This window comes from Oncorhynchus mykiss, chromosome 15, assembly GCF_013265735.2.
Source record: "Oncorhynchus mykiss isolate Arlee chromosome 15, USDA_OmykA_1.1, whole genome shotgun sequence".
NCBI classification, from domain to species: Eukaryota; Metazoa; Chordata; class Actinopteri; order Salmoniformes; family Salmonidae; genus Oncorhynchus; species Oncorhynchus mykiss.
Genome location: NC_048579.1, coordinates 80,566,370 through 80,638,458, shown reverse-complemented (window position 1 = coordinate 80,638,458; position 72,089 = coordinate 80,566,370).

Below are 72,089 nucleotides of genomic sequence, written 5' to 3'. Positions count from 1 at the left end.
ATCTATAGTAGAGTAGAGGGGGTCTGGAGGAGAGCTGTTATCTATTGTAGAGTAGAGGGGGTCTGAAGGAGAGCTGTTATCTATTGTAGAGTAGAGGGGGTCTGGAGGAGAGCTGTTATCTATAGTAGAGTAGAGGGGGTCTGGAGGAGAGCTGTTATCTATTGTAGAGTAGAGGGGGTCTGGAGGAGAGCTGTTATCTATAGTAGAGTAGAGGGGGTCTGGAGGAGAGCTGTTATCTATTGTAGAGTAGAGGGGGTCTGGAGGAGAGCTGTTATCTATAGTAGAGTAGAGGGGGTCTGGAGGAGAGCTGTTATCTATAGTAGAGTAGAGGGGGTCTGGAGGAGAGCTGTTATCTATAGTAGAGTAGAGGGGGTCTGGAGGAGAGCTGTTATCTATTGTAGAGTAGAGGGGGTCTGGAGGAGAGCTGTTATCTATAGTAGAGTAGAGGGGGTCTGGTGGTTGAAGGACTCCCTGGGCCAGGAATAGACCTTCCATTCAGTACAGAAATAGCCAGCTATCTAGACATCAGTGGTGGGGTCTAGGACCTGGCTGAGTGGTGGGGTCTAGGAACTGGCTGAGTGGTGGGGTCTAGGACCTGGCTGAGTGGTGGGGTCTAGGACCTGGCTGAGTGGTGGGGTCTAGGAACTGGCTGAGTGGTGGGGTCTAGGACCTGGCTGAGTGGTGGGGTCTAGGACCTGGCTGAGTGGTGGGGTCTAGGACCTGGCTGAGTGGTAGGGTCTAGGACCTGGCTGAGTGGTGGGGTCTAGGACCTGGCTGAGTGGTGGGGTCTAGGACCTGGCTGAGTGGTGGGGTCTAGGACCTGGCTGAGTGGTAGGGTCTAGGACCTGGCTGAGTGGTGGGGTCTAGGACCTGGCTGAGTGGTGGGGTCTAGGACCTGGCTGAGTGGTGGGGTCTAGGACCTGGCTGAGTGGTGTGTGAATCGTTTACATCTTCAGGTACAGGAGGTTGCTCCCTGGCTGAAGGTCTGCACAGAGAACAGCAGAGTACCGCAGGGTCTTGAGGAAAGTGTTGAGGACTGGGTTGGGGAGGCAAAACTTTCCTGTCTAATTCAGAGACCTACAGAAGATATCCAGAGACCTACAACAGATATCCAAAGACCTACAGAAGATATCCAGAGACCTACAGAAGATATCCAGAGACCTACAACAGATATCCAGAGACCTACAACAGATATCCAGAGACCTACAACAGATATCCAGAGACCTACAATAGATATCCAGAGACCTACAAAAGATATCCAGAGACCTACAGAAGATATCCAGAGACCTACAGAAGATATCCAGAGACCTACAGAAGATATCCAAAGAACTACAGAAGATCTCCAGAGACTTACAGAAGATATCCAGAGACCTACAACAGATATCCAAAGACCTACAGAAGATATCCAGAGACCTGCAGAAGATATCCAGAGACCTACAGAAGATATCCAGAGACCTACATAAGATACCCAGAGACCTACAACAGATATCCAGAGACCTACAGAAGATATCCAGAGACCTACAGAAGATATCCAGAGACCTACAGAAGATATCCAGAGACCTACAACAGATATCCAGAGACCTACAACAGATATCCAGAGACCTACAGAAGATATCCAGAGACCTACAGAAGATATCCAGAGACCTACAGAAGATATCCAGAGACATACAGAAGATATCCAGAGACCTACAACAGATATCCAGAGACCTACAGAAGATATCCAGAGACCTACAGAAGATATCCAGAGACCTACAACAGATATCCAGAGACCTACAACAGATATCCAGAGACCTACAGAAGATATCCAGAGACCTACAGAAGATATCCAGAGACCTACAGAAGATATCCAGAGACCTACAGAAGATATCCAGAGACCTACAACAGATATCCAGAGACCTACATAAGATATCCAGAGACCTACAGAAGATATCCAGAGACCTACAGAAGATATCCAGAGACCTACAACAGATATCCAGAGACCTACAACAGATATCCAGAGACCTACAGAAGATATCCAGAGACCTACAGAAGATATCCAGAGACCTACAGAAGATATCCAGAGACATACAGAAGATATCCAGAGACCTACAACAGATATCCAGAGACCTACATAAGATACCCAGAGACCTACAACAGATATCCAGAGACATACAGAAGATATCCAGAGACCTACAACAGATATCCAGAGACCTACAGAAGATATCCAGAGACATACAGAAGATATCCAGAGACCTACAACAGATATCCAGAGACCTACAGAAGATATCCAGAGACCTACAACAGATATCCAGAGACCTCAGTACCGTTTCTTGCTCATAATTCACTGTGCACTCGGAGCTCAAAACAACGTGCTTAAACTGCCTCTCAGATTTCATCTCTCCAGCATCACAGCTGGATCTGGTAGTGGTTCAGTCAGGCATGTAAACCCACCATGACCTCATCATGACCCCACCATGACCTCATCTTGACACCACCATGAACCCACCGTGACCTCATCATGACCCTACCATGACCTCATCATGACCCTACCATGACCTCATCATGACCCCACCATGACCCCACCATGAACTCAACGTGACCCCATCATGACCACATCATGACTACACCATGACCACACCATGACCTCATCATGACCCCACCATGACCTCATCTTGACACCACCATGAACCCACCGTGACCTCATCATGACCCCACCATGAACCCACCCTGACCTCATCATGACCCCACCATGAACCCACCATTAACCCACCATGATCCCAATGTGACCCCACCATGACCACATCATGACCACACCATGATCTCATCATGACCCCACCATGAAACCACCGTGACCTCACCATGACCCCACCATGAACCCACCATGACCTCATCATGACCCCACCATGATCTCATCATGACCACATCATGTTCTCTGGGTGGATATGTGTGCCATAGAACCCACTGCTCTGTGGGTGGCTGAGAGCACTCTGGGAGTTTACTGTCTGTGATAATCCTAGCTGTGAATTATCGTCATCGTCCCCAGTCCCTCGATGCACGTTGCTCTGTTATATTCTACCACAGGGTTTGTGATCGATGTCTGTTCAGACTAACTGACTGCTTCCTGCTCTTCTCTCAGAACAACACATTAGCATCAATGCCTAGTCACGAAGAACCTTCAGAGAGGCCTAATCATGGAGAACCTTCAGAGAGGCCTAGTCAAGGAGAACCTTCAGAGAGGCCTAGTCATGGAGAACCTTCAGAGAGACCTAGTCACGGAGAACCTTCAGAGAGGCCTAGTCAAGGAGAACCTTCAGAGAGGACTAGTCATGGAGAACCTACAGAGAGGCCTAGTCATGGAGAACCTTCAGAGAGAGATCAGTGATCCAGGACCTTCAGAGAGAGATCAGTGATAGAGGACCTTCAGAGAGAGATCAGTGATAGAGGACCTTCAGAGAGAGATCAGTGATCGAGGACCTTCAGAGAGAGATCAGTGATCGGAGACCTTCAGAGAGAGATCAGTGATCGAGGACCTTCAGAGAGAGATCAGTGATAGAGGACCTTCAGAGAGAGATCAGTGATAGAGGACCTTCAGAGAGAGATCAGTGATAGAGGACCTTCAGAGAGAGATCAGTGATAGAGGACCTTCAGAGAGAGATCAATGATCGAGGACCTTCAGAGAGAGATCAGTGATCAAGGACCTTCAGAGAGAGATCAGTGATCGAGGACCTTCAGAGAGAGATCAGTGATAGAGGACCTTCAGAGAGAGATCAGTGATCGAGGACCTTCAGAGAGAGATCAGTGATAGAGGACTGTAAAGTAACAAGTTACTGATCCATGTACTCATAGTATACAGCTCCATCTTATTTATCTGAGCAGACCATCAGACCATCAGACCAGCAGACCATCAGACCGTCAGACCGTCAGACCGTCAGAGCGTTAGAGCGTTAGAGCGTTAGAGCGTTAGACCGTTAGACCGTTAGACCAGCAGAGCAGAAGACTGTCAGTCCATCAGACGAGCAGACGAGCAGACGAGCAGACGAGCAGACGAGCAGACGAGCAGACGAGCAGACGAGCAGACGAGCAGACCGTCAGACCAGCAGACCGTCAGACCATCAGACCAGCAGACCCAGTCCCTACAAAATAATGGCTTAAAAACTGGAAATCAAATCCATCGTTGAATCAAATTAATTATTCTCTAAATATGGAACTAAATTGGGCTGCAGATAGAGGCAGAACAGTGCAGGTAGAAGTTATACATCATGAACCTGTGGAACCTGTGGGTCTGAGAGGTCATGGGATGGATGAGGTTACCGTGGGAACCTGTGGGTCTGAGAGGTCATGGGATGGCTGAGGTTACTGTGGGAACCTGTGGGTCTGAGAGGTCAGAGGATGGGTGAGGTTACCGTGGGAACCTGTGGGTCTGAGAGGTCATGGGATGGCTGAGGTTACCATGGGAACATGTGGGTCTGAGAGGTCAGAGGATGGATGAGGTTACCATGGGAACGTGGGAAGGGTTCTTCCTGGAACCCAAAAGGGTTGTTCAAAGGGTTATCCTATGGGAACAGCCGAAATAACCCTTTTCGGATCTAGATAGCACCTGTTTTCCAAGAGTGTAGACTAAGCCACAAGGCTAAACACACTTTTCCCCGGGCCGAGCCACAAAAGCCTGCTGTTCACCTCTCCCCTGACCAACATGCACCCCCCTCATGTTTGGAAAATACCCCTGTGGTCCAAAACACACAGCCAGCCTCAGTGCTGAAATAAATCTACATTTCCTATAGCCATTTTCTCCATTCAGCCCTGATGGATGAGTCATCAGTCACTATTTCAACAGGCCTTTCAGGACCTGTGGGACACGACACCGGGTCCTGTTCTCTCCTGTTACAGGACACCGGGTCCTGTTCTCTCCTGTTACAGGACACCGGGTCCTGTTCTCTCCTGTTACATGACACCAGGTCCTGTTCTCTCCTGTTACATGACACCGGGTCCTGTTCTCTCCTGTTACAGGACACTGGTGTCCTGTTCTCTCCTGTTACAGGACACCGGGTCCTGTTCTCTCCTGTTACAGGACACCGGGTCCTGTTCTCTCCTGTTACAGGACACCGGGTCCTGTTCTCTCCTGTTACAGGACACCGGGTCCTGTTCTCTCCTGTTACAGGACACCGGGTCCTGTTCTCTCCTGTTACAGGACACCGGGTCCTGTTCTCTCCTGTTACAGGACACCGGGTCCTGTTCTCTCCTGTTACAGGACACCGGGTGGGGTTTTCTCCTGTTACAGGACACCGGGTCCTGTTCTCTCCTGTTACATGACACCGGGTCCTGTTCTCTCCTGTTACAGGACACCGGGTCCTGTTCTCTCCTGTTACAGGACACCGGGTCGTCTTCTCTCCTGTTACAGGACACCGGGTCCTGTTCTCTCCTGTTACAGGACACCGGGTCCTCTTCTCTCCTGTTACAGGACACCGGGTCCTGTTCTCTCCTGTTACAGGACACCGGGTCCTGTTCTCTCCTGTTACAGGACACCGGGTCCTGTTCTCTCCTGTTACAGGACACCGGGTCCTGTTCTCTCCTGTTACAGGACACCGGGTCCTGTTCTCTCCTGTTACAGGACACCGGGTCCTGTTCTCTCCTGTTACAGGACACCGGGTCCTGTTCTCTCCTGTTACAGGACACATGGTCCTGTTCTCTCCTGTTACATGACACCGGGTCCTGTTCTCTCCTGTTATACGACACCGGGTCCTGTTCTCTCCTGTTATACAACACCGGGTCCTGTTCTCTCCTGTTACAGGACACCGGGTCCTGTTCTCTCCTGTTACATGACACCGGGTCCTGTTCTCTCCTGTTATACAACACCGGGTCCTGTTCTCTCCTGTTATACAACACCGGGTCCTGTTCTCTCCTGTTACAGGACACCGGGTCCTGTTCTCTCCTGTTATACAACACCGGGTCCTGTTCTCTCCTGTTACAGGACACCGGGTCCTGTTCTCTCCTGTTACATGACACCGGGTCCTGTTCTCTCCTGTTACAGGACACCGGGTCCTGTTCTCTCCTGTTACATGACACCGGGTCCTGTTCTCTCCTGTTGCAGGACACCGGGTCCTGTTCTCTCCTGTTGCAGGACACCGGGTCCTGTTCTCTCCTGTTACAGGACACCGGGTCCTGTTCTCTCCTGTTACATGACACCGGGTCCTGTTCTCTCCTGTTACAGGACACCGGGTCCTGTTGTCTACTGTTATACGACACCGGGTCCTGTTCTCTCCTGTTATACAACACCGGGTCCTGTTCTCTCCTGTTACAGGACACCGGGTCCTGTTCTCTCCTGTTACAGGACACCGGGTCCTGTTCTCTCCTGTTATACAACACCGGGTCCTGTTCTCTCCTGTTATACAACGCCGGGTCCTGTTCTCTCCTGTTACAGGACACCGGGTCCTGTTCTCTCCTGTTACAGGACACCGGGTCCTGTTCTCTCCTGTTACATGACACCGGGTCCTGTTCTCTCCTGTTACAGGACACCGGGTCCTGTTCTCTCCTGTTATACAACACCGGGTCCTGTTCTCTCTTGTTACACAACACCGGGTCCTGTTCTCTCCTGTTATACGACACCGGGTCCTGTTCTCTCCTGTTATACAACACCGGGTCCTGTTCTCTCCTGTTATACAACACCGGGTCCTGTTCTCTCCTGTTACAGGACACCGGGTCCTGTTCTCTCCTGTTACATGACACCGGGTCCTGTTCTCTCCTGTTATACAACATCGGGTCCTGTTCTCTCCTGTTATACAACACCGGGTCCTGTTCTCTCCTGTTACAGGACACCGGGTCCTGTTCTCTCCTGTTATACGACACCGGGTCCTGTTCTCTCCTGTTACAGGACACCGGGTCCTGTTCTCTCCTGTTACATTACACCGGGTCCTGTTCTCTCCTGTTACATGACACCGGGTCCTGTTCTCTCCTGTTATACAACACCGGGTCCTGTTCTCTCCTGTTACAGGACACCGGGTCCTGTTCTCTCCTGTTACATGACACCGGGTCCTGTTCTCTCCTGTTATACAACACCGGGTCCTGTTCTCTCCTGTTATACAACACCGGGTCCTGTTCTCTCCTGTTACAGGACACCGGGTCCTGTTCTCTCCTGTTGCAGGACACCGGGTCCTGTTCTCTCCTGTTACAGGACACCGGGTCCTGTTCTCTCCTGTTACATGACACCGGGTCCTGTTCTCTCCTGTTATACGACACCGGGTCCTGTTCTCTCCTGTTACAGGACACCGGGTCCTGTTCTCTCCTGTTACATGACACCGGGTCCTGTTCTCTCCTGTTGCAGGACACCGGGTCCTGTTCTCTCCTGTTACAGGACACCGGGTCCTGTTCTCTCCTGTTACATGACACCGGGTCCTGTTCTCTCCTGTTGCAGGACACCGGGTCCTGTTCTCTCCTGTTACAGGACACCGGGTCCTGTTCTCTCCTGTTACAGGACACCGGGTCCTGTTCTCTCCTGTTATACAACACCGGGTCCTGTTCTCTCCTGTTATACAACGCCGGGTCCTGTTCTCTCCTGTTACAGGACACCGGGTCCTGTTCTCTCCTGTTACATGACACCGGGTCCTGTTCTCTCCTGTTACAGGACACCGGGTCCTGTTCTCTCCTGTTATACAACACCGGGTCCTGTTCTCTCTTGTTACACAACACCGGGTCCTGTTCTCTCCTGTTACAGGACACCGGGTCCTGTTCTCTCCTGTTACATGACACCGGGTCCTGTTCTCTCCTGTTATACGACACCGGGTCCTGTTCTCTCCTGTTACAGGACACCGGGTCCTGTTCTCTCCTGTTATACGACACCGGGTCCTGTTCTCTCCTGTTATACAACACCGGGTCCTGTTCTCTCCTCTTACAGGACACCGGGTCCTGTTCTCTCCTGTTACATGACACCGGGTCCTGTTCTCTCCTGTTACAGGACACCGGGTCCTGTTCTCTCCTGTTACAGGACACCGGGTCCTGTTCTCTCCTGTTACATGACACCGGGTCCTGTTCTCTCCTGTTATACAACACCGGGTCCTGTTCTCTCCTGTTATACAACACCGGGTCCTGTTCTCTCCTGTTACAGGACACCGGGTCCTGTTCTCTCCTGTTATACGACACCGGGTCCTGTTCTCTCCTGTTACAGGACACCGGGTCCTGTTCTCTCCTGTTACATGACACCGGGTCCTGTTCTCTCCTGTTACATGACACCGGGTCCTGTTCTCTCCTGTTATACGACACCGGGTCCTGTTCTCTCCTGTTACAGGACACCGGGTCCTGTTCTCTCCTGTTATACGACACCGGGTCCTGTTCTCTCCTGTTATACAACACCGGGTCCTGTTCTCTCCTGTTACAATACACCGGGTCCTGTTCTCTCCTGTTATACGACACCGGGTCCTGTTCTCTCCTGTTACAGGACACCGGGTCCTGTTCTCTCCTGTTACAGGACACCGGGTCCTGTTCTCTCCTGTTACATGACACCGGGTCCTGTTCTCTCCTGTTATACGACACCGGGTCCTGTTCTCTCCTGTTACAGGACACCGGGTCCTGTTCTCTCCTGTTATACGACACCGGGTCCTGTTCTCTCCTGTTATACAACACCGGGTCCTGTTCTCTCCTGTTACAGGACACCGGGTCCTGTTCTCTCCTGTTACATGACACCGGGTCCTGTTCTCTCCTGTTACAGGACACCGGGTCCTGTTCTCTCCTGTTACAGGACACCGGGTCCTGTTCTCTCCTGTTACAGGACACCGGGTCCTGTTCTCTCCTGTTACAGGACACCGGGTCCTGTTCTCTCCTGTTATACAACACCGGGTCCTGTTCTCTCCTGTTATACAACGCCGGGTCCTGTTCTCTGCTGTTACAGGACACCGGGTCCTGTTCTCTCCTGTTACATGACACCGGGTCCTGTTCTCTCCTGTTACAGGACACCGGGTCCTGTTCTCTCCTGTTATACAACACCGGGTCCTGTTCTCTCTTGTTACACAACACCGGGTCCTGTTCTCTCCTGTTACAGGACACCGGGTCCTGTTCTCTCCTGTTACATGACACCGGGTCCTGTTCTCTCCTGTTATACAACACCGGGTCCTGTTCTCTCCTGTTATACAACACCGGGTCCTGTTCTCTCCTGTTATACAACACCGGGTCCTGTTCTCTCCTGTTACAGGACACCGGGTCCTGTTCTCTCCTGTTACATGACACCGGGTCCTGTTCTCTCCTGTTACATGACACCGGGTCCTGTTCTCTCCTGTTACAGGACACCGGGTCCTGTTCTCACCTGTTACAGGACACCGGGTCCTGTTCTCTCCTGTTATACAACACCGGGTCCTGTTCTCTCCTGTTATACAACGCCGGGTCCTGTTCTCTCCTGTTACAGGACACCGGGTCCTGTTCTCTCCTGTTACAGGACACCGGGTCCTGTTCTCTCCTGTTACATGACACCGGGTCCTGTTCTCTCCTGTTACAGGACACCGGGTCCTGTTCTCTCCTGTTATACAACACCGGGTCCTGTTCTCTCTTGTTACACAACACCGGGTCCTGTTCTCTCCTGTTATACGACACCGGGTCCTGTTCTCTCCTGTTATACAACACCGGGTCCTGTTCTCTCCTGTTATACAACACCGGGTCCTGTTCTCTCCTGTTATACAACACCGGGTCCTGTTCTCTCCTGTTACAGGACACCGGGTCCTGTTCTCTCCTGTTACATGACACCGGGTCCTGTTCTCTCCTGTTATACAACACCGGGTCCTGTTCTCTCCTGTTATACAACACCGGGTCCTGTTCTCTCCTGTTACAGGACACCGGGTCCTGTTCTCTCCTGTTATACGACACCGGGTCCTGTTCTCTCCTGTTACAGGACACCGGGTCCTGTTCTCTCCTGTTACATGACACCGGGTCCTGTTCTCTCCTGTTACATGACACCGGGTCCTGTTCTCTCCTGTTATACAACACCGGGTCCTGTTCTCTCCTGTTACAGGACACCGGGTCCTGTTCTCTCCTGTTACATGACACCGGGTCCTGTTCTCTCCTGTTATACAACACCGGGTCCTGTTCTCTCCTGTTATACAACACCGGGTCCTGTTCTCTCCTGTTACAGGACACCGGGTCCTGTTCTCTCCTGTTACATGACACCGGGTCCTGTTCTCTCCTGTTGCAGGACACCGGGTCCTGTTCTCTCCTGTTACAGGACACCGGGTCCTGTTCTCTCCTGTTACATGACACCGGGTCCTGTTCTCTCCTGTTATACGACACCGGGTCCTGTTCTCTCCTGTTACAGGACACCGGGTCCTGTTCTCTCCTGTTACATGACACCGGGTCCTGTTCTCTCCTGTTGCAGGACACCGGGTCCTGTTCTCTCCTGTTACAGGACACCGGGTCCTGTTCTCTCCTGTTACATGACACCGGGTCCTGTTCTCTCCTGTTATACAACACCGGGTCCTGTTCTCTCCTGTTATACGACACCGGGTCCTGTTCTCTCCTGTTATACAACACCGGGTCCTGTTCTCTCCTGTTACAGGACACCGGGTCCTGTTCTCTCCTGTTACATGACACCGGGTCTTGTTCTCTCCTGTTACAGGACACCGGGTCCTGTTCTCTCCTGTTACAGGACACCGGGTCCTGTTCTCTCCTGTTACAGGACACCGGGTCCTGTTCTCTCCTGTTACAGGACACCGGGTCCTGTTCTCTCCTGTTATACAACACCGGGTCCTGTTCTCTCCTGTTATACAACGCCGGGTCCTGTTCTCTCCTGTTACAGGACACCGGGTCCTGTTCTCTCCTGTTACATGACACCGGGTCCTGTTCTCTCCTGTTACAGGACACCGGGTCCTGTTCTCTCCTGTTATACAACACCGGGTCCTGTTCTCTCTTGTTACACAACACCGGGTCCTGTTCTCTCCTGTTACAGGACACCGGGTCCTGTTCTCTCCTGTTACATGACACCGGGTCCTGTTCTCTCCTGTTATACGACACCAGGTCCTGTTCTCTCCTGTTATACAACACCGGGTCCTGTTCTCTCCTGTTACAGGACACCGGGTCCTGTTCTCTCCTGTTACATGACACCGGGTCCTGTTCTCTCCTGTTATACAACACCGGGTCCTGTTCTCTCCTGTTATACAACACCGGGTCCTGTTCTCTCCTGTTACAGGACACCGGGTCCTGTTCTCTCCTTTTATACGACACCGGGTCCTGTTCTCTCCTGTTACAGGACACCGGGTCCTGTTCTCTCCTGTTACATGACACCGGGTCCTGTTCTCTCCTGTTACATGACACCGGGTCCTGTTCTCTCCTGTTATACAACACCGGGTCCTGTTCTCTCCTGTTACAGGACACCGGGTCCTGTTCTCTCCTGTTACATGACACCGGGTCCTGTTCTCTCCTGTTATACAACACCGGGTCCTGTTCTCTCCTGTTATACAACACCGGGTCCTGTTCTCTCCTGTTACAGGACACCGGGTCCTGTTCTCTCCTGTTACATGACACCGGGTCCTGTTCTCTCCTGTTGCAGGACACCGGGTCCTGTTCTCTCCTGTTACAGGACACCGGGTCCTGTTCTCTCCTGTTACATGACACCGGGTCCTGTTCTCTCCTGTTATACGACACCGGGTCCTGTTCTCTCCTGTTACAGGACACCGGGTCCTGTTCTCTCCTGTTACATGACACCGGGTCCTGTTCTCTCCTGTTGCAGGACACCGGGTCCTGTTCTCTCCTGTTACAGGACACCGGGTCCTGTTCTCTCCTGTTACATGACACCGGGTCCTGTTCTCTCCTGTTATACAACACCGGGTCCTGTTCTCTCCTGTTATACGACACCGGGTCCTGTTCTCTCCTGTTATACAACACCGGGTCCTGTTCTCTCCTGTTACAGGACACCGGGTCCTGTTCTCTCCTGTTACATGACACCGGGTCTTGTTCTCTCCTGTTACAGGACACCGGGTCCTGTTCTCTCCTGTTACAGGACACCGGGTCCTGTTCTCTCCTGTTACAGGACACCGGGTCCTGTTCTCTCCTGTTACAGGACACCGGGTCCTGTTCTCTCCTGTTATACAACACCGGGTCCTGTTCTCTCCTGTTATACAACGCCGGGTCCTGTTCTCTCCTGTTACAGGACACCGGGTCCTGTTCTCTCCTGTTACATGACACCGGGTCCTGTTCTCTCCTGTTACAGGACACCGGGTCCTGTTCTCTCCTGTTATACAACACCGGGTCCTGTTCTCTCTTGTTACACAACACCGGGTCCTGTTCTCTCCTGTTACAGGACACCGGGTCCTGTTCTCTCCTGTTACATGACACCGGGTCCTGTTCTCTCCTGTTATACGACACCGGGTCCTGTTCTCTCCTGTTACAGGACACCGGGTCCTGTTCTCTCCTGTTATACGACACCGGGTCCTGTTCTCTCCTGTTATACAACACCGGGTCCTGTTCTCTCCTGTTACAGGACACCGGGTCCTGTTCTCTCCTGTTACATGACACCGGGTCCTGTTCTCTCCTGTTACAGGACACCGGGTCCTGTTCTCTCCTGTTACAGGACACCGGGTCCTGTTCTCTCCTGTTACAGGACACCGGGTCCTGTTCTCTCCTGTTACAGGACACCGGGTCCTGTTCTCTCCTGTTATACAACACCGGGTCCTGTTCTCTCCTGTTATACAACGCCGGGTCCTGTTCTCTGCTGTTACAGGACACCGGGTCCTGTTCTCTCCTGTTACATGACACCGGGTCCTGTTCTCTCCTGTTACAGGACACCGGGTCCTGTTCTCTCCTGTTATACAACACCGGGTCCTGTTCTCTCTTGTTACACAACACCGGGTCCTGTTCTCTCCTGTTACAGGACACCGGGTCCTGTTCTCTCCTGTTACATGACACCGGGTCCTGTTCTCTCCTGTTATACAACACCGGGTCCTGTTCTCTCCTGTTATACAACACCGGGTCCTGTTCTCTCCTGTTACAGGACACCGGGTCCTGTTCTCTCCTGTTATACAACACCGGGTCCTGTTCTCTCCTGTTACAGGACACCGGGTCCTGTTCTCTCCTGTTACATGACACCGGGTCCTGTTCTCTCCTGTTACATGACACCGGGTCCTGTTCTCTCCTGTTACAGGACACCGGGTCCTGTTCTCACCTGTTACAGGACACCGGGTCCTGTTCTCTCCTGTTGCAGGACACCGGGTCCTGTTCTCTCCTGTTGCAGGACACCGGGTCCTGTTCTCTCCTGTTACAGGATACCGGGTCCTGTTCTCTCCTGTTATACAACACCGGGTCCTGTTCTCTCTTGTTACACAACACCGGGTCCTGTTCTCTCCTGTTACAGGACACCGGGTCCTGTTCTCTCCTGTTATACAACACCGGGTCCTGTTCTCTCTTGTTACACAACACCGGGTCCTGTTCTCTCCTGTTATACAACACCGGGTCCTGTTCTCTCCTGTTATACAACACCGGGTCCTGTTCTCTCCTGTTATACAACACCGGGTCCTGTTCTCTCCTGTTACAGGACACCGGGTCCTGTTCTCTCCTGTTATACAACACCGGGCCCTGTTCTCTCCTGTTATACAACACCGGGTCCTGTTCTCTCCTGTTATACAACACCGGGTCCTGTTCTCTCCTGTTATACAACACCGGGTCCTGTTCTCTCCTGTTACAGGACACCGGGTCCTGTTCTCTCCTGTTACACAACACCGGGTCCTGTTCTCTCCTGTTACAGGACACCGGGTCTTGTTCTCTCTTTTTCCAATCAAAGAAACCCATTCACTTATTCATGTAGTCTATTTAAAATGACCCCCCCCCCCAGTCTCTAACACACATCACCATGGTCTATTTAAAGTGACCCCCCCCCCCCCCCCCACATCACCGTGGTCTATTTAAAGTGACCCCCCCCCCAACATCACCGTGGTCTATTTAAAGTGACCCCCCCCCCCCCCCCCAGTCTCTAACACACATCACCGTGGTCTATTTAAAGTGACCCCCCCCCCCACATCACCATGGTCTATTTAAAGTGACTCCCCCCCCCCACATCACCGTGGTCTATTTAAAGTGACCCCCCCCCCACATCACCATGGTCTATTTAAAGTGACCCCCCCCCCCCCCACATCACCGTGGTCTATTTAAAGTGACCCCCCCCCCCCCCCCCACATCACCGTGGTCTATTTAAAGTGACCCCCCTCCCCACATCACCGTGGTCTATTTAAAGTGACCCCCCCCCCACATCACCGTGGTCTATTTAAAGTGACCCCCCCCCCCCCCCCACATCACCATGGTCTATTTAAAGTGACCCCCCCCCCCCCCCCACATCACCATGGTCTATTTAAAGTGATCCCCCCCCCCCCACATCACCGTGGTCTATTTAAAGTGACCCCCCCCCCCACATCACCGTGGTCTATTTAAAGTGACCCCCCCCCCCCCACATCACCGTGGTCTATTTAAAGTGACCCCCCCCCCCCACATCACCGTGGTCTATTTAAAGTGACCCCCCCCCCCCACATCACCGTGGTCTATTTAAAGTGACCCCCCCCCCCCCCACATCACCGTGGTCTATTTAAAGTGACCCCCCCCCCCCCCACACATCACCGTGGTCTATTTAAAGTGACCCCCCCCCCCCCCACATCACCATGGTCTATTTAAAGTGACCCCCTCCCCCCCCCCACATCACCGTGGTCTATTTAAAGTGACCCCCCCCCCCCCCACATCACCGTGGTCTATTTAAAGTGACCCCCCCCCCCCCACATCACCGTGGTCTATTTAAAGTGACCCCCCCCCCACATCACCGTGGTCTATTTAAAGTGACCCCCCCCCCCCACATCACCATGGTCTATTTAAAGTGACCCCCCCCCCCCACATCACCATGGTCTATTTAAAGTGACCCCCCCACATCACCGTGGTCTATTTAAAGTGACCCCCCCCACATCACCGTGGTCTATTTAAAGTGACCCCCCCCCACATCACCATGGTCTATTTTAAATGACCCCCCCCCCCCCCCCCCCCACATCACCGTGGTCTATTTAAAGTGACCCCCCCCCCCACATCACCATGGTCTATTTAAAGTGACCCCCCCCCCCCACATCACCATGGTCTATTTAAAGTAACCCCCCCCCCCCCCCACATCACCGTGGTCTATTTAAAGTGACCCCCCCCCACATCACCGTGGTCTATTTAAAGTGACCCCCCCCCACATCACCATGGTCTATTTAAAGTGACCCCCCCCCCCCCCCCACATCACCGTGGTCTATTTAAAGTGACCCCCCCCCCCACATCACCATGGTCTATTTAAAGTGACCCCCCCCCCCCCCCCCCACATCACCATGGTCTATTTAAAGTGACCCCCCCCCCCCCACATCACCATGGTCTATTTAAAGTGACCCCCCCCCCCCACATCACCATGGTCTATTTAAAGTGACCCCCCCCCCCCCACATCACCGTGGTCTATTTAAAGTGACCCCCCCCCCACATCACCGTGGTCTATTTAAAGTGACCCCCCCCCCCCACTCCACCATGGTCTATTTAAAGTGACTCCCCCCCCACATCACCTTGGTCTATTTAAAGTGACCCCCCCCCCACATCACCGTGGTCTATTTAAAGTGACTCCCCCCCCCACATCACCATGGTCTATTTAAAGTGACCCCCCCCCACATCACCATGGTCTATTTAAAGTGACCCCCCCCCCCACATCACCGTGGTCTATTTAAAGTGACCCCCCCCCCCACCCCCACATCACCGTGGTCTATTTAAAGTGACCCCCCCCCCCCCACATCACCGTGGTCTATTTAAAGTGACCCCCCCCCCCCACATCACCGTGGTCTATTTAAAGTGACCCCCCCCCCCACATCACCATGGTCTATTTAAAGTGACCCCCCCCCACATCACCGTGGTCTATTTAAAGTGACCCCCCCCCACATCACCGTGGTCTATTTAAAGTGACCCCCCCCCACATCACCGTGGTCTATTTAAAGTGACCCCCCCCCCACATCACCTTGGTCTATTTAAAGTGACCCCCCCCACATCACCGTGGTCTATTTAAAGTGACCCCCCCCCCAGTCTCTAACACACATCACCGTGGTCTATTTAAAGTGACCCCCCCCCCCCCCCCCAGTCTCTAACACACATCACCGTGGTCTATTTAAAGTGACCCCCCCCCCCCCAACACACATCACCGTGGTCTATTTAAAGTGACTACCCCCCCTCCCCCAGGCTCTAACCCACTCTAAAGTGACCCCCCCCCCCTTTGGTTAATGAGTTAAGCCGTCCACTGACTGGCTGACCAAGTGGTAGCTCAGCGCACACACACACACACACACACACACACACACACACACACACACCATGTTACAATGAATGTCCCTGCCAGAGGAGGCTGAGGTGCGGTTGCTGCCCTGAGCAACAGAGACTTTATTGTGTTGAACTGACCGTGGGGCTCAAACTGGGAGGTTCCAGCCCTGAATGCTGATTGGCTGAAAGCCGTGTTACATCAGACCGTGCTATATCAGACCGTGGGAATGACAAAACATTAAACATTTACGTTGATAATAGCAGTAAGGCACCTCGTGGGGTTTGTGGTATACGGCCAATATATCGCGGCTAAGGGCTGTATCCAGGCACTCCGTGTTGAGTCGTGCTTAAGAACAACCCTCAGCCATGGAATATATTAGCCATATACCACACCCCTTCTGGTCGTATTGCTTAAAAATACCATAGGAGAGAGACTGGCTCAAACATGACATAGACCACAGGAGAGAGACTGGCTCAAACATGACATAGACCACAGGAGAGAGACTGGCTCAAACATGACATAGACCATAGAAGAGAGACTGACTCAAACATGACATAGACCACAGGAGAGAGACTGGCTCAAACATGACATAGACCACAGGAGAGAGACTGGCTCAAACATGACATAGACCACAGGAGAGAGACTGGCTCAAACATGACATAGACCATAGGAGAGAGACTGGCTCAAACATGACATAGACCACAGGAGAGAGACTGGCTCAAACATGACATAGACCACAGGAGAGAGACTGGCTCAAACATGACATAGACCATAGAAGAGAGACTGGCTCAAACATGACATAGACCACAGGAGAGAGACTGGCTCAAACATGACATAGACCACAGGAGAGAGACTGGCTCAAACATGACATAGACCACAGGAGAGAGACTGGCTCAAACATGACATAGACCATAGAAGAGAGACTGGCTCAAACATGACATAGACCACAGGAGAGAGACTGGCTCAAACATGACATAGACCACAGGAGAGAGACTGGCTCAAACATGACATAGACCACAGGAGAGAGACTGGCTCAAACATGACATAGACCATAGAAGAGAGACTGACTCAAACATGACATAGACCACAGGAGAGAGACTGGCTCAAACATGACATAGACCACAGGAGAGAGACTGGCTCAAACATGACATAGACCACAGGAGAGAGACTGGCTCAAACATGACATAGACCACAGGAGAGAGACTGGCTCAAACATGACATAGACCACAGGAGAGAGACTGGCTCAAACATGACATAGACCACAGGAGAGAGACTGGCTCAAACATGACATAGACCATAGAAGAGAGACTGGCTCAAACATGACATAGACCACAGGAGAGAGACTGGCTCAAACATGACATAGACCATAGAAGAGAGACTGGCTCAAACATGACATAGACCACAGGAGAGAGACTGGCTCAAACATGACATAGACCACAGGAGAGAGACTGGCTCAAACATGACATAGACCACAGGAGAGAGACTGGCTCAAACATGAACAGGAGAGAGACTGGCTCAAACATGACATAGACCACAGGAGAGAGACTGGCTCAAACATGAATAGGAGAGAGACTGGCTCAAACATGACATAGGAGAGAGACTGGCTCAAACATGACATAGGAGAGAGACTGGCTCAAACATGACATAGATCACAGGAGAGAGACTGGCTCAAACATGACATAGGAGAGAGACTGGCCCAAACATGAATAGGAGAGAGACTGGCTCAAACATGAACAGGAGAGAGACTGACTCAAACATGAACAGGAGATTGACTGGCTCAAACATGAACAGGAGAGAGACTGGCTCAAACATGAATAGGAGAGAGACTTGCCCAAACATGAATAGGAGAGAGACTGACTCAAACATGAATAGGAGAGAGACTGGCTCAAACATGAATAGGATAGAGACTGGCTCAAACATGAATAGGAGAGAGACTGGCTCAAACATGAATAGGAGAGAGACTGGCCCAAACATGAATAGGAGAGAGACTGGCCCAAACATGAACAGGAGAGAGACTGGCCCAAACATGAATAGGAGAGAGACTGGCTCAAACATGAACAGGAGATTGACTGGCTCAAACATGAATAGGAGAGAGACTGGCCCAAACATGAATAGGAGAGAGACTGGCTCAAACATGAATAGGAGAGAGACTGGCCCAAACAGAGAGAGACTGGCTCAAACATGAATAGGAGAGAGTGAAGAACAGCTTGACTAGAGCTTGTAGGTTTGCTGTCCAAAATGTATTTCTGGGTGGTATCTAGTAGTTCTCTACAGTTTTCTACTGTAAAACATATACTGGTAACATTTTTCTGTCTTCTTTGTAACTAAAAGGTCATTTCAACCATTCATGATTTGACAAAAGTTCTCATAAGTTTCCAATGATTTCTACTTTTGAAGTGACTAACATGTCCCGAAAGGTGAAAGCTGATCAGAGGAGAGTGTTAGGCTGGAGGTGACACATGGAGAGGCTGTTTTCAGAGGAATTCCCCTACTGGGAGTCCCGCAATAGGATGGACACGGCCTACCTACCAGGAATGACCGGTTTGATGGATTCCCATGACGTTCCCATTCCAGTCAGACAAACTTCTGACTGGTGCGCCAGCTGTGACCTTGTTAACCTTTGACCTAACGACCCATACCTATACAGAGGATATACCTCCGTGTGTCCTCCTACCCCCTTAAGACGGGACAGACTGACCTCACTAAGATAAACAAACAAACGCTTCTCCAACCTCACAAAGAGATCAGACAAATGCGTGGGCAGAGAGCCGTAAAGAGAGGTCTCACGGTCTCTGACTGGCTGCTAACTAACTGAAGCCTCAACACATAAAGACTCCTGTGTGGGAACCACTGTTTGGTCATACAGACTGTGTTTAAATTATCAAAACTTGTCTTTACCCAAGGATCAATTAACTAAACTTGTCTATACCCACAGATCAATGACCTAAACTCAAATCAATGACCTAAACGTGTCTATACCCACAGATCAATGACCTAAACTTGTCTCTACCCACAGATCAATGACCTAAACTTCTCTATACCCACAGATCAATGACCTAAACGTGTCTATACCCACAGATCAATGACCTAAACGTGTCTATACCCACAGATCAATGACCTAAACTTCTCTATACCCACAGATCAATGACCTAAACTTATCTATACCCACAGATCAATGAATTAAACTTCTCTATACCCACAGATCAATGACCTAAACTTGTCTCTACCCACAGATCAATTACCTAAACGTGTCTATACCAAATAATCAATGACCTAAAGTCAAATCAATGACCTAAACTTCTCTATACCCACAGATCAATGACCTAAACTTCTCTATACCCACAGATCAATGACCTAAACTTCTCTATACCCACAGATCAATGACCTAAACTTCTCTATACCCACAGATCAATGACCTAAACTTCTCTATACCCACAGATCAATGACCTAAATGTGTCTTTACCCACGAATCAATGACCTAAACTCAAATCAATAACCTAAACTTCTCTACACCCACAGATCAATGACCTAAACTCAAATCAATGACCTAAACGTGTCTATACCCACAGATCAATGACCTAAACTTCTCTATACCCACAGATCAATGACCTAAACTTCTCTATACCCACAGATCAATGACCTAAACTTCTCTATACCCACAGATCAATGACCTAAATGTGTCTTTACCCACAAATCAATGACCTAAACTCAAATCAATGACCTAAACTTCTCTACACCCACAGATCAATGACCTAAACTTAAATCAATGACCTAAACGTGTCTATACCCACAGATCAATGACCTAAACTTCTCTATACCCACAGATCAATGACCTAAACGTGTCTATACCCACAGATCAATGACCTAAACGTGTCTATACCCACAGATCAATGACCTAAACTTCTCTATACCCACAGATCAATGACCTAAACTTGTCTCTACCCACAGATCAATGACCTAAACGTGTCTATACCAAATAATCAATGACCTAAACTCAAATCAATGACCTAAACTTCTCTATACCCACAGATCAATGACCTAAACTTCTCTATACCCACAGATCAATGACCTAAACTTCTCTATACCCACAGATCAATGACCTAAATGTGTCTTTACCCACGAATCAATGACCTAAACTCAAATCAATGACCTAAACTTCTCTATACCCACAGATCAATGACCTAAATGTGTCTTTACCCACGAATCAATGACCTAAACTCAAATCAATGACCTAAACTTCTCTATACCCACATATCAATGACCTAAACTTCTCTATACCCACAGATCAATGACCTAAACGTGTCTATACCAAATAATCAATGACCTAAACTCAAATCAATGACCTAAACTTCTCTATACCCACAGATCAATGACCTAAACTTCTCTATACCCACAGATCAATGACCTAAACTTCTCTATACCCACAGATCAATGACCTAAACTTCTCTATACCCACAGATCAATGACCTAAACTTCTCTATACCCACAGATCAATGACCTAAACTTCTCTATACCCACAGATCAATGACCTAAACTTCTCTATACCCACAGATCAATGACCTAAACTTCTCTATACCCACAGATCAATGACCTAAATGTGTCTTTACCCACAAATCAATGACCTAAACTCAAATCAATGACCTAAACTTCTCTACACCCACAGATCAATGACCTAAACTTAAATCAATGACCTAAACGTGTCTATACCCACAGATCAATGACCTAAACTTCTCTATACCCACAGATCAATGACCTAAACGTGTCTATACCCACAGATCAATGACCTAAACGTGTCTATACCCACAGATCAATGACCTAAACTTCTCTATACCCACAGATCAATGACCTAAACTTGTCTCTACCCACAGATCAATGACCTAAACGTGTCTATACCAAATAATCAATGACCTAAACTCAAATCAATGACCTAAACTTCTCTATACCCACAGATCAATGACCTAAACTTCTCTATACCCACAGATCAATGACCTAAACTTCTCTATACCCACAGATCAATGACCTAAATGTGTCTTTACCCACGAATCAATGACCTAAACTCAAATCAATGACCTAAACTTCTCTATACCCACAGATCAATGACCTAAATGTGTCTTTACCCACGAATCAATGACCTAAACTCAAATCAATGACCTAAACTTCTCTATACCCACATATCAATGACCTAAACTTCTCTATACCCACAGATCAATGACCTAAACGTGTCTATACCAAATAATCAATGACCTAAACTCAAATCAATGACCTAAACTTCTCTATACCCACAGATCAATGACCTAAACTTCTCTATACCCACAGATCAATGACCTAAACTTCTCTATACCCACAGATCAATGACCTAAACTTCTCTATACCCACAGATCAATGACCTAAACTTCTCTATACCCACAGATCAATGACCTAAACTTCTCTATACCCACAGATCAATGACCTAAACTTCTCTATACCCACAGATCAATGACCTAAACTTGTCTCTACCCACAGATCAATGACCTAAACGTGTCTATACCAAATAATCAATGACCTAAACTCAAATCAATGACCTAAACTTCTCTATACCCACAGATCAATGACCTAAACTTCTCTATACCCACAGATCAATGACCTAAACTTCTCTATACCCACAGATCAATGACCTAAATGTGTCTTTACCCACGAATCAATGACCTAAACTCAAATCAATGACCTAAACTTCTCTATACCCACAGATCAATGACCTAAATGTGTCTTTACCCACGAATCAATGACCTAAACTCAAATCAATGACCTAAACTTCTCTATACCCACATATCAATGACCTAAACTTCTCTATACCCACAGATCAATGACCTAAACGTGTCTATACCAAATAATCAATGACCTAAACTCAAATCAATGACCTAAACTTCTCTATACCCACAGATCAATGACCTAAACTTCTCTATACCCACAGATCAATGACCTAAACTTCTCTATACCCACAGATCAATGACCTAAACTTCTCTATACCCACAGATCAATGACCTAAACTTCTCTATACCCACAGATCAATGACCTAAACTTCTCTATACCCACAGATCAATGACCTAAACTTCTCTATACCCACAGATCAATGACCTAAACTTCTCTATACCCACAGATCAATGACCTCAACTCTGGCGGTCCCGACTGACCCTTTCAAAGGGTGGGAAAGTCCTGACAGACAGCGAGCGGAAATGTAGAGGCAGAGAGGTTGAGGTTTTATAGTTCCCTGTTCACTTCAAAATGCCCTGAAACCGATGAAAATATGATGCAACCACTACAGTTCAGAATTAATAAGGAAAACACTCTCAAAAACAGGGAGAGAAACTTCCAACAACAATATTTCAAACGCGGAGCAGAGGAGCAGAGGAGCAGGGAGCAGAGGGCAGAGGAGCAGAGGAGCAGGGAGCAGGGGAAAAGAGGAGCAGAGGAGCAGGGGGCAGGGAGCAGAGGAGCAGGGAGCAGAGGAGCAGGGGAGCAGGGAGCAGAGGAGCAGGGGAGCAGAGGAGCAGGGGAGCAGGGAGCAGAGGAGCAGGGGAGCAGGGAGCAGAGGAGCAGGGGAGCAGGGAGCAGAGGAGCAGGGGAGCAGGGAGCAGAGGAGCAGGGGAGCAGGGGAGCAGGGAGCAGAGGAGCAGAGGAGAAGGGGAGCAGGGGAGCAGGGGAGCAGGGGGGCAGAGGAGCAGGGGGCAGGGGGCAGGGAGCAGAGGAGCAGGGAGCAGGGGGCAGGGGGCAGGGAGCAGGGAGCAGAGGAGCAGGGGGCAAGGAGCAGGGGGCAGGGGGCAGGGAGCAGGGGAGCAGGTGGCAGGGAGCAGAGGAGCAGAGGAGCAGTGGGGCAGGGAGCAGGGAGCAGGGGAGCAGGGGGCAGAGGAGCAGGGGGCAGAGGAGCAGGGGGCAGGGAGCAGAGGAACAGGGGAGCAGGGGAACAGGGGAGCAGGGGGCAGGGAGCAGGGAGCAGGGAGCAGGGGACAGGGAGCAGAGGAGCAGGGAGCAGAGGAGCAGAGGAGCAGAGGAGCAGGGGGCAGGGGGCAGGGAGCAGGGGGCAGGGAGCAGAGGAGCAGAGGAGCAGGGGGCAGGGAGCAGTGGGGCAGGGAGCAGAGGAGCAGGGGGCAGAGGAGCAGAGGAGCAGGGGGCAGGGGCAGGAAGCAGAGGAGCGGGGAGAAGGGGACAGGGAGCAGAGGAGCAGAGGAGCAGAGGAGCAGGGGGCAGGGAGCAGGGGCAGGGAGCAGGGGCAGGGAGCAGGAAGCAGAGGAGCAGGGAGCAGGGAGCAGGGGACAGGGAGGAGAGGAGCAGGGAGCAGAGGGCAGAGGAGCAGAGGAGCAGGGGGCAGGGAGCAGGGAGCAGGGGCAGGGGCAGGGAGCAGGGAGCAGAGGAGCAGGGGCAAGGGCAGGGGCAGGGAGCAGAGGAGCACTGGGCAGGGAGCAGGGGAGCAGAGGGGCAGGGGGCAGGGGGCAGGGAGCAGAGGAGCAGAGGAGCAGAGGAGCATGGAGCAGGGGACAGGGAGCAGAGGAGCAGGGGGCAGGGAGCAGAGGAGCAGAGGAGCAGGGGGCAGAGGAGCAGGGAGCAGGGAGCAGGGGGCAGGGAGGCGAGGAGGTTTTCAGTACTACTTTGCTTGTTGTACACAGACAGCCATCAGACAAGAGGGTCTGATGTGCGTGTGTGTGTGTGTGTGTGTGTGTGTGTGTGTGTCATAAACCTGTGTGCGTGCGTGCGTGCGTGCGTGTCCCATAAACCTGTGTGTGTGTGTGTGTGTGTGTGTCATAAACCTGTGCATTTGTCCCTCTAAGCGGAGGTCGTAAAGAAACCCACTTCCCTCCGGAATAGGAGAGGGCCTCCTCAGCGAAGAGGCCCAGAGAGCAGGCCAGACGTTTATTACTGTCGGACAGCGTCAATCACTTTGATATCCCGTTATGATGTCACCATGGAAGGAGAGAGGGAGAGGAGGAGGGATGGAGACACGGAGAGTCTCTCCCCCTTTTCACTGGTCGGTAACAGTCATGCTGTTGCTGCTGAGTAATCCGGACAATCACCCAGCTGTGGGCTTTCTGGGAACAGGCGTTCTGTTGGGTCTTGGTGGCTGGGCGGACCACCTGAGTGGGTATAGGAGGTTTCACCTGTCTGGGTCTGGTCTGGTCTGGGTCTGGTCTGGTCTGGGTCTAGTCTGGTCTGGGTCTGGTCTGGGTCTAGTCTGGTCTGGGTGGCTGAGCGGACCACCTGAGTGGGTATAGGAGGTTTCACCTGTCTGGGTCTGGTCTGGTCTGGGTCTGGTCTGGGTCTGGTCTGGGTCTGGTCTGGGTCTGGTCTGGGTCGGGTCTGGTCTGGGTCTGGTCTGGGTCTGGTCTGGGTCTAGTCTGGGTCTGGGTCTGGGTCTGGGTCTGGGTCTGGTCTGGTCTGGTCTGGGTCTGGTCTGGTCTGGGTCTAGTCTGGGTCTGGTCTGGGTCTGGTCTGGGTCTGGGTCTGGTCTGGTCTGGGTCTGGTCTGGTCTGGGTCTAGTCTGGGTCTGGGTCTGGTCTGGTCTGGGTCTGGTCTGGTCTAGGTCTGGTCTGGGTCTGGTTTGGGTGGCTGAGCGGACCACTTGAGTGGGTATAGGAGGTTTCACCTGTCTGGGTCTGGTCTGGGTCTGGTCTGGTCTGGGTCTGGTCTGGTCTGGGTCTGGTCTGGTCTAGGTCTGGTCTGGGTCTGGTTTGGGTGGCTGAGCGGACCACTTGAGTGGGTATAGGAGGTTTCACCTGTCTGGGTCTGGTCTGGGTCTGGTCTGGTCTGGGTCGCTGAGCGGACCACCTGAGTGGGTATAGGAGGTTTCACCTGTCTGGGTCTGGTCTGGGTCTGGTCTGGTCTGGGTCGCTGAGCGGACCACCTGAGTGGGTATAGGAGGTTTCACCTGTCTGGGTCTGGTCTGGGTCTGGTCTGGGTGGCTGGGCGGACCACCTGAGTGGGTATAGGAGGTTTCACCTGTCTGGGTCTGGTCTGGTCTGGGTCTGGTCTGGGTCTGGTCTGGGTCTAGTCTGGGTCTAGTCTGGTCTGGTCTGGTCTGGTCTGGTCTGGTCTGGTCTGGGTGGCTGAGCGGACCACCTGAGTGGGTATAGGAGGTTTCACCTGTCTGGTCTGGGTCTGGTCTGGTCTGGGTCTGGTCTGGGTCTGGTCTGGGTCTGGTCTGGTCTGGTCTGGTCTGGGTCTAGTCTGGGTCTGGGTCTGGTCTGGTCTGGGTCTGGTCTGGTCTAGGTCTGTCTGGGTCTGGTTTGGGTGGCTGAGCGGACCACCTGAGTGGTTATAGGAGGTTTCACTTGTCTGGGTCTGGTCTGGGTCTGGTCTGGGTCTGGTCTGGTCTAGGTCTGGTCTGGTCTGGGTCTGGGTCTGGTCTGGTCTGGGTCTGGTCTGGTCTAGGTCTGTCTGGGTCTGGTTTGGGTGGCTGGGCGGACCACCTGAGTGGTTATAGGAGGTTTCACCTGTCTGGGTCTGGTCTGGTCTGGTCTGGGTGGCTGAGCGGACCACCTGAGTGGGTATAGGAGGTTTCACCTGTCTGGGTCTGGTCTGGGTCTGGTCTGGGTGGCTGGGCGGACCACCTGAGTGGGTATAGGAGGATTCTCAGTTTCTCACATGTTCATGGTGTGTGTGTGTGTGTGTGTGTGTGTGTATGTATGTGTGTCATCTTGGGAGAGAGAGAGAGAGAGAGAGAGAGGGAGACAGATGGAGAGAAAGAGAGAGACAGAGAGAGAGGGGAGAGGAAGGGAGAGAGACAAAGAGAGAAAGATGCGGAGAGAGATGTTGTCATACCGTCTCTGGCCTTAAGAGGGCGCTGTGCTGAACTGAAGGTGTTCGGGTTGGGGCTACAGTACAGTAGTTACTTGGGACTTCATGAGGATGACATTACATAATTCATTGGAAAGTTTTGTTCAGTCGAAGGTGTGGAAAAATGAATGTAAAGTCCTTCAGCAGAGTTATTTTAAGACACGCTCAATCAGAAGTCAGGAATGTGTTCTCCCTGATACTAACAGTCAGCAGCCCACCCTCTGACAGGGCTCAGTCCCAAATGGCCCCCCTATTCCCTATGTAGGGCACTACTTTTACCAGAGCCCTATGAGCCGTAGTCTAAGGTAGTGCACTACATAGAGAATAGGGTGCCGTTTGGGACTCCTCCGGGTTTTCCTGGACCCATGGACCGTCGGACAGACGGATTGAATACTCTTAGTTGTTTAGGCAGGGGTTTTGGAAATGTTTCTGAGTGCTTAAGGTCACCAGGTTTCTAGAATAGGAAAATAGGCCATGTTTTTTACCTCAAAGTGTTTGATTGTGAAGCAAAAAAAAGAGAAAGCCAATCTGTGTGTGGACTCGATGACAGTTTGGAGTGAGCACAGAGGCACTGAAGCTGTGATTTCACAACATTACCACACTCTGGGGGTTTTCAGATCAGCTGACTAGTAGTACTGCTATCCCTGCCACGAGCAGAAGGAGTCTAACAGGGAGCTTAGAGTGGAAGATAGCACCTGGAAGACAGCACCTGGAGGACAGCACCTGGAAGACAGCACCTGGAAGACAGCACCTGGAAGACAGCACCTGGAAGACAGCACCTGGAAGACAGCACCTGGCTACACACTGGCAGAGCGAGGTTTCAGAGGTTAATCTCCTGGACTTATCAACAGGTGAACCACAGCTCCAGGTGAGACCACAGCTCCAGGTGAGACCACAGCTCCAGGTGAACCACAGCTCCAGGTGAGACCACAGCTCCAGGTGAGGCCACAGCTCCAGGTGAACCACAGCTCCAGGTGAGACCACAGCTCCAGGTGAACCACAGCTCCAGGTGAACCACAGCTCCAGGTGAACCACAGCTCCAGGTGAGACCACAGCTCCAGGTGAATCAAATCAAATTTATTTATATAGCCCTTCGTACATCAGCTGATATCTCAAAGTGCTGTACAGAAACCCAGCCTAAAACCCCAAACAGCAAGCAATGCAGGTGTAGAAGCACGGCTCCAGGTGAACCACAGCTCCAGGTGAACCACAGCTCCAGGTGAACCACAGCTCCAGGTGAACCACAGCTCCAGGTGAGACCACAGCTCCAGGTGAGACCCCAGCTCCAGGTGAGACCACAGCTCCAGGTGAACAACAGCTCCAGGTGAGACCACAGCTCCAGGTGAACCACAGCTCCAGGTGAGACCACAGCTCCAGGTGAGCCACAGCTCCAGGTGAACCACAGCTCCAGGTAAACCACAGCTCCAGGTGAGACCACAGCTCCAGGTGAACCACAGCTTCAGGGATCTGGGTTGTGGGTGAGGAGATGGGGGTGAGTGTCGTGAACACACCTCCAGGGCATCAATCACCTGGATGGTTACCTGACATCCTCACACTGCTACAGAACCTATACCAGTATGACTACATTAGCCTAGCATGTCGCTACCTCCCCGGAGAAATGACCCCATCACACTGCTACAGAACCCATACCAGCTTGACTACATTAGCCTAGCATGTCGCTACCTCCCTGGATAAATGACCCCATCACACTGCTACAGAACCAATGCCAGCTTGACTACATTAGCCTAGCATGTCGCTACCTCCCTGGATAAATGACCCCATCACACTGCTACAGAACCCATACCAGCTTGACTACATTAGCCTAGCATGTCGCTACCTCCCTGGATAAATGACCCCATCACACTGCTACAGAACCCATACCAGCTTGACTACATTAGCCTAGCATGTTGCTACCTCCCTGGATAAATGACCCCATCACACTGCTACCTCTTACATATTTCCAGAAGCCAAGCATTGAGGTGGGCTACCCAAGTTCCAGGGGGTGTAGAGTGGTGACAGCCAGTGTGTCGACCTGGTCCACAGACCAGCTCCATCATAGCTGTACGACTGGAGAGAGGAGAACAGGAGGCTGGGAGAAGGACCTACCACTGTGAAGCAGGAACAGGAGGCTGGGAGTGGAACCTCCCGCTGTGAAGCAGGAACAGGAGGGGGACCTACCACTGTGAAGCAGGAACAGGAGGCTGGGAGGGGGACCTCCAGCTGTGAAGCAGGAACAGGAGGGGGACCTCCCGCTGTGAAGCAGGAACAGGAGGCTGGGAGGGGGACCTACCACTGTGAAGCAGGAACAGGAGGCTTGGAGTGGAACCTCCCGCTGTGAAGCAGGAACAGGAGGGGGACCTACCACTGTGAAGCAGGAACAGGAGGGGGACCTACCACTGTGAAGCAGGAACAGGAGGCTGGGAGGGGGACCTCCTGCTGTGAAGCAGGAACAGGAGGCTTGGAGTGGAACCTTCCGCTGTGAAGCAGGAACAGGAGGCTGGGAGGGGGACCTCCTGCTGTGAAGCAGGAACAGGAGGGGGACCTCCCGCTGTGAAGCAGGAACAGGAGGCTGGGAGTGGAACCTCCCACTGTGAAGCAGGAACAGGAGGCTGGGAGGGGGACCTCCTGCTGTGAAGCAGGAACAGGAGGGGGACCTCCTGCTGTGAAGCAGGAACAGGAGGCTGGGCTTACAGGTTATTAAGGTCTTTGTGGTATCAATATCTGACAATAGAGACATGAGGACCCATCTTATTGGTTATTAAGGTATTAGTATATCTGACAATAGAGACATGAGGACCCATCTTATTGGTTATTAAGGTATTAGTATATCTGACAATAGAGACATGAGGACCCAGTTTATTGGTTATTAAGGTATTAGTATATCTGACAATAGAGACATGAGGACCCAGTTTATTGGTTATTAAGGTATTAGTATATCTGACAATAGAGACATGAGGACCCATCTTATTGGTTATTAAGGTATTAGTATATCTGACAATAGAGACATGAGGACCCATCTTATTGGTTATTAAGGTATTAGTATATCTGACAATAGAGACATGAGGACCCAGTTTATTGGTTATTAAGGTATTAGTATATCTGACAATAGAGACATGAGGACCCAGCTTGTTGGTTATTAAGGTCTTTGTGGTATCAATATCTGACAATAGGTGGTTTTGTAACACGTGAAGTGCATAGGAGGTTTGGAGCTCACAGGAAGCATTTCCCGACACCTGCAATATTTAATTTATTTAACCTTTATTCAACCTTTATTTAACCTTCATTCAACTAGGCAAGTCAGTTAATTTCTTATTTACAATGACAGCCTAAACCCTGGCCAAACCCCTAACCTCGGATCACTCCGAGCCAGTGGTGCGTCGCCCTATGGGACTCCCAACCACGGCCAGTTGTGACGCAGTCTGGGACTCCCAACCACGGCCAGTTGTGACGCAGCCCTATGGGACTCCCAACCACGGCCAGTTGTGATGCAGCCCTATGGGACTCCCAACCACGGCCAGTTGTGACGCAGCCCTATGGGACTCCCAACCACGGCCAGTTGTGACGCAGCCCTATGGGACTCCCAACCACGGCCAGTTGTGACGCAGTCTGGGACTCCCAACCACGGCCAGTTGTGACGCCCTATGGGACTCCCAACCACGGCCAGTTGTGACGCAGTCTGGGACTCCCAACCACGGCCAGTTGTGACGCAGCCCTATGGGACTCCCAACCACGGCCAGTTGTGACGCAGTCTGGGACTCCCAACCACGGCCAGTTGTGACGCCCTATGGGACTCCCAACCACGGCCAGTTGTGACGCAGTCTGGGACTCCCAACCACGGCCAGTTGTGACGCAGCCCTATGGGACTCCCAACCACGGCCAGTTGTGACGCAGTCTGGGACTCCCAACCACGGCCAGTTGTGACGCAGCCCTATGGGACTCCCAACCACGGCCAGTTGTGACGCAGTCTGGGACTCCCAACCACGGCCAGTTGTGACGCCCTATGGGACTCCCAACCACGGCCAGTTGTGACGCAGTCTGGGACTCCCAACCACGGCCAGTTGTGACGCAGCCCTATGGGACTCCCAACCACGGCCAGTTGTGACGCAGTCTGGGACTCCCAACCACGGCCAGTTGTGACGCAGCCCTATGGGACTCCCAACCACGGCCAGTTGTGACGCAGTCTGGGACTCCCAACCACGGCCAGTTGTGACGCAGCCCTATGGGACTCCCAACCACGGCCAGTTGTGACGCAGTCTGGGACTCCCAACCACGGCCAGTTGTGATGCAGTCTGGGACTCCCAACCACGGCCAGTTGTGACGCAGCCCTATGGGACTCCCAACCACGGCCAGTTGTGACGCAGTCTGGGACTCCCAACCACGGCCAGTTGTGACGCAGCCCTATGGGACTCCCAACCACGGCCAGTTGTGACGCAGTCTGGGACTCCCAACCACGGCCAGTTGTGACGCAGCCCTATGGGACTCCCAACCACGGCCAGTTGTGACGCAGCCCTATGGGACTCCCAACCACGGCCAGTTGTGACGCAGCCCTATGGGACTCCCAACCACGGCCAGTTGTGACGCAGTCTGGGACTCCCAACCACGGCCAGTTGTGACGCAGTCTGGGACTCCCAACCACGGCCAGTTGTGACGCAGTCTGGGACTCCCGACCACGGCCAGTTGTGACGCAGTCTGGGACTCCCGACCACGGCCAGTTGTGACGCAGTCTGGGACTCCCGACCACGGCCAGTTGTGACGCAGTCTGGGACTCCCGACCACGGCCAGTTGTGACGCAGTCTGGGACTCCCGACCACGGCCAGTTGTGACGCAGTCTGGGACTCCCGACCACGGCCAGTTGTGACGCAGTCTGGGACTCCCGACCACGGCCAGTTGTGACGCAGTCTGGGACTCCCAACCACGGCCAGTTGTGACGCAGTCTGGGACTCCCAACCACGGCCAGTTGTGACGCAGTCTGGGACTCCCGACCACGGCCAGTTGTGACGCAGTCTGGGACTCCCGACCACGGCCAGTTGTGACGCAGTCTGGGACTCCCGACCACGGCCAGTTGTGACGCAGTCTGGGACTCCCAACCACGGCCAGTTGTGATGCAGTCTGGGACTCCCAACCACGGCCAGTTGTGACGCAGTCTGGGATGACATCTGCTAAATATGCGTACGTGACCAAAACATTTGATTTGATTTGTCCAGTTCTGGTCTGGAATAAGCAGCTACACCACCAATCAAATTCCCCCCCCCCCGCCCCGCCCCCGCCCCTCCCCCCTATCCACTTCCCTGATGATCTTTCCCCGGCCTGCTAAAGTTGGTGGAGACCCAAAACATCTATTACAGTATAGGAGGGGTGTCTGCTAGCTCGGCTGCTGGGGTCTGATGTGTCTTGGCTGGGATATATGCTGTATTCAGACCACACAGGGCCTCTAACACTACACAGCGATACAATTTCCTCTTGGAAATATTTTGTTACAGTTCGTGTCCACCAAGCTCATCTGTCTATGTGAGAACATTTCCCGTATGTGTGTGTGTGTGTGTGTGTGTGTGTTCCCGTGTGTGTCCTCTCCTCAAAGCGTGGCCTTATGGGTCTAATTGAATGACCATGTTGTGGGTAGAGAGATGGTGTTTGATGTGGTTCCTACAGTCACCAGCCAGGTATCTCCTATTGACTTTAGGGGGTAGAGCCAGGTACCTATTGACTTTAGGGGGTAGAGAGATGGTGTTTGATGTGGTTCCTACAGGCACCAGCCAGGTATCTCCTATTGACTTTAGGGGGTAGAGAGATGGTGTTTGATGTGGTTCCTACAGGCACCAGCCAGGTATCTCCTATTGACTTTAGGGGGTGGAGAGATGGTGTTTGATGTGGTTCCTACAGGCACCAGCCAGGTATCTCCTATTGACTTTAGGGGATAGAGAGATGGTGTTTGATGTGGTTCCTACAGGCACCAGCCAGGTATCTCATATTGACTTTAGGGGGTGGAGAGATGGTGTTTGATGTAGTTCCTACAGGCACCAGCCAGGTATCTCCTATTGACTTTAGGGGGTGGAGAGATGGTGTTTGATGTGGTTCCTACAGGCACCAGCCAGGTATCTCCTATTGACTTTAGGGGATAGAGAGATGGTGTTTGATGTGGTTCCTACAGGCACCAGCCAGGTATCTCCTATTGACTTTAGGGGGTGGAGAGATGGTGTTTGATGTGGTTCCTACAGGCACCAGCCAGGTATCTCCTATTGACTTTAGGGGATAGAGAGATGGTGTTTGATGTGGTTCCTACAGGCACCAGCCAGGTATCTCCTATTGACTTTAGGGGGTGGAGAGATGGTGTTTGATGTGGTTCCTACAGTCACCAGCCAGGTATCTCCTATTGACTTTAGGGGTGGATAGATGGTGTTTGATGTGGTTCCTACAGGCACCAGCCAGGTATCTCCTATTGACTTTAGGGGATAGAGAGATGGTGTTTGATGTGGTTCCTACAGGCACCAGCCAGGTATCTCCTATTGACTTTAGGGGGTAGAGAGATGGTGTTTGATGTGGTTCCTACAGGCACCAGCCAGGTATCTCCTATTGACTTTAGGGGATAGAGAGATGGTGTTTGATGTGGTTCCTACAGGCACCAGCCAGGTATCTCCTATTGACTTTAGGGGATAGAGAGATGGTGTTTGATGTGGTTCCTACAGGCACCAGCCAGGTATCTCCTATTGACTTTAGGGGGTGGAGAGATGGTGTTTGATGTGGTTCCTACAGGCACCAGCCAGGTATCTCCTATTGACTTTAGGGGATAGAGAGATGGTGTTTGATGTGGTTCCTACAGTCACCAGCCAGGTATCTCCTATTGACTTTAGGGGATAGAGAGATGGTGTTTGATGTGGTTCCTACAGGCACCAGCCAGGTATCTCCTATTGACTTTAGGGGGTAGAGAGATGGTGTTTGATGTGGTTCCTACAGTCACCAGCCAGGTATCTCCTATTGACTTTAGGGGGTGGAGAGATGGTGTTTGATGTGGTTCCTACAGGCACCAGCCAGGTATCTCCTATTGACTTTAGGGGGTAGAGAGATGGTGTTTGATGTGGTTCCAACAGGCACCAGCCAGGTATCTCCTATTGACTTTAGGGGGTAGAGAGATGGTGTTTGATGTGGTTCCTACAGGCACCAGCCAGGTATCTCCTATTGACTTTAGGGGATAGAGAGATGGTGTTTGATGTGGTTCCTACAGGCACCAGCCAGGTATCTCCTATTGACGTTAGGGGGTGGAGAGATGGTGTTTGATGTGGTTCCTACAGGCACCAGCCAGGTATCTCCTATTGACTTTAGGGGGTAGAGAGATGGTGTTTGATGTGGTTCCTACAGGCACCAGCCAGGTATCTCCTATTGACTTTAGGGGGTAGAGAGATGGTGTTTGATGTGGTTCCTACAGGCACCAGCCAGGTATCTCCTATTGACTTTAGGGGGTGGAGAGATGGTGTTTGATGTCGTTCCTACAGGCACCAGCCAGGTATCTCCTATTGACTTCAGGGGATAGAGAGATGGTGTTTGATGTGGTTCCTACAGGCACCAGCCAGGTATCTCCTATTGACTTTAGGGGATAGAGAGATGGTGTTTGATGTGGTTCCTACAGTCACCAGCCAGGTATCTCCTATTGACTTTAGGGGATAGAGAGATGGTGTTTGATGTGGTTCCTACAGTCACCAGCCAGGTATCTCCTATTGACTTTAGGGGATAGAGAGATGGTGTTTGATGTGGTTCTTACAGTCACCAGCCAGGTATCTCCTATTGACTTTAGGGGTTAGAGAGATGGTGTTTGATGTGGTTCCTACAGTCACCAGCCAGGTATCTCCTATTGACTTTAGGGGATAGAGAGATGGTGTTTGATGTGGTTCCTACAGGCACCAGCCAGGTATCTCCTATTGACTTTAGGGGGTGGAGAGATGGTGTTTGATGTGGTTCCTACAGTCACCAGCCAGGTATCTCCTATTGACTTTAGGGGGTGGAGAGATGGTGTTGATGTGGTTCCTACAGGCACCAGTCAGGTATCTCCTATTGACTTTAGGGGGTGGAGAGATGGTGTTTGATGTGGTTCCTACAGTCACCAGCCAGGTATCTCCTATTGACTTTAGGGGATAGAGAGATGGTGTTTGATGTGGTTCCTACAGTCACCAGCCAGGTATCTCCTATTGACTTTAGGGGATAGAGAGATGGTGTTTGATGTGGTTCCTACAGGCACCAGCCAGGTATCTCCTATTGACTTTAGGGGATAGAGAGATGGTGTTTGATGTGGTTACTACAGGCACCAGCCAGGTATCTCCTATTGACGTTAGGGGGTGGAGAGATGGTGTTTGATGTGGTTCCTACAGGCACCAGCCAGGTATCTCCTATTGACTTTAGGGGGTAGAGAGATGGTGTTTGATGTGGTTCCTACAGGCACCAGCCAGGTATCTCCTATTGACTTTAGGGGGTAGAGAGATGGTGTTTGATGTGGTTCCTACAGGCACCAGCCAGGTATCTCCTATTGACTTTAGGGGGTGGAGAGATGGTGTTTGATGTCGTTCCTACAGGCACCAGCCAGGTATCTCCTATTGACTTCAGGGGATAGAGAGATGGTGTTTGATGTGGTTCCTACAGGCACCAGCCAGGTATCTCCTATTGACTTTAGGGGATAGAGAGATGGTGTTTGATGTGGTTCCTACAGTCACCAGCTAGGTATCTCCTATTGACTTTAGGGGATAGAGAGATGGTGTTTGATGTGGTTCCTACAGTCACCAGCCAGGTATCTCCTATTGACTTTAGGGGATAGAGAGATGGTGTTTGATGTGGTTCTTACAGTCACCAGCCAGGTATCTCCTATTGACTTTAGGGGTTAGAGAGATGGTGTTTGATGTGGTTCCTACAGTCACCAGCCAGGTATCTCCTATTGACTTTAGGGGATAGAGAGATGGTGTTTGATGTGGTTCCTACAGGCACCAGCCAGGTATCTCCTATTGACTTTAGGGGGTGGAGAGATGGTGTTTGATGTGGTTCCTACAGTCACCAGCCAGGTATCTCCTATTGACTTTAGGGGGTGGAGAGATGGTGTTGATGTGGTTCCTACAGGCACCAGTCAGGTATCTCCTATTGACTTTAGGGGGTGGAGAGATGGTGTTTGATGTGGTTCCTACAGTCACCAGCCAGGTATCTCCTATTGACTTTAGGGGATAGAGAGATGGTGTTTGATGTGGTTCCTACAGTCACCAGCCAGGTATCTCCTATTGACTTTAGGGGATAGAGAGATGGTGTTTGATGTGGTTCCTACAGGCACCAGCCAGGTATCTCCTATTGACTTTAGGGGGTAGAGAGATGGTGTTTGATGTGGTTCCTACAGGCACCAGCCAGGTATCTCCTATTGACTTTAGGGGGTAGAGAGATGGTGTTTGATGTGGTTCCTACAGGCACCAGCCAGGTATCTCCTATTGACTTTAGGGGGTGGAGAGATGGTGTTTGATGTGGTTCCTACAGGCACCAGCCAGGTATCTCCTATTGACTTTAGGGGGTGTAGAGATGGTGTTTGATGTGGTTCCTACAGGCACCAGCCAGGTATCTCCTATTGACTTTAGGGGGTAGAGAGATGGTGTTTGATGTGGTTCCTACAGGCACCAGCCAGGTATCTCCTATTGACTTTAGGGGGTGGAGAGATGGTGTTTGATGTGGTTCCTACAGGCACCAGCCAGGTATCTCCTATTGACTTTAGGGGATAGAGAGATGGTGTTTGATGTGGTTCCTACAGTCACCAGCCAGGTATCTCCTATTGACTTTAGGGGATAGAGAGATGGTGTTTGATGTGGTTCCTACAGTCACCTGCCAGGTATCTCCTATTGACTTTAGGGGATAGAGAGATGGTGTTTGATGTGGTTCTTACAGTCACCAGCCAGGTATCTCCTATTGACTTTAGGGGGTAGAGAGATGGTGTTTGATGTGGTTCCTACAGTCACCAGCCAGGTATCTCCTATTGACTTTAGGGGATAGAGAGATGGTGTTTGATGTGGTTCCTACAGGCACCAGTCAGGTATCTCCTATTGGCTTTAGGGGGTAGAGAGATGGTGTTTGATGTGGTTCCTACAGTCACCAGCCAGGTATCTCCTATTGACTTTAGGGGATAGAGAGATGGTGTTTGATGTGGTTCCTACAGGCACCAGCCAGGTATCTCCTATTGACTTTAGGGGGTGGAGAGATGGTGTTTGATGTGGTTCCTACAGGCACCAGCCAGGTATCTCCTATTGACTTTAGGGGATAGAGAGATGGTGTTTGATGTGGTTCCTACAGGCACCAGCCAGGTATCTCCTATTGACTTTAGGGGATAGAGAGATGGTGTTTGATGTGGTTCCTACAGTCACCAGCCAGGTATCTCCTATTGACTTTAGGGGGTGGAGAGATGGTGTTTGATGTGGTTCCTACAGGCACCAGCCAGGTATCTCCTATTGACTTTAGGGGGTAGAGAGATGGTGTTTGATGTGGTTCCTACAGGCACCAGCCAGGTATCTCCTATTGACTTTAGGGGATAGAGAGATGGTGTTTGATGTGGTTCCTACAGGCACCAGTCAGGTATCTCCTATTGACTTTAGGGGGTAGAGAGATGGTGTTTGATGTGGTTCCTACAGTCACCAGCCAGGTATCTCCTATTGACTTTAGGGGATAGAGAGATGGTGTTTGATGTGGTTCCTACAGGCACCAGCCAGGTATCTCCTATTGACTTTAGGGGGTGGAGAGATGGTGTTTGATGTGGTTCCTACAGTCACCAGCCAGGTATCTCCTATTGACTTTAGGGGATAGAGAGATGGTGTTTGATGTGGTTCCTACAGTCACCAGTCAGGTATCTCCTATTGACTTTAGGGGGTAGAGAGATGGTGTTTGATGTGGTTCCTACAGTCACCAGCCAGGTATCTCCTATTGACTTTAGGGGATAGAGAGATGGTGTTTGATGTGGTTCCTACAGTCACCAGCCAGGTATCTCCTATTGACTTTAGGGGATAGAGAGATGGTGTGGGTCTCTACAGTGACGTCTCTACAGTGACGTCTCTATAATGAGGTCTCTACAGTAACGTCTCTACAGTAACGTCTCTACAGTGACGTCTCTACAGTGAGGTCTCTACAGTGAGGTCTCTACAGTGAGGTCTCTACAGTGAGGTCTCTACAGTAACGTCTCTACAGTAACGTCTCTACAGTAACGTCTCTACAGTAACGTCTCTACAGTAACGTCTCTACAATGAGGTCTCTACATTGTCGTCTCTACAGTGACGTCTCTACAGTGAAGTCTCTACAGTGAAGTCTCTACAGTGAGGTCTCTACAATGAGGTCTCTACAATGAGGTCTCTACAGTGACGTCTCTACAGTGACGTCTCTACAGTGACGTCTCTACAAGGAGGTCTCTACAAGGAGGTCTCTACAATGAGGTCTCTACAATGAGGTCTCTAGAGTGAGGTCTCTACAGTGAGGTCTCTACAGTGAGGTCTCTACAGTGAGGTCTCTACAGTGAGGTCTCTACAGTGAGGTCTCTACAGTGAGGTCTCTACAGTGAGGTCTCTACAGCGACATCTCTATAATGAGGTCTCTACAGTAACGTCTCTACAGTGAGGTCTCTATAATGAGGTCTCTATAATGACGTCTCTACAGTGACGTCTCTACTGTGACGTCTCTACTGTGACGTCTCTACAGTGAGGTCTCTACAGTGAGGTCTCTACAGTGAGGTCTCTACAGTGAGGTCTCTACAATAAGGTCTCTACAATAAGGTCTCTACAGTGAGGTCTCTACAGTGAGGTCTCTACAGTGAGGTCTCTACAGCGACATCTCTATAATGAGGTCTCTACAGCGACATCTCTATAATGAGGTCTCTACAGTAACGTCTCTACAGTGAGGTCTCTATAATGAGGTCTCTACAGCGACATCTCTATAATGAGGTCTCTACAGTAATGTCTCTAAAGTGAGGTCTCTATAATGAGGTCTCTACAGCGACATCTCTATAATGAGGTCTCTACAGTAACGTCTCTACAGTGAGGTCTCTACAGTAATGTCTCTACAATGAGGTCTCTACAGTGAGGTCTCTACAATAAGGTCTCTACAATAAGGTCTCTACAATAAGGTCTCTACAATGAGGTCTCTACAGTGAGGTCTCTACAGTGAGGTCTCTACAGCGACATCTCTATAATGAGGTCTCTACAGTAACGTCTCTACAGTGAGGTCTCTATAATGAGGTCTCTACAGTGACTGTTCTCTATCAAAGTCTTTGTTCTATTTTATAGGAGGAGTTCAACTGGAATTGAGAAATTTGATGCCTGAAGTTGGTTTTGATTTTAATGTGATTTTATTCTAACCCAAGTGGTGTTAGACCATTCTAACCCAACTCAGAGCTAGAGGCTTCACTACAGACACCCTGGTTCGAATCCAGACTGTATCACAACCTGGCTGTGATTGGGAGTCCCATAGGGCGGCGCACAATTTGCCCAGCGTCGTCCGGGTTTGGCCGGTGTAAGCCGTCATTGTAAATAAGAATTTGGTCTTAACTGACTTTCCTAGTTAAAAAAAGGTAAATAGAGGTCTACTTACCCACACCTGGACATCATTACCCACACCTGGACACCATTAACCACACCTGGACATCATTAACCACACCTGGACACCATCACCCACACCTGGACACCATCACCCACACCTGGACACCATTACCCACACCTGGACATCATTACCCACACCTGGACATCATTACCCACACCTGGACACCATTACCCACAGACACCAGTGGAACAGTCACCAATAGAACAGTCACCAGTAGAACAGTCACCAGTAGAACAGTCACCAGTGGAACAGTCACCAGTGGAACAGTCACCAGTAGAACACTCACCAGTAGAACACTCACCAGTAGAACACTCACCAGTAGAACACTAACCAATAGAACAGTCACCGTAACAGATTCTCATTCTCCCATGACCCTTCTGAAACAACGATGGTCAGATGAGCAGTCATTCAGTCCTGACAGTCAACTTCACACGCTTTTACTGCTCTGTCATGACTTGTTTTTGGTCCAGCCTCCTTAGCAGAGGTTTGGGGATGTCCCCATTTTTCTGTTTGTTTGAGGTACAGATGCAGGCGTATTTCTCTGGGCCAATGCGTGGTCTCTCCCCTGGTCGTCCCTCAGCCCTATGAAGTCTGAATTATGTGGACTAAGTGCAGGAGGACAGAGCCTGACCACAGGCAGCCAGCCGCAGACCAAAATGACAGCCGTCATAAAGGGGCCTTCACTCCAGGAAATAAAACGTATGTCCACAACTGGGCTATACTATGAACCAATACACTACAGTACACAGTCCATTACTGGGCTATACTATGAACCAATACACTACAGTACACAGTCCATTACTGGGATATACTATGAACCAATACACTACAGTACACAGTCCATTACTGGGCTATACTATGAACCAATACACTACAGTACACAGTCCATTACTGGTATATACTATGAACCAATACACTACAGTACACAGTCCATTACTGGGCTATACTATGAACCAATACACTACAGTACACAGTCCATTACTGGGATATACACTACAGTACACAGTCCATTACTGGGATATACTATGAACCAATACACTACAGTACACAGTCCATTACTGGGATATACTATGAACCAATACACTACAGTACACAGTCCATTACTGGGCTATACTATGAACCAATACACTACAGTACACAGTCCATTACTGGGCTATACTATGAACCAATACACTACAGTACACAGTCCATTACTGGGCTATACTATGAACCAATACAGTACACTACAGTACACAGTCCATTACTGGGATATACTATGAACCAATACACTACAGTACACAGTCCATTACTGGGCTATACTATGAACCAATACACTACAGTACACAGTCCATTACTGGGATATACTATGAACCAATACACTACAGTACACAGTCCATTACTGGGCTATACTATGAACCAATACACTACAGTACACAGTCCATTACTGGGCTATACTATGAACCAATACACTACAGTACACAGTCCATTACTGGGATATACTATGAACCAATACACTACAGTACACAGTCCATTACTGGGCTATACTATGAACCAATACACTACAGTACACAGTCCATTACTGGGCTATACTATGAACCAATACACTACAGTACACAGTCCATTACTGGGCTATACTATGAACCAATACACTACAGTACACAGTCCATTACTGGGCTATACTATGAACCAATACACTACAGTACACAGTCCATTACTGGGCTATACTATGAACCAATACACTACAGTACACAGTCCATTACTGGGCTATACTATGAACCAATACACTACAGTACACAGTCCATTACTGGGCTATACTATGAACCAATACACTACAGTACACAGTCCATTACTGGGCTATACTATGAACCAATACACTACAGTACACAGTCCATTACTGGGATATACACTACAGTACACAGTCCATTACTGGGATATACTATGAACCAACACACTACAGTACACAGTCCATTACTGGGATATACTATGAACCAATACACTACAGTACACAGTCCATTACTGGGATATACACTACAGTACACAGTCCATTACTGGGATATACTATCTACTAACACACTACAGTACACATTCCATTACTGGTATATACTATGAACCAATACACTACAGTACACAGTCCATTACTGGGCTATACTATGAACCAATACACTACAGTACACAGTCCATTACTGGGCTATACTATGAACCAATACACTACAGTACACAGTCCATTACTGGGATATACTATGAACAGAGTAACCTATGTGAATACCACTGATACCCTATATGAATACCACTGATACCCTATATGAATACCACTGATATGACCACCCTATATGAATACCACTGATATGACCACCCTATATGAATACCACTGATACTCTATATGAATACCACTGATATGACCACCCTATATGAATACCACTGATATGACCCCCCTATATGAATACCACTGATATAACCACCCTATATGAATACCAATGATATGACCACCCTATATGAATACCACTGATATGACCACCCTATATGAATACCACTGATATGACCACCCTATATGAATACCACTGATATGACCACCCTATATGAATACCAATGATATGACCACCCTATATGAATACCACTGATATGACCACCCTATATGAATACCACTGATATGACCACCCTATGTGAATACCACTGATATGACCACCCTATATGAATACCACTGATATGACCACCCTATATGAATACCACTGATATGACCACCCTATGTGAATACCACTGATATGACCCCCCTATATGAATACCACTGATATGACCACCCTATATGAATACCACTGATACCCTATATGAATACCACTGATATGACCACCCTATATGAATACCACTGATATGACCACCCTATGTGAATACCACTGATATGACCACCCTATATGAATACCACTGATATGACCACCCTATGAATACCACTGATACCCTATATGAATACCACTGATACCCTATATGAATACCACTGATACAACCACCCTATGTGAATACCACTGATATGACCACCCTATGTGAATACCACTGATATGACCACCCTATATGAATACCACTGATATGACCCCCCTATGTGAATACCACTGATATGACCCCCCTATATGAATACCACTGATATGACCCCCCTATATGAATACCACTGATATAACCACTCTATATGAAGACCACTGACATGACCACCCTATATGAATACCACTGATATGACCACCCTATATGAATACCACTGATATGACCACCCTATATGAATACCACTGATATGACCACCCTATATGAATACCACTGATATGACCACCCTATATGAATACCACTGATATGACCACCCTATGTGAATACCACTGATATGACCAGCCTATATGAATACCACTGATATGACCACTCTATATGAATACCACTAATATGACCACCCTATATGAATACCACTGATATGACCACCCTATATGAATACCACTGATACCCTATATGAATACCACTGATACCCTATATGAATACCACTGATATGACCACCCTATATGAATACCACTGATATGACCCCCCTATATGAATACCACTGATATGACCACCCTTTATGAATACCACTGATACCCTATATGAATACCACTGATATGACCACCCTATATGAATACCACTGATATGACCACACTATATGAATACCACTGATATGACCACCCTATATGAATACCACTGATATGACCACCCTATGTGAATACCACTGATATGACCAGCCTATATGAATACCACTGATATGACCACTCTATATGAATACCACTGATATGACCACCCTATATGAATACCACTGATACCCTATATGAATACCACTGATACCCTATATGAATACCACTGATACCCTATATGAATACCACTGATATGACCACCCTATATGAATACCACTGATATGACCCCCCTATATGAATACCACTGATATGACCACCCTTTATGAATACCACTGATACCCTATATGAATACCACTGATATGACCCCCCTATATGAATACCACTGATATGACCAACCTATATGAATACCACTGATACTCTATATGAATACCACTGATATGACCACCCTATATGAATACCACTGATACCCTATATGAATACCACTGATATGACCACCCTATATGAATACCACTGATATGACCACCCTATATGAATACCACTGATATGACCACCCTATATGAATACCACTGATATGACCACCCTATATGAATACCACTGATACCCTATATGAATACCACTGATATGACCACCCTATATGAATACTACTGATATGACCACCTTATATGAATACTACTGATATGACCACCTTATATGAATACCACTGATATGACCACCTTATTTGAATACCACTGATATGACCACCCTATATGAATACCACTGATATGACCACCCTATATGAATACCACTGATATGACCACCCTATATGAATACCACTGATATGACCACCCTATATAAATACCACTGATATGACCCCCCTATATGAATACCATTGATTGTGACTGTTTGTCTGTATCACAGTGAGGCCCTCAGAACCAGGCCCGACTGAGGCATGTCACAGTGAGGCCCTAAGAACCAGGCCCGACTGAGGCATGTCACAGTGAGGCCCTCAGAACCAGGCCTGTCTGAGGCATGTCACGGTGAGGCCCTCAGAACCAGGCCTGACTAACCAGGCCCTGAGTCCCATCCCACAGAGGCAGCCCACGACAGCAACAGGCCTGTCTTCTCTATCACAGAGCCCCATCCCACAGAGGCAGCAACAGGCCTTTCTTCTCTATCACAGAGTCCCATCCCACAGAGTCCCATCCCACAGAGACCCATCCCACAGAGACCCATCCCACAGAGACCCATCCCACAGAGACCCATCCCACAGAGACCCATCCCACAGAGACCCATCCCACAGAGACCCATCCCACAGAGACCCATCCCACAGAGACCCATCCCACAGAGACCCATCCCACAGAGACCCATCCCACAGAGACAGCCCACGACAGCAACAGGCCTGTCTTCTCTATCACAGAGCCCCATCCCACAGAGGCAGCCCACGACAGCAGCAGGCCTGTCTTCTCTAACACAGAGTCCCATCCCACAGAGCCCCAGCCCACAGAGGCAGCACACAGAGGCAGCCCACAACAGCAGCAGGCCCAGCCAGTCAGAACAGCCATGTGATAATACCGATGGCGTCCACCATCCAGAACACAACACTCCCCTGGCCGTAGAGCGCAGAGAAAGCATAAATATTTTTATTACTGCTAAACCGTAGCCACTTGTAAACCTTAAAAATATAACAGAGAATTAAAACATAAAAAATATTCCCACAGGCTGCCCGGGATAAATGGGATCTCCACCTTTAATGGGTGAGGATATATTGTTATTAAATTCAGAGGTGATTTTTAGCCCTGTGGGTAACACCCAGCATGTATTGTCTTGCGTTAATCAGCGCTACACTGAGAGAGATGACCTGCTCCCTGACAGAGATGACCTGCTCCCTGACAGAGACGACCTGCTCCCTGACAGAGGTGATCTGCTCCCTGACAGAGGTGACCTGCTCCCTGACAGAGATGACCTGCTGCCTGACAGAGGTGACCTGCTCCCTGACAGAGATGACCTGCTCCCTGACAGAGATGACCTGCTGCCTGACAGAGATGACCTGCTGCCTGACAGAGATGACCTGCTGCCTGACAGAGATGACCTGCTGCCTGACAGAGGTGACCTGCTCCCTGACAGAGATGACCTGCTCCCTGACAGAGATGACCTGCTCCCTGACAGAGATGACCTGCTCCCTGACAGAGATGACCTGCTCCCTGACAGAGATGACCTGCTCCCTGACAGAGATGACCTGCTCCCTGACAGAGATGACCTGCTCCTTGACAGAGATGACCTGTTCCCTGACAGAGATGACCTGCTCCCTGACAGAGGTGAAATGCTCCCTGACAGAGATGACCTGCTCCCTGACAGAGATGACCTGCTGCCTGACAGAGATGACCTGCTGCCTGACAGAGATGACCTGCTGCCTGACAGAGGTGACCTGCTGCCTGACAGAGGTGACCTGCTGCCTGACAGAGGTGACCTGCTGCCTGACAGAGGTGACCTGCTGCCTGACAGAGATGACCTGCTGCCTGACAGAGATGACCTGCTCCCTGACAGAGATGACCTGCTGCCTGACAGAGGTGACCTGCTCCCTGACAGAGATGACCTGCTCCCTGACAGAGATGACCTGCTGCCTGACAGAGATGACCTGCTGCCTGACAGAGATGACCTGCTGCCTGACAGAGATGACCTGCTGCCTGACAGAGATGACCTGCTGCCTGACAGAGGTGACCTGCTCCCTGACAGAGATGACCTGCTGCCTGACAGAGATGACCTGCTGCCTGACAGAGATGACCTGCTGCCTGACAGAGATGACCTGCTGCCTGACAGAGATGACCTGCTCCCTGACAGAGATTACCTGCTGCCTGACAGAGATGACCTGCTCCCTGACAGAGCTGGTTCACTTTTAGTCCCAAATGGGACCAAATTCCCTATGCACCCTCTTCCCCATACACACTGTTCCCCATACACCCTGTTCCCCATACACCCAGTTCCCCATACACCCAGTTCCCCATACACCCTGTTCCCTCAATTCTTTGGGATATGGACACTACAAGGTGTCTAAAGCGTTCCACAGGGAAGCTGGTCCATGTTGACACCAATGCTTCCCTCAGCTGTATCAAGTTGGCTGGATGTCCTTTGGGTGGTGGACCATTCTGGAAAAACATATTCAACTGTTGAGTGTGTAAAACCCAGCAGCGTTGAAGTTCTTGACTCAAACCAGTGCGTCTGGCACCTACTACCGTACCCCGTTCAAAGGAACTTAAATATTTTGTCTTGCCCATTCACCCGGTGAATGGCACACATACACAATCCATGTCACAATTGTCTCAAGGCTTAAAAATCCGTATTTAACCCATGTTCTCTCCTTCATCTACACTGACTGAAGTGGATTTAACAAGTGACATCGATAAGGGATCACAGCATTCACCTGGATTCACCTGGTCAGTCTGTCATGGGAAGAGAAGGTGTTCCTAATGTTTCGTCTACTCAGTTTATAGTGCACTACGTTTCACCAGAGCTCTATGGGTCCTGGTCAACAGTAGAGCCCACTGGGCCCTGGTCAACAGTAGAGCCCTATGGGTCCTGGTCAACAGTAGAGCCCATTGGGTCCTGGTCAACAGTAGAGCCCATTGGGTCCTGGTCAACAGTAGAGCTCTATAGGTCCTGGTCAACAGTAGAGCCCTGTGGGTCCTGGTCAACAGTAGAGCCCTATAGGTCCTGGTCAACAGTAAAGCCCTATAGGCCCTGGTCAACAGTAGAGCCCTATAGGCCCTGGTCAACAGTAGAGCCATGTGGGTCCTGGTCAACAGTAGTGTAATCTATAGGTCCTGGTCAACAGTAGAGCCCTATAGGTCCTGGTCAACAGTAAAGCCCAATGGGTCCTGGTCAACAGTAGAGCCCTATAGGTCCTGGTCAACAGTAGAGCCCTATAGGTCCTGGTCAACAGTAAAGCCCAATGGGTCCTGGTCAACAGTAGAGCCCTATGGGTCCTGGTCAACAGTAGAGCCCTATGGGTCCTGGTCAACAGTAGAGCCCTATGGGTCCTGGTCAACAGTAGAGCCCTATGGGTGGGTCCTGGTCAACAGTAGTGTACTTTGTAGGCAACATGGTTCCATTTGGGATACGACCTCATTGTTCTGGGTGTTTCTCAACACATCTCAACTCGTCTCTTTGATGACAGGAAAAACAACATCTGAAAACATCTGGTGCTCAGACACAGAGGATAAATCACTGGGCGTACTGCCATCTGGCCTGGGGGAGCTGCAGAGCACAGTGTGTGTGTGTGTGTGTGTGTGTGTGTGTGTGTGTGTGTGTGTGTGTGTGTGTGTGTGTGTGTGTGTGTGTGTGAATCCCACCTGGTTTGTTGAGACTGATATACTGTCGTGAGAAAAAGTTGATGCACGTTCTCACAAAACAAAATGGAATTCCTGACTGATGAACCTGCTGATGTCAGTATATAGACCTACCACTCTGACTGATGAACCTGCTGATGTCAGTATATAGACCTACCACTCTGACTGATGTCAGTATATAGACCTACCACTCTGACTGATGAACCTGCTGATGTCAGTATATAGACCTACCACTCTGACTGATGAAACTGCTGATGTCAGTATATAGACCTACCACTCTGACTGATGTCAGTATATAGACCTACCACTCTGACTGATGAACCTGCTGATGTCAGTATATAGACCTACCACTCTGACTGATGAACCTGCTGATGTCAGTATATAGACCTACCACTCTGACTGATGTCAGTATATAGACCTACCACTCTGACTGATGTCAGTATATAGACCTACCACTCTGACTGATGAACCTGCTGATGTCAGTATATAGACCTACCACTCTGACTGATGTCAGTATATAGACCTACCACTCTGACTGATGTCAGTATATAGACCTACCACTCTGACTGATGTCAGTATATAGACCTACCACTGACTGATGTCAGTACACAGACCTACCACTCTGACTGATGAACCTGCTGATGTCAGTACACAGACCTACCACTCTGACTGATGTCAGTACACAGACCTACCACTCTGACTGATGAACCTGCTGATGTCAGTATACAGACCTACCACTCTGACTGATGAACCTGCTGATGTCAGTATATAGACCTACCACTCTGACTGATGCCAGTATATAGACCTACCACTCTGACTGATGCCAGTACACAGACCTACCACTCTGACTGATGTCAGTACACAGACCTACCACTCTGACTGATGTCAGTACATAGACCTACCACTCTGACTGATGTCAGTACACAGACCTACCACTCTGACTGATGTCAGTACACAGACCTACCACTCTGACTGATGTCAGTACACAGACCTACCACTCTGACTGATGTCAGTACACAGACATACCACTCTGACTGATGTCAGTACACAGACCTACCACTGACTGATGTCAGTACACAGACCTACCACTCTGACTGATGTCAGTACACAGACCTACCACTCTGATGAACCTGCTGATGTCAGTACACAGACCCACCACTCTGACTGATGTCAGTACACAGACCCACCACTCTGACTGATGTCAGTACACAGACCCACCACTCTGACTGATGTCAGTACACAGATCCACCACTCTGATGAACCTGCTGATGTCGGTCCTGTTGCCACATTCTTGTTGTACGTACTGAATATACAGTGTCTGGAGGTTGGTATGTTTACAGTGCATTCTGAGAGTTTATCCACATTTTCTTATGTTACAGCCTTATTCTAAAATTCATTCAATTGTTGTTTTTTTAATTCATCAATCTACACACAATACCCCATAATGACATCACAATACCCCATAATGACATCACAATACCCCATAATGACATCACAATACCCCATAATGATAAAGCATAAACCGGTTTTTACAAATGTTTGCAAATGTATTAAAAATAAAAAAAATAAACGGATATATCACATTTACATAACCATTCAGACCCTTTACTCAGTACTTTGTTGTAGCACCTTTGGCAGCGATTACAGCCTCCCACTCCCTGTTGCTGAAAAACATCCCCATGGATACTGCCAACACTATGCTTCAACATAGGGATGGTGCCAGGTTTCCTCCAGGCGTGTCGCTTGGCAATCAGGCTAAAGAGTTCAATCTTGGTTTCATCAGACCAGAGAATCTTGTTTCTCATGGTCTGAGGGTCCTTTAGGTGCCTTCAGGAAAACTCATAGCGGGCTGTCATGTGTCTTTTTACTGAGGAGTGGCTTCCGTCTGGCCACTATACCATAAAGGCCTGATTGGTGGAGTTCTGCAGAGATGGTTGTCCTTCTGGAAGGTTCTCCCATCTCCACAGAGGAACTCTGGAGCTCTGTCAGAGTGACCACCAAGGCCCTTCTCCCCCGATTGCTCAGTTTGGCTGGGCGGCCAGCTCTAGGAAGAGTCTTGATGGTTCCAAAATTCTTCCATTTAAAAATGGAGGCCATTGTGTTCTTGGGGACCTTCAATGCTGCATAAATTGATTGGTACACTTCCCCAGATCTGTGCCTCGACATGATCCTGTCTCGGAGCTCTACAGACAATTCCTTCGACCTCGTGGCTTGGTTTTTGCTCTGATATGCACTGTCAACTGAGGGACCTTATATAGACAGGTGTGTGCCTTTCCAAATCATGTCCAATCAATTGAATTTATGACAGGTGGACTCCAATCAAATTCTAGAAAAATCTCAAGGATGATCAATGTAAACAGGAAGCACCTGAGGTCAATGTAAACAGGATGCACCTGAGGTCAATGGAAACAGGATGCACCTGAGGTCAATGGAAACAGGATGCACCTGAGGTCAATGGAAACAGGATGCACCTGAGGTCAATGGAAACAGGAAGCACCTGAGGTCAATGTAAACAGGAAGCACCTGAGGTCAATGGAAACAGGAAGCACCTGAGGTCAATGGAAACAGGAAGCACCTGAGGTCAATGGAAACAGGAAGCACCTGAGGTCAATGGAAACAGGAAGCACCTGAGGTCAATGGAAACAGGAAGCACCTGAGGTCAATGGAAACAGGAAGCACCTGAGGTCAATGGAAACAGGAAGCACCTGAGGTCAATGGAAACAGGAAGCACCTGAGGTCAATGGAAACAGGAAGCACCTGAGCTCAATGTCGAGTCTCACAGCAAAAGGTGTGAATACTTAAATAAGGTGTTTACAAAAATGTCTAGAAACCTGTTTTCACTCTGTTATCATGTGGTTTTGTATGTAGATTGATGAGGAGGCTGTAACATAACAACATGTTCAAAAGGACTTGGGGTCTGAATACTTTCTGAATGCATTGTGTTTATAACCAGAGGAAGTCGGAAGTTTACATACACCAAGGTTGGAGTCATTAAAACACGTTTTTCAAACCACTACACATATTTCTTGTTAACAAACTATAGTTTTTCCAACAATTTTTCCAACAATTGTTTACTGGCAGATTAGTTCACTTGTAATTCACCGTATCACAATTCCAGTGGGTCAGAAGTTTACATACACTAAGTTGACTGTGCCTTTAAACAGCTTGGAAAATTCCAGAAAATTATGTCATGGCTTTAGAAGCTTCTGATAGGCTAATTGACATCATTTGAGTCAATTGGAGGTGTACCTGTGGATGTATTTAAAGGCCTACCTTCAAACTCAGTGCCTCTTTACTTGACATCATGGGGAAATCAAAAGAAATCAGCCAAGATCTCAGAAAAAGTATTGTAGACCTCTGCAAGTCTGGTTCATCATTGGAAGCAATTTCTAAACACCTGAAGGTACCACGATCATCTGTACAAACAACAGTACGCAAGTATAAACATCATGGGACCACGCAGCCGTCATACCGCTGTAACGGCTTTCTTCTGTGGACGAGGGAACGGACCAAAGGTTAGAGGTCAACGTGTTTAATAAAGACCATAAACGTGAACACTACAAAATACCAAAACAACAAATGTGAAAAACCGAACCAGTCCTATCTGGTGCAATGACACAAAGACAGAAGACAACCACCCACAAAACCCAACACAAAACAGGCTACCTAAATATGGTTCCCAATCAGAGACAATGACAAACACCTGCCTCTGATTGAGAACCATGTCAGGCCAAACAACAAACCCAACATAGGAACACAAAACATAGAATGCCCACTCAGCTCACGTCCTGACCAACACTAAAACAAAGAAAACACAAAAGAACTATGGTCAGAACGTGACAACCGCTCAGAAAGGAAACGCGTTCGGTCTCCTAGAGATGAACGTACTTTGGTGCGAAAAGTGAAAATCAATCCCTGAATGACAACAAAGGACCTTGTGAAGATGCTGCAGGAAACAGGTGCAAAAGTATCTATATCCACAGTAAAACAAGTCCTATATCGACATAACCTGAATGGCTGCTCAGCAAGGAAGAAGCCACTGCTCCAAAACAGCCATTAAATAAAGCCAGACTACGGTTTGCAACTGCACATGGGGACAAAGATCGTACTTTTTGGAGAAATGTCCTCTGGTCTGATGAAACAAAAATAGAACTGTTTGGCCATAATGACCAACGTTATGTTTGGGGGGAAAAGGGGTGTGGCTTGCAAGCCGAAGAACACCATCCCAACCGTGAAGCACGGGGGTGGCAGCATCATGTTGTGGGGGAGCTTTGCTGCAGGAGAGACTGGTGCACTTCACAAAATAGATGTCTTCATGAGGCAGGAAAATGATGTGGATATATTGAAGCAACATCTCAAGACATCAGTCAGGAAGTTAAAGCTTGGTCTTAAATGGGTCTTCTAAATGGACAATGACCCCAAGCATACTTCCAAAGTTGTGGTAAAATGGCTTAAGGACAACCAAGTCAAGGTATTGGAGTGACCATCACAAAGCCCTGACCTCAATCCTATAGAACATTTGTGGGCAGAACTGAAAAAGTGTATGCAAGCAAAGAGGCCTACAAACCTGACTCAGTTACACCAGCTCTGTTAGGAGGAATGGGGCCAAAATTCACTCAACTGATTCTTGGGAGCTTTTGGAAGTTTTAAAGGCAATGCTACCAAATACTAATTGACTGTATGTAAACGTCTTACTCACTGGGAATGTGATGAAAGAAATAAAAGCTGAAATAAATCATTCTATCTACTATTATTCTGACATTTCACATTCTTAAAATAAAGTGGTGATCCTAACTGACCTAAACAGGGAATTGTTACTAGGATTAAATGTCATGAACATCCTCTCATCAGGCCACACAGCCAGGGGATAGCTGTGTGTGGGGCAGGGCTGTGTAAGTCAACATACATCCTATCATCAGGCCACACAGCCAGGGGTTAACTGTGTGGGGGGCAGGGCTGTGTAAGTCAACATACATCCTCTCATCAGGCCACAGCCAGGAGATAGCTGTGTGGGGCAGGGCTGTGTAAGTCAACATACATCCTATCATCAGGCCACACAGCCAGGGGATAGCTGTGTGTGGGGCAGGGCTGTGTAAAGTCAACATACATCCTATCATCAGGCCACACAGCCAGGGGATAGCTGTGTGGGGCAGGGCTGTGTAAAGTCAACATACATCCTATCATCAGGCCACACAGCCAGGGGATAGCTGTGTGGGGCAGGGCTGTGTAAAGTCAACATACATCCTATCATCAGGCCACACAGCCAGGGGATAGCTGTCTGGGTCAGGGCTGTGTAAAGTCAACATACATCCTATCATCAGGCCACAGCCAGGGGATAGCTGTGTGGGGCAGGGCTGTGTAAGTCAACATACATCCTATCATCAGGCCACACAGCCAGGGGATAGCTGTGTGGGGCAGGGCTGTGTAAGTCAACATACATCCTATCATCAGGCCACAGCCAGGGGATAGCTGTGTGTGGGGCAGGGCTGTGTAAGTCAACATACATCCTATCATCAGGCCACACAGCCAGGGGATAGCTGTGTGTGGGGCAGGGCTGTGTAAGTCAACATACGGTACATCCTCTCATCAGGCCACACAGCCAGGGGATAGCTGTCTGGGTCAGGGCTGTGTAAGTCAACATACATCCTATCATCAGGCCACACAGCCAGGGGATAGCTGTGTGGGGCAGGGCTGTGTAAGTCAACATACATCCTCTCATCAAGCCACACAGCCAGGGGATAGCTGTGTGTGGGGCAGGGCTGTGTAAGTCAACATACATCCTCTCATCAGGCCACAGCCAGGGGATAGCTGTGTGTGGGGCAGGGCTGTGTAAGTCAACATACATCCTCTCATCAGGCCACACAGCCAGGGGATAGCTGTGTGTGGGGCAGGGCTGTGTAAGTCAACATACATCCTATCATCAGGCCACACAGCCAGGGGATAGCTGTGTGGGGCAGGGCTGTGTAAGTCAACATACATCCTCTCATCAGGCCACACAGCCAGGGGATAGCTGTGTGGGGCAGGGCTGTGTAAGTCAACATACATCCTCTCATCAGGCCACACAGCCAGGGGATAGCTGTGTGGGGCAGGGCTGTGTAAGTCAACATACATCCTATCATCAGGCCACAGCCAGGGGATAGCTGTGTGGGGCAGGGCTGTGTAAGTCAACATACATCCTCTCATCAGGCCACAGCCAGGGGATAGCTGTGTGGGGCAGGGCTGTGTAAGTCAACATACATCCTATCATCAGGCCACAGCCAGGGGATAGCTGTGTGGGGCAGGGCTGTGTAAATCAACATACATCCTCTCATCAGGCCACAGCCAGGGGATAGCTGTGTGGGGCAGGGCTGTGTAAGTCAACATACATCCTCTCATCAGGCCACAGCCAGGGGATAGCTGTGTGTGGCAGGGCAGTATTTTACAGTCAGACAGAGACAGAGAGGAGGTTTGTTTCTTTAAGGAGGATTCTCCCCTAATTACATCTGCAACCCGGCTGTTTGGCTGCTAACAGAGATACTTTACTGTACAGTGTGTGTGTGTGTGTGTGTGTGTGTGGTGTGTGTGTGTGTGTGTGTGTGTGTGTGTGTGTGTGTGTGTGTGTGTGTGTGTGTGTGTGTGTGTGTGTGTGTGTGTGTGTGTGTGTGTGTGTGTGTGTGTGTGTTGTGTGTGTGTGTGTTATCCCCACTCAGTCTAATACTGTTATCCCCACTCAGTCTAATACTGTTATCCCCACTCAGTCTAATACTGTTATCCCCACTCAGTCTAATACAGTCTAATACTGTTAACCCCACTCAGTCTAACACTGTTATCCCCACTCAGTCTAATACTGTTATCCCCACTCAGTCTAACACTGTTATCCCCACTCAGTCTAATACAGTCTAATACTGTTAACCCCACTCAGTCTAATACTGTTATCCCCACTCAGTCTAACACTGTTATCCCCACTCAGTCTTACACTGTTATTCCCACTCAGTCTAATACAGTCTAATACTGTTATCCCCATTCAGTCTAATACCGTTATCCCCACTCAGTCTAATACCGTTATCCCAATCCAAAATACCATCCCCCCGACTCAGCAACCTCTGAATCTGCAGGAAAACTAATTTGGCTTCTCTACTACAAGTTCTGCAGAATTCCAACTAAAAAATGTCAGTCCGGCATCTCAAGGATCATAACCCACTGGCTGTGACTGGTGATAGCATGGATCAAAAGGATCATAACCCACTGGCTGTGACTGGTGATAGCATGAATCAAAAGGATCATAACCCACTGGCTGTGACTGGTGATAGCATGAATCAAAAGGATTATGGCTCCATAAAGTTCAAGTAGCAGTGGGTTAGAGGTTCTACGGAGGTCTCTCTAATGACCAGGACATAACAGTGGGTTAGAGGTTCTAAGGAGGTCTCTCTAATGACCAGGACATAACAGTGGGTTAGAGGTTCTAAGGAGGTCTCTCTAATGACCAGGACATAACAGTGGGTTAGAGGTTCTAAGGAGGTCTCTCTAATGACCAGGACATAACAGTGGGTTAGAGTTTCTAAGGAGGTCTCTCTAATGACCAGGACATAACAGTGGGTTAGAGGTTCTAAGGAGGTCTCTCTAATGACCAGGACAGAACAGTGGGTTAGAGGTTCTAAGGAGGTCTCTCTAATGACCAGGACATAACAGTGGGTTAGAGGTTCTAAGGAGGTCTCTCTAATGACCAGGACATAACAGTGGGTTAGAGGTTCTAAGGAGGTCTCTCTAATGACCAGGACATAACAGTGGGTTAGAGGTTCTAAGGAGGTCTCTCTAATGACCAGGATATAACAGTGGGTTAGAGTTTCTAAGGAGGTCTCTCTAATGACCAGGACATAACAGTGGGTTAGAGGTTCTAAGGAGGTCTCTCTAATGACCAGGACATAACAGTGGGTTAGAGGTTCTATGGAGATCTCTCTAATGACCAGGACAGAACAGTGGGTTAGAGGTTCTAAGGAGGTCTCTCTAATGACCAGGACATAACAGTGGGTTAGAGGTTCTAAGGAGGTCTCTCTAATGACCAGGACATAACAGTGGGTTAGAGGTTCTACGGAGGTCTCTCTAATGACCAGGACATAACAGTGGGTTAGAGTTTCTAAGGAGGTCTCTCTAATGACCAGGACATAACAGTGGGTTAGAGGTTCTAAGGAGGTCTCTCTAATGACCAGGACAGAACAGTGGGTTAGAGGTTCTAAGGAGGTCTCTCTAATGACCAGGACATAACAGTGGGTTAGAGGTTCTAAGGAGGTCTCTCTAATGACCAGGACAGAACAGTGGGTTAGAGGTTCTAAGGAGGTCTCTCTAATGACCAGGACATAACAGTGGGTTAGAGGTTCTAAGGAGGTCTCTCTAATGACCAGGACATAACAGTGGGTTAGAGGTTCTAAGGAGGTCTCTCTAATGACCAGGACATAACAGTGGGTTAGAGGTTCTAAGGAGGTCTCTCTAATGACCAGGACATAACAGTGGGTTAGAGGTTCTAAGGAGGTCTCTCTAATGACCAGGACATAACAGTGGGTTAGAGGTTCTAAGGAGGTCTCTCTAATGACCAGGACATAACAGTGGGTTAGAGGTTCTAAGGAGGTCTCTCTAATGACCAGGACATAACAGTGGGTTAGAGGTTCTACGGAGGTCTCTCTAATGACCAGGACATAACAGTGGGTTAGAGGTTCTAAGGAGGTCTCTCTAATGACCAGGACATAACAGTGGGTTAGAGGTTCTAAGGAGGTCTCTCTAATGACCAGGACATAACAGTGGGTTAGAGGTTCTAAGGAGGTCTCTCTAATGACCAGGACAGAACAGTGGGTTAGAGGTTCTAAGGAGGTCTCTCTAATGACCAGGACATAACAGTGGGTTAGAGGTTCTACGGAGGTCTCTCTAATGACCAGGACATAACAGTGGGTTAGAGGTTCTAAGGAGGTCTCTCTAATGACCAGGATATAACAGTGGGTTAGAGGTTCTAAGGAGGTCTCTCTAATGACCAGGATATAACAGTGGGTTAGAGGTTCTAAGGAGGTCTCTCTAATGACCAGGACATAACAGTGGGTTAGAGGTTCTAAGGAGGTCTCTCTAATGACCAGGACATAACAGTGGGTTAGAGGTTCTAAGGAGGTCTCTCTAATGACCAGGACATAACAGTGGGTTAGAGGTTCTAAGGAGGTCTCTCTAATGACCAGGACATAACAGTGGGTTAGAGGTTCTACGGAGGTCTCTCTAATGACCAGGACATAACAGTGGGTTAGAGGTTCTACGGAGGTCTCTCTAATGACCAGGACATAACAGTGGGTTAGAGGTTCTACGGAGGTCTCTCTAATGACCAGGACAGAACAGTGGGTTAGAGGTTCTAAGGAGGTCTCTCTAATGACCAGGACATAACAGTGGGTTAGAGGTTCTAAGGAGGTCTCTCTAATGACCAGGACATAACAGTGGGTTAGAGGTTCTAAGGAGGTCTCTCTAATGACCAGGACAGAACAGTGGGTTAGAGGTTCTAAGGAGGTCTCTCTAATGACCAGGACATGAGTCAAGAGGCCTTTTGATCATTTCAGTCGAATTCTTCTTCTTCAGAGCCTGCTGGGTAATCTACGGTTGGACGTCACAAACCATACGACACAGAACAGACTACAGTAACAATACTTCAGAGCGAGACGTGTTGTCCTCTGCGTTAGCGAGACAGTCGTCTGTAGGATCCACGGAGAGACAACTGCGAGAAGAACACCCACGTTTTAAACCATCTACATACAGCAGACAAAGCCATCCCGTACCTCGCTGCCAAGGACCATCTGTCTGTCAGGGTCTTTCATCTGTTGCCAAATGACTCTGAAATCATATTATGGTGATTATGATACAGCTCCGTAACTAAAAGTGGCTCATAGTTTAGACTGAGAGTAAGTGTTTTGAATTACAGCGTATGAAATGTGTGTTGTGTACAGTCTCTGTGTGGTCCGTCTGTGACTAGCCTTGTTGTGAGTTCTGCTGAAGGGTTTTAACCTGGATGGATGGTCTGACTAGCCTTGTTGTGAGTTCTGCTGAAGGGATTTAACCTGGGATGGATAGTCTGACTACTCTGGTTGAGAGGAGATGAAGGGTTTAACCTGGATGGATGGTCTGACTACTCTGGTTGAGAGGAGATGAAGGGATTTAACCTGGATGGATGGTCTGACTACTCTGGTTGAGAAGAGATGAAGGGTTTTAACCTGGATGGATGGTCTGACTACTCTGGTTGTGAGGAGATGAAGGGATTTATCCTGGATGGATGGTCTGACTACTCTGGTTGAGAGGAGATGAAGGGATTTATCCTGGATGGATGGTCTGACTACTCTGGTTGTGAGTTCTGCTGAAGGGATTTATCCTGGATGGATGGTCTGACTACTCTGGTTGAGAGGAGATGAAGGGATTTACCTGGGATGGATGGTCTGACTACTCTGGTTGAGAGGAGATGAAGGGATTTAACCTGGATGGGTGGTCTGACTACTCTGGTTGTGAGTTCTGCTGAAGGGTTTTAACCTGGATGGATGGTCTGACTACTCTGGTTGTGAGGAGATGAATAGATTTAACCTGGATGGATGGTCTGACTACTCTGGCTGTGAGGAGATGAAGGGATTTAACCTGCATGGATGGTCTGACTATTCTGGTTGTGAGGAGATGAAGGGATTTAACCTGGGATGGATGGTCTGACTACTCTGGTTGTGAGGAGATGAAGGGATTTAACCTGGATGGATGGTCTGACTACTCTGGTTGTGAGTTCTGCTGAAGGGATTTATCCTGGATGGATGGTCTGACTACTCTGGTTGTGAGTTCTGCTGAAGGGATTTAACCTGGATGGATGGTCTGACTACTCTGGTTGAGAGGAGAATAAGGGATTTAACCTGGATTGGTAGTCTGACTACTGTTGTTGAGAGGAGATGAAGGGATTGAACCTGGATGGATGGTCTGACTACTCTGGTTGTGAGGAGATGAAGGGATATATCCTGGATGGATGGTCTGACTACTCTGGTTGTGAGGAGATTAAGGGATTTAACCTGGGATGGATGGTCTGACTACTCTGGTTGAGAGGAGATGAAGGGATATCACCTGGATGGATGGTCTGACTACTCTGGTTGTGAGTTCTGCTGAAGGGATTTAACCTGGATGGATGGTCTGACTACTCTGGTTGTGAGTTCTGCTGAAGGGATTTAACCTGGTTGGATGGTCTGACTACTCTGGTTGTGAGTTCTGCTGAAGGGATTTAACCTGGATGGAGGGTCTGACTACTCTGGTTGAGAGGAGATGAAGGGATTTAACCTGGATGGATGGTCTGACTACTCTGGTTGTGAGGAGATGAAGTGATTTAACCTGGGATGGATGGTCTGACTACTCTGGTTGTGAGGAGATGAAGGGATTTAACCTGGATGGATGGTCTGATTACTCTGGTTGTGAGTTCTGCTGAAGGGATTTATCCTGGATGGATGGTCTGACTACTCTGGTTGTGAGTTCTGCTGAAGGGATTTATCCTGGATGGATGGTCTGACTACTCTGGTTGAGAGGAGAATAAGGGATTTAACCTGGATTGGTAGTCTGACTACTGTTGTTGAGAGGAGATGAAGGGATTTAACCTGGATGGATGGTCTGACTACTCTGGTTGTGAGGAGATGAAGGGATATATCCTGGATGGATGGTCTGACTACTCTGGTTGAGAGGAGATGAAGGGATATATCCTGGATGGATGGTCTGACTACTCTGGTTGTGAGGAGATGAAGGGATATATCCTGGATGGATGGTCTGACTACTCTGGTTGTGAGGAGATGAAGGGATATATCCTGGATGGATGGTCTGACTACTCTGGTTGTGAGGAGATGAAGGGATATATCCTGGATGGATGGTCTGACTACTCTGGTTGTGAGTTCTGCTGAAGGGATTTAACCTGGTTGGATGGTCTGACTACTCTGGTTGTGAGTTCTGCTGAAGGGATTTAACCTGGATGGAGGGTCTGACTACTCTGGTTGAGAGGAGATGAAGGGATTTAACCTGGATGGATGGTCTGACTACTCTGGTTGTGAGGAGATGAAGTGATTTAACCTGGGATGGATGGTCTGACTACTCTGGTTGTGAGGAGATGAAGGGATTTAACCTGGATGGATGGTCTGATTACTCTGGTTGTGAGTTCTGCTGAAGGGATTTATCCTGGATGGATGGTCTGACTACTCTGGTTGTGAGTTCTGCTGAAGGGATTTATCCTGGATGGATGGTCTGACTACTCTGGTTGAGAGGAGAATAAGGGATTTAACCTGGATTGGTAGTCTGACTACTGTTGTTGAGAGGAGATGAAGGGATTTAACCTGGATGGATGGTCTGACTACTCTGGTTGTGAGGAGATGAAGGGATATATCCTGGATGGATGGTCTGACTACTCTGGTTGAGAGGAGATGAAGGGATATATCCTGGATGGATGGTCTGACTACTCTGGTTGTGAGGAGATGAAGGGATATATCCTGGATGGATGGTCTGACTACTCTGGTTGTGAGGAGATGAAGGGATATATCCTGGATGGATGGTCTGACTACTCTGGTTGTGAGGAGATTAGGGGATATATCCTGGATGGATGGTCTGACTACTCTGGTTGTGAGGAGATGAAGGGATATATCCTGGATGGATGGTCTGACTACTCTGGTTGTGAGGAGATTAAGGGATATATCCTGGATGGATGGTCTGACTACTCTGGTTGTGAGGAGATTAAGGGATATATCCTGGATGGATGGTCTGACTACTCTGGTTGTGAGGAGATGAAGGGATATATCCTGGATGGATGGTCTGACTACTCTGGTTGTGAGGAGATGAAGGGATATATCCTGGATGGATGGTCTGACTACTCTGGTTGTGAGGAGATGAAGGGATATATCCTGGATGGATGGTCTGACTACTCTGGTTGTGAGGAGATGAAGGGATATATCCTGGATGGATGGTCTGACTACTCTGGTTGTGAGGAGATGAAGGGATATATCCTGGATGGATGGTCTGACTACTCTGGTTGTGAGGAGATGAAGGGATATATCCTGGATGGATGGTCTGACTACTCTGGTTGTGAGGAGATGAAGGGATATATCCTGGATGGATGGTCTGACTACTCTGGTTGTGAGGAGATGAAGGGATATATCCTGGATGGATGGTCTGACTACTCTGGTTGTGAGGAGATTAGGGGATATATCCTGTCTATGTGTCGTTGCAGCACTCGTGTTAATGGCGTCACGGTCATTTTGTTAGTTTGTTTAGTGTTCTTTGTTTAAATAAAGAAGAATGTATTCACCTCACGCTGCGCCTCGTTATGACCAACGTGACACCAGCGTCCAGCCAGTTAGCAACCTGTCCCAGTTAGCACCCCAGCTTCCAGACAGTTAGCAACCTGTCCCAGTTAGCACCCCAGCGTCCAGCCAGTTAGCAACCTGTCCCAGTTAGCACCCCAGCTTCCAGACAGTTAGCACCCCAGCTTCCAGACAGTTAGCACCCCAGCCTCCAGGCAGTTAGCAACCTGTCCCAGTTAGCACCCCAGCGTCCAGCCAGTTAGCAACCTGTCCCAGTTAGCACCCCAGCGTCCAGCCAGTTAGCAACCTGTCCCAGTTAGCACCCCAGCGTCCAGCCAGTTAGCAACCTGTCCCAGTTAGCACCCCAGCTTCTAGACAGTTAGCATCTCCAGCGTCCAGCCAGTTAGCAACCTGTCCCAGTTAGCACCCCAGCATCCAGCCAGTTATCAACCTGTCCCAGTTAGCACCCCAGCTTCCAGACAGTTAGCATCTCCAGCTTCCAGACAGTTAGCACCCCAGCTTCCAGACAGTTAGCATCTCCAGCTTCCAGACAGTTAGCACCCCAGCTTCCAGACAGTTAGCATCTCCAGCTTCCAGACAGTTAGCACCCCAGCTTCCAGACAGTTAGCATCTCCAGCTTCCAGACAGTTAGCACCCCAGCTTCCAGACAGTTAGCATCTCCAGCTTCCAGACAGTTAGCACCCCAGCTTCCAGGCAGTTAGCACCCCAGCTTCCAGACAGTTAGCAACCTGTCCCAGTTAGCACCCCAGCTTCCAGCCAGTTAGCACCCCAGCTTCCAGACAGTTAGCATCTCCAGCTTCCAGCCAGTTAGCACCCCAGCTTCCAGACAGTTAGCACCCCAGCTTCCAGCCAGTTAGCATCTCCAGCTTCCAGCCAGTTAGCATCTAGAGCTTCCAGCCAGTTAGCACCCCAGCTTCCAGCCAGTTAGCATCTCCAGCTTCCAGCCAGTTAGCACCCCAGCTTCCAGCCAGTTAGCATCTCCAGCTTCCAGCCAGTTAGCACCCTGTCCCAGTTAGCACCCCAGCTTCCAGCCAGTTAGCAACCTGTCCCAGTTAGCACCCCAGCTTCCAGCCAGTTAGCAACCTGTCCCAGTTAGCACCCCAGCTTCCAGCTAGTTAGCACCGCAACTTCCAGTCCTCTGTCCCAGCCTTCTGTCCCAATTAGCACCCCAGCTTCCAACACTCTATCCCAATTAGCACCCCAGCTTCCAGCCAGTTAGCATCTCCAGCTTCCAGCCAGTTAACACCCTGTCCCAGTTAGCACCCCAGCTTCCAGCCAGTTAGCAACCTGTCCCAGTTAGCACCCCAGCTTCCAGCCAGTTAGCAACCTGTCCCAGTTAGCTCCCCAGCTTCCAGCTAGTTAGCACCCCAACTTCCAGTCCTCTGTCCCAGCCTTCTGTCCCAGTTAGCACCCCAGCTTCCAGCCTTCTGTCCCAATTAGCACCCCAGCTTCCAGCCTTCTGTCCCAGTTAGCACCCCAGCTTCCAGCCTTCTGTCCCAGTTAGCACCCCAGCTTCCAACCCTCTATCCCAATTAGCACCCCAGCTTCCAGCCCTCTATCCCAATTAGCACCCCAGCTTCCAGCCTTCTGTCCCAGTTAGCACCCCAGCTTCCAACCCTCTATCCCAATTAGCACCCCAGCTTCTAACCCTCTATCCCAATTAGCACCCCAGCTTCCAGCCCTCTATCCCAATTAGCACCCCAGCTTCTAACCCTCTATCCCAATTAGCACCCCAGCTTCCAACCCTCTATCCCAATTAGCACCCCAGCGTCTAACCCTCTATCCCAATTAGCACCTCAGCTTCCAGCCCTCTATCCCAATTAGCACCCCAGCTTCCAGCCAGTTAGCATCTCCAGCTTCCAGCCAGTTAACACCCTGTCCCAGTTAGCACCCCAGCTTCCAGCCAGTTAGCAACCTGTCCCAGTTAGCACCCCAGCTTCCAGCCAGTTAGCAACCTGTCCCAGTTAGCTCCCCAGCTTCCAGCTAGTTAGCACCCAAACTTCCAGTCCTCTGTCCCAGCCTTCTGTCCCAGTTAGCACCCCAGCTTCCAGCCTTCTGTCCCAATTATCACCCCAGCTTCCAGCCTTCTGTCCCAGTTAGCACCCCAGCTTCCAGCCTTCTGTCCCAGTTAGCACCCCAGCTTCCAACCCTCTATCCCAATTAGCACCCCAGCTTCCAGCCCTCTATCCCAATTAGCACCCCAGCTTCCAGCCTTCTGTCCCAGTTAGCACCCCAGCTTCCAACCCTCTATCCCAATTAGCACCCCAGCTTCTAACCCTCTATCCCAATTAGCACCCCAGCTTCCAGCCCTCTATCCCAATTAGCACCCCAGCTTCTAACCCTCTATCCCAATTAGCACCCCAGCTTCCAACCCTCTATCCCAATTAGCACCCCAGCGTCTAACCCTCTATCCCAATTAGCACCTCAGCTTCCAGTCCTCTATCCCAATTAGCACCCCAGCTTCCAGCCAGTTAGCATCTCCAGCTTCCAGCCAGTTAACACCCTGTCCCAGTTAGCACCCCAGCTTCCAGCTAGTTAGCAACCTGTCCCAGTTAGCACCCCAGCTTCCAGCCAGTTAGCAACCTGTCCCAGTTAGCTCCCCAGCTTCCAGCTAGTTAGCACCCCAACTTCCAGTCCTCTGTCCCAGCCTTCTGTCCCAGTTAGCACCCCAGCTTCCAGCCTTCTGTCCCAATTAGCACCCCAGCTTCCAGCCTTCTGTCCCAGTTAGCACCCCAGCTTCCAGCCTTCTGTCCCAGTTAGCACCCCAGCTTCCAACCCTCTATCCCAATTAGCACCCCAGCTTCCAGCCCTCTATCCCAATTAGCACCCCAGCTTCCAGCCTTCTGTCCCAGTTAGCACCCCAGCTTCCAACCCTCTATCCCAATTAGCACCCCAGCTTCTAACCCTCTATCCCAATTAGCACCCCAGCTTCCAGCCCTCTATCCCAATTAGCACCCCAGCTTCTAACCCTCTATCCCAATTAGCACCCCAGCTTCCAACCCTCTATCCCAATTAGCACCTCAGCTTCCAGCCCTCTATCCCAATTAGCACCCCAGCTTCTAACCCTCTATCCCAATTAGCACCCCAGCTTCCAACCCTCTATCCCAATTAGCACCCCAGCTTCTAACCCTCTATCCCAATTAGCACCTCAGCTTCCAACCCTCTATCCCAATTAGCACCCCAGCTTCCAGTGCTCTAGCAGTCTGCCAGCTCTGGGCCTGGGGAGACAATGCAGTGTCAACAAGGCCATCACCACAATCTGCCTGTCTGCCTGCCTCCCACCCACCCACCCACCCACACACACACACCACACACACAAACACACACACACACACACACACACACACACACACACACACACACACACACACACACACACACACACACACACACACACACACACACACACACACACACACAGAAACACTAGTGTAGGAGCTAGGGGAGGGAGGAGGGGGCTGAATCACAGCAGCCTTATTAACAGGCCGTATGAAAACAAACTGCAGCGGGGGAGAGAAAACCCTTTAGTGAAGTTTTACTGAAGAAGAGAGGTAGCTAATGAAATCCCAGGCTGGTCTGACAGTGTCCTGCCCAAAACGGTGTGTGTGTGTGTTTGAGGGACGATGCGTGGGCCCGTCCTGGACCAACAGCCTTCCTCTCACGGACTTTACGAGGGAATGTCAAAATTAAAGAGAAAAAAAGTGCTGCTGGCTACAAACAATTTGTGCTTGATGTTTTTTTAACTGTATGAAAACCCCCAAAGTCCTCCAGACTTCCAGCCAGACTGTTCTGACTAGGGGAGTCAGGGCTCTGTCCTCCAGCATGATAGGGGAAACTATTCTGAATGGGGGAGTCAGGGCTCTGCCTTCCAGCCTGACAGGAGAAACTGTTCTGACTGGGGGAGTCAGGGCTCTGCCTTCCAGCCTGACAGGAGAGACTGTTCTGACTGGGGGAGTCAGGGCTCTGCCTTCCAGCCTGACAGGAGAGACTGTTCTGACTGGGGGAGTCAGGGCTCTGCCTTCCAGCCTGACAGGAGAGAATGTTTGTTCTGACTGGGGGAGTCAGGGCTCTGCCTTCCAGCCTGACAGAGGAGACTGTTCTTACTGGGGGAGTCAGGGCTCTGCTTTCCAGCCTGACAGGGGAGACTGTTGAGTCAGGGCTCTGCTGGTGCCAGTGCAAGATGACCTGTAAAATCGATTCAGCTTAGGTTTACACATTAATTAACAGATACTACCCCTTGTCATCCTGGAAGGAGTGGGGAACAGACGTCCATTAACAGATACATACCCCTTGTCATCCTGGAAGGAGTGGGGAACAGACGTCCATTAATTAACAGATACGTTCCCCTTGTCATCCTGGAAGGAGTGGGGAACAGACGTCCATTAATTAACAGATACATACCCCTTGTCATCCTGGAAGGAGTGGGGAACAGACGTCCATTAATTAACAGATACATACCCCTTGCCATCCTGGAAGGAGTGGGGAACAGACGTCCATTAATTAACAGATACGTTCCCCTTGTCATCCTGGAAGGAGTGGGGAACAGACGTCCATTAATTAACAGATACATACCCCTTGTCATCCTGGAAGGAGTGGGGAACAGACGTCCATTAATTAACAGATCTGTTCCCCTTGTCATCCTGGAAGGAGTGGGGAACAGACGTCCATTAATTAACAGATACGTTCCCCTTGTCATCCTGGAAGGAGTGGGGAACAGACGTCCATTAATTAACAGATACGTTCCCCTTGTCATCCTGGAAGGAGTGGGGAACAGACGTCCATTAATTAACAGATACATACCCCTTGTCATCCTGGAAGGAGTGGGGAACAGACGTCCATTAATTAACAGATACATACCCCTTGTCATCCTGGAAGGGGTGGGGAACAGACGTTCATTAATTAACAGATCTGTTCCCCTTGTCATCCTGGAAGGGGTGGGGAACAGACGTTCATTAATTAACAGATCTGTTCCCCTTGTCATCCTGGAAGGGGTGGGGAACAGACGTCCATTAATTAACAGATACATACCCCTTGTCATCCTGGAAGGAGTGACCCTCTTGACCCTCCTTTGTACTAAAGTCAGGACGTCGGGGGGGGTGAATATTTTTGTTGTTGTCTTTCTCTCTTTAAGGAATCTTCTCTCTCTGAGACATTAGCCCAGGCCCCTAGGCTACAGAGCATGCACACACATCAGGACCCCTTGACACATAGCTGGCCCCTGGACACACGTATAAACTACTGTTTTTACAGGCTTCTTAATATACAATACCAACAAACACTAACCCTCCTGCTCCAGGGCTCCTGTCTCACTTAATGCACATTGGAGCTCCTCCAGCAACATGGAGTTTGGACAGGAGTTGAGGAGAGAAAACAGAATTGATCATTGCTGTTGCCTGGTCTGTCTGTCTGTCTGTCTGTCTGTCTGTCTGTCTGTCTGTCTGTCTGTCTGTCTGTCTGTCTGTCTGTCTGTCTCCCTGCCTGTCTGTCTGTCTGTCTGTCTGTCTGTCTGCTTGTCTGTCTGTCTGTCTGTCTGTCTGTCTGTCTGTCTGTCTGTCTGTCTGTCTGCTTGTCTGTCTGTCTGTCTCCCTGCCTGTCTGTCTGTCTGCCTGTCTGTCTGATTCCCTGTCTGTCTGTCTGCCTGCCTGTCTGCCTGTCTGTCTGTCTGTCTGTCTGTCTGTCTGTCTGTCTGTCTGTCTCCCTGCCTGTCTGTCTGTCTGCCTGTCTGTCTGATTCCCTGTCTGTCTGTCTGCCTGCCTGCCTGTCTGCCTGTCTGCCTGTCTGTCTGCTTGTCTGTCTGTCTGTCTCCCTGCCTGTCTGTCTGTCTGCCTGTCTGATTCCCTGTCTGTCTGTCTGCCTGCCTGTCTGTCTGCCTGTCTGTCTGTCTGTCTGTCTGTCTGTCTGTCTGCTTGTCTGTCTGTCTGTCTCCCTGCCTGTCTGTCTGTCTGCCTGTCTGTCTGATTCCCTGTCTGTCTGTCTGCCTGCCTGTCTGTCTCCCTGCCTGTCTGTCTGCTTGTCTGTCTGTCTGTCTCCCTGCCTGTCTGTCTGTCTGCCTGTCTGATTCCCTGTCTGTCTGTCTGCCTGCCTGTCTGTCTGCCTGTCTGCCTGTCTGCCTGTCTGTCTGTCTGTCTGTCTGTCTGTCTGTCTCTCTGTCTGCCGGTCTGAGAGTTTAACTTTGATCAGAGGAGTTTAAACTTGGTCAACCTCCTAAACAGTTCTCGTTTCACTTCACACACGCTTCCAGTCCTGCTACTAGAGAGACCACCATGGTGGGTTACACAGGACTTCTGAAGACTGTCTGTTTGCTTTATGAGGACTGATTAAGAAAGAACTGGGTTTGTGACCCGCTGGTTTACTCACAATAAACACACACAAACACAACGACACAAGTTATTAATTGACTTGTTAGTGGTGAGAAATCACTACACATCCTGTTCCATTACAGATCTGATACTCCATGTTCTACATTTAGAACATTTAGATTAATTAAACATTTAGAACATTTAGAACATTTAGATTAATTAAACATTTAGAACATTTAGAACATTTCTACATTCAGAACATTTCTACATTTCTACATTGCTACATAGCAATGTAGAAATGTTCTGAATATAGAAATGTAGAAATATTCTGAATGTAGAAATGTAGAAATGCTAGAAATGTATAAATGTCCTAAATGTAGAAATTTAGAAATGTTTGAAATGTTCTGAATGTAGAAATGTAGAAATGTTCTGAATGTAGAAATGTTAGAAATGTTCTGAATGTAGAAATGTAGAAATGTTTTGAATGTAGAAATGTTAGAAATGTTCTGAATGTAGAAATGTTAGAAATGTCCTAAATGTAGAAATGTATAAATGTCCTAAATGTAGAAATTTAGAAATGTTCGAAATGTTCTGAATGTAGAAATGTATAAATGTCCTAAATGTAGAAATTTAGAAATGTTCTGAATGTAGAAATGTATAAATGTCCTAAATGTAGAAATGTTCTGAATGTAGAAATGTTAGAAATGTTCTGAATGTAGAAATGTATAAATGTCCTAAATGTATAAATGTCCTAAATGTATAAATGTCCTAAATGTATAAATGTCCTAAATGTATAAATGTCCTAAATGTATAAATGTCCTAAATGTAGAAATGTTCTGAATGTAGAAATGTTAGAAATGTTCTGAATGTAGAAATGTATAAATGTCCTAAATGTAGAAATTTAGAAATGTTCGAAATGTTCTGAATGTAGAAATGTTAGAAATGTTCTGAATGTAGAAATGTAGAAATGTATTAAATGTAGAAATGTATTAAATGTAGAAATGTAGAAATGTTCTAAATGTAGAAATGTAGAAATGTTCTAAATGTTCTAAATGTAGAAATGTTCTAAATGTTCTAAATGTAGAAATGTTCTAAATATTCTAAATGTAGAAATGTTCTAAATGTAGAAATGTTCTAAATGTAGAAATGTTCTAAATGTTCTGAATGTAGAAATGTAGAAATGTTCTGAATGTAGAAATGTAGAAATGTTCTAAATGTTCTAAATGTAGAAATGTTCTAAATGTAGAAATGTTCTAAATGTTCTGAATGTAGAAATGTTCTAAATGTTCTGAATGTAGAAATGTAGAAATGTTCTAAATGTTCTAAATGTTCTAAATGTAGAAATGTAGAAATGTTCTAAATGTAGAAATGTTAGAAATGTAGGAATGTAGAAATTCATAAATGTACTAAATGTAGAAATGTTCTAAAGGTAGAAATGTAGAAATGTTCTAAATGTAGAAATGTAGAAACGTTCTAAATGTAGAAATGTATAAATGTTCTGAATGTAGAAATGTTCTAAATGTAGAAATGTTCTAAATGTAGAAATGTAGAAATGTTCTGAATGTAGAAATGTAGAAATGTTCTGAATGTAGAAATGTTCTAAATGTAGAAATGTTCTAAATGTTCTGAATGTAGAAATGTTCTAAATGTTCTGAATGTAGAAATGTAGAAATGTAGGAATGGTCTAAATGTTCTAAATATGCTAAATGTAGAAATGTCGTAAACGTTCTAAATATAGAAATGTTCTAAAGGTAGAAATGTAGAAATGTTCTAAACGTTCTAAATGTTCTAAATGTAGAAATGTCGTAAACGTTCTAAATATAGAAATGTTCTAAATGTAGAAATGTTCTAAATGTAGAAATGTAGAAATGTTCTAAATGTAGAAATGTTCGAAACATTCTAAATGTAGAAATGTTCTAAATGTAGAAATTTAGAAATGTTCTAAATGTAGAAATGTTCTAAATGTTCTAAATGTAGAAATGTTCTAAACATTCTAAATGTTGAAATGTTCTGAATTATCTACATGTTTTTAAATGTAGATGAATGTTCTTTCATAACTGTGTTTATTTGTAATGTTTCTGAGCCACTAAACATGATGAATCAGCGTGGGTTTAAAATATCCCATCAGATGTGGACATCTAGACCATAACCTGCCAACGACACTGTCTGAGGCCCACGTCTGGAGTACACACGCACACACACACACACACACACACACACACACCTTGTGGTGCATCCCAGTGGTCATTGCTGGTTGTAGTGAAGGGCTGTGTGGTTTATAATGAAGTCTTTCATAGCCCTGGAGGGAGAGTAGAGTGAACCGTAGAGCAGAACAACCCGCAGAGATAAACACTGACTGTAAATTAAGCCTGGGGCCGGCCATGCAGGTGCTATGCTGCAAAACACCAGGCAACACTAGAAAATATACATTTTCACAACCTAAAGATTTGAATAGGCATTCACGACGGCTGAATGTTAGGATCTGGGGATGACCAGCTGTACATTTTCCATACACTCATCCTCAGAGCAACATTTTGCACTGCAGTAGTTCATCTTTAGTTACACTGTTTTGCAGTAGTTCGTCCAGTTCAGAGGTCACTGCAGTAGTTCTGTCACGTTGGTATGAAGGATCGGGAGACAGGCGCAGGAATGCGTAATAGTTTTTTTTAAAGTTAAGCCCAAATTACGGCTTGTAAAGGCACGGGGATGAAGACCAAACAAACACTTAACAAAAACACAGGGTAGAAACCCAAACAAAAAGAGAGAGGAGTACCACGAATAAATAACACACGGGACGAGACCCGTAATCATCTGCCCCATCCACAAGGGCACGAAAGCCCAGAACACACAGCACAGGTACTCACGCACCAACGGACATTGCAACAATAATCAACCAGAGCACGGAAACCAAAGGACACACATATACAAATACTAATCAGTGGGAACAGGAGACAGGTGTGATGGAAGGATCCGTGACAAGTACTTCCAGTTTAGAGATCACTGCTGTAGTTCTTCCAGTTCAGAGGTCACTGCAGTAGTTCTAACAGTTCAGAGGTCACTGCAATAGTTCTACCAGTACAGACGTGGCGTCTGCAGTAGTTCTACCAGTTCAGAGGTCACTGCTGTAGTTCTACTAGTTCAGAGGTCACTGCAGTAGTTCTACCAGTTCAGAGGTCACTGCAGTAGTTCTACCAGTTCAGAGGTCACTGCAGTAGTTCTACCAGTTCAGAGGTCACTGCAGTAGTTCTACCAGTTCAGAGGTCACTGCAGTAGTTATACCAGTTCAGACGCCACTGCAGTAGTTCTACCAGTACTGCAGTAGTTCTACCAGTCACTGCAGTAGTTCTACCAGTTCAGAGGTCACTGCAGTAGTTCTACCAGTTCAGAGGTCACTGCAGTAGTTCTACCAGTTCAGAGGTCACTGCAGTAGTTCTACCAGTTCAGAGGTCACTGCAGTAGTTCTACCAGTTCAGAGGTCACTGCAGTAGTTCCTCCAGTTCAGAGGTCACTGCAGTAGTTCTACCAGTACAGAAGCCACTGCTGTAGTTCTACCAGTTCAGAGGTCACTGCAGTAGTTCTACCAGTTCAGAGGTCACTGCAGTAGTTCTACCAGTTCAGAGGTCACTGCAGTAGTTCTACCAGTTCAGAGGTCACTGCAGTAGTTCTACCAGTTCAGAGATCACTGCAGTAGTTCTACCAGTTCAGAGGTCACTGCAGTAGTTCTACCAGTTCAGAGGTCACTGCAGTAGTTCTACCAGTACTGAAGCCACTGCTGTAGTTCTACCAGTTCAGAGGTCACTGCAGTAGTTCCTCCAGTTCAGAGGTCAATGCAGTAGTTCTACCAGTTCAGAGGTCACTGCAGTAGTTCTACCAGTTCAGACGCCACTGCAGTAGTTCTACCAGTACAGACGCCACTGCAGTAGTTCTACCAGTTCAGAGGTCACTGCAGTAGTTCTACCAGTTCAGAGGTCACTGCTGTAGTTCTACCAGTTCAGACGCCACTGCAGTAGTTCTACCAGTTCAGAGGTCACTGCTGTAGTTCTACTAGTTCAGAGGTCACTGCAGTAGTTCTACCAGTTCAGAGGTCACTGCAGTAGTTCTACCAGTTCAGAGGTCACTGCAGTAGTTCCTCCAGTGCAGAGGTCACTGCTGTAGTTCTACTAGTTCAGAGGTCACTGCAGTAGTTCCTCTAGTTCAGAGGTCACTGCAGTAGTTATAACAGTTCAGAGGTCACTGCAGTAGTTCTAACAGTTCAGAGGTCACTGCTGTAGTTCTACCAGTTCAGAGGTCACTGCAGTAGTTCCTCCAGTTCAGAGGTCACTGCTGTAGTTCTACCAGTTCAGAGGTCACTGCAGTAGTTCTACCAGTTCAGAGGTCACTGCTGTAGTTCTACCAGTTCAGAGGTCACTGCGATCACCGCTTGTTATGCCACCTGATGAGGCCTTGGTGTGTCTGAAAAGCGGGCACAAGAGGACAACAACATCAACACAAACACAACGGTTGGGTGTGATGTGATAAACCAAAGCAGCAGTTTTATGACCCAGCAGTCACTCTGGCCTGAAATATTATACAGCTGAAACACAGTGGGGAACATATACCCTGGGAATGTGGAAACATAGAGAGGAGCTCTATAACTGGTGATCACCACCCTACCAGGATATACTGGGGATTACCAGCCTACCAGGATATACTGGGGATTACTACCCTACCAGGATATACTGGGGATTACTACCCTACCAGGATATACTGGGGATTACTACCCTACCAGGATATGCTGGGGATTACTACCCTACCAGGATATACTGGGGATTACTACCCTACCGTGATATACTGGGGATTACTACCCTACCATGATATACTGGGGAGTAGAGGAGCTCTATGCCTGGTGATCCTTTGCTAAATCACCTACCCTACCATGATATACTGGGGATTACTACCCTACCAGGATATACTGGGGATCACTACCCTACCATGATATACTGGGGATTAATACCCTACCAGGATATACTGGGGATTAATACCCTACCAGGATATACTGGGGATTACTACCCTACCAGGATATACTGGGGATTACTATCCTACCAGGATATACTGGGGATTACTACCCTACCATGATATACTTGGGATTACTACCCTACCATGATACACTGGGGATTACTACCCTACCAGGATATACTGGGGATTACTACCCTACCAGGATATACTGGGGATTAGAGGAGCTACTACCCTACCATGATATACTGGGGATTACTACCCTACCAGGATATACTGGGGATTACTACCCTACCATGATATACTGGGGATTACTACCCTACCAGGATATAATGGGGATTACTACCCTACCATGATATACTGGGGATTACTACCCTACCATGATATACTGGGGATTACTACCCTACCATGATATACTGGTGATTACTACCCTACCGTTATATACTGGGGATTACTACCCTACCATGATATACTGGGGATTAGAGGAGCTACTACCCTACCATTGTATACTGGGGATTACTACCCTACCATAATATACTGGGGATTACTACCCTACCAGGATATACTGGGGATTACTACTCTACCAGGATATCCTGGGGATTACTACCCTACCAGGATATCCTGGGGATTACTACCCTACCATGATATACTGGGGATTACTACCCTACCATGATATACTGGGGATTACTACCCTACCAGGATATCATGGGGATTACTACCCTACCAGGATATACTGAGGATTACTACCCTACCAGGATATCCTGCGGATTACTACCCTACCATGATATACTGGGGATTACTACCCTACCATGAAATACTGGGGATTACTACCCTACCATAATATACTGGGGATTAGTGAAGCTACTACCCTACCAGGATATACTGGGGATTACAACCCTACCAGGTTATACTGGGGATTACTG